This window comes from Rhyacophila brunnea, unplaced genomic scaffold (assembly GCF_057557595.1).
Source record: "Rhyacophila brunnea isolate RB1 unplaced genomic scaffold, BYU_Rbru_1.0 scaffold_228, whole genome shotgun sequence".
In the NCBI taxonomy this organism is placed as follows: Eukaryota; Metazoa; Arthropoda; class Insecta; order Trichoptera; family Rhyacophilidae; genus Rhyacophila; species Rhyacophila brunnea.
In genome coordinates, this window is record NW_028232891.1 from 1 (window position 1) to 72,089 (window position 72,089).

The 72,089-nt window shown below is 34.6% G+C and overlaps 5 protein-coding genes across 11 annotated transcripts in view; 2 read left to right on the forward strand and 3 right to left on the reverse strand.

The window, feature by feature from the left end:
• Positions 1-796: 796 nt before the first annotated feature.
• On the forward strand, positions 797-10,433 carry LOC147069870 (uncharacterized). Of its 2 annotated transcripts, XM_085950093.1 has the most exons (5): positions 797-1,846; positions 4,030-4,412; positions 5,877-6,037; positions 7,494-7,570; positions 10,294-10,433. In XM_085950093.1, exons 1-4 carry the CDS (start codon positions 1,730-1,732, stop codon positions 7,568-7,570), a joined length of 738 nt encoding a protein of 245 aa, XP_085806219.1. In that variant the 5' UTR covers positions 797-1,729; the 3' UTR covers positions 10,294-10,433. The 2 variants fall into 2 exon arrangements, with proteins under 2 accessions (XP_085806219.1, XP_085806218.1); XM_085950092.1 differs by lacking the exons at positions 7,494-7,570; positions 10,294-10,433 and having other exon boundaries at positions 1,043-1,846; positions 5,877-6,948.
• On the reverse strand, positions 7,620-31,125 carry LOC147069871 (uncharacterized). 2 transcript variants are annotated; one of them, XR_015071128.1, is made up of 7 exons: positions 30,911-31,125; positions 29,577-29,787; positions 27,882-28,065; positions 27,279-27,347; positions 14,149-14,249; positions 10,822-11,018; positions 7,620-7,969 (listed from the first exon to the last, which is right to left on the reverse strand). XR_015071128.1 is itself a non-coding variant. In XM_085950094.1 (6 exons), exons 1-6 carry the CDS (start codon positions 30,939-30,941, stop codon positions 7,918-7,920), a joined length of 744 nt encoding a protein of 247 aa, XP_085806220.1. In that variant the 5' UTR covers positions 30,942-31,125; the 3' UTR covers positions 7,620-7,917. The 2 variants fall into 2 exon arrangements, 1 of the variants encoding a protein (XP_085806220.1); XM_085950094.1 differs by lacking the exon at positions 14,149-14,249.
• A 1,461-nt stretch (positions 31,126-32,586) lies between these two features.
• On the reverse strand, positions 32,587-33,306 carry LOC147069872 (uncharacterized). The gene has a single exon (XM_085950088.1). The coding sequence runs from the start codon at positions 33,304-33,306 to the stop codon at positions 32,587-32,589; it is 720 nt and encodes a 239-aa protein (XP_085806214.1).
• A 6,349-nt stretch (positions 33,307-39,655) lies between these two features.
• Positions 39,656-65,659, forward strand: LOC147069873 (uncharacterized). 3 transcript variants are annotated; one of them, XM_085950096.1, is made up of 12 exons: positions 39,656-39,677; positions 41,190-41,442; positions 45,191-45,233; positions 46,609-46,663; positions 50,385-50,588; positions 50,795-51,011; positions 53,159-53,213; positions 53,510-53,653; positions 56,870-57,073; positions 59,257-59,639; positions 61,104-61,264; positions 65,521-65,636. In XM_085950096.1, exons 1-8 carry the CDS (start codon positions 39,657-39,659, stop codon positions 53,514-53,516), a joined length of 855 nt encoding a protein of 284 aa, XP_085806222.1. In that variant the 5' UTR covers position 39,656; the 3' UTR covers positions 53,517-53,653; positions 56,870-57,073; positions 59,257-59,639; positions 61,104-61,264; positions 65,521-65,636. The 3 variants fall into 3 exon arrangements, with proteins under 3 accessions (XP_085806222.1, XP_085806223.1, XP_085806221.1); XM_085950097.1 differs by lacking the exon at positions 39,656-39,677 and adding an exon at positions 62,721-62,797 and having other exon boundaries at positions 41,211-41,442; positions 65,521-65,659; XM_085950095.1 differs by lacking the exons at positions 39,656-39,677; positions 41,190-41,442; positions 45,191-45,233 and adding an exon at positions 62,721-62,797 and having other exon boundaries at positions 65,521-65,649.
• Positions 62,847-72,089, reverse strand: part of LOC147069874 (UDP-N-acetylglucosamine--peptide N-acetylglucosaminyltransferase 110 kDa subunit-like) — a 23,509-nt gene continuing 14,266 nt past the window's right edge. The window contains exons 5-7 of one of the 3 annotated variants that reach the window (XR_015071129.1): positions 69,378-69,479; positions 66,050-66,246; positions 62,847-63,196 (exon numbers count right to left, since the gene is read on the reverse strand). Coding sequence is in view for 2 of the 3 variants with exons in the window: in XM_085950098.1 (XP_085806224.1) it covers positions 63,145-63,196; positions 66,050-66,246 (249 nt within the window). In the remaining variant the exon portion in view is untranslated. Of the gene's footprint in view, positions 63,197-66,049; positions 66,247-69,292; positions 69,480-72,089 lie in introns of those variants that run through there. The other 2 variants (XM_085950098.1, XM_085950100.1) reach the window with 2 other exon arrangements.

Sequence of the window (72,089 nt, forward strand, 5' to 3'; positions counted from 1 at the left end):
AGTTAGAAACCCGGCTTGGTTTTTCCTGAGGACGTGCATTATTGGGCCCCTTATTCTCATCAAAATGATGTTTGCCAAAATCTTTCCCGGAACACTGAGTAGCGTAATGCCTCGGCAATTGTCGCAGCTTAGATGGTCACCTTTTTTAAGAAGTGTGATGATTTTACCGTTCACCCAGTCCCTTGGGCAACGCTCTTCTTCCCACACCTTTGTCATCAGATGAAACATAGGGTGCAGGATTGCGCTCAAGCCATACTTGAGGAATTCAGGATGAATCCCGTCTCCCCCCGGTGCCTTTCCGTTCTTGAGCCTTTTCACAGCCGATTTTATCTCGGTGTGCGTGGGCGGGCAATCGGAAATGTCGGTCGCTCGGGGAATGTCCAAAAGTAAAGCTTCCGCAGATATGTCAATGGGGTTCCAAAGGGGGTGAGCGGTTCAGCACTCCGCAGAAATGATTCTTCCAAATCTTCTTGACGCATTCTGTGTCAGACTCTATTGCTCCACTGGAACCACGAATGGCTCTGGGAGTCGGTGGTCGCCGCAGACTTCACGGGTGATTCGGAAGAGTTTCCTGGTGTCATTTCTGCTTGCTGCCTCCTCTGCCCCTTCAATTTGCCGGTTCATAAAATTGCGCTTGTCCAACCGCACGGATCGTTTGACTACCCTGTAAAACGACTTAAGCCGTGCTAATTGTTTTCGCCATGCGTAAGTTCCAGAATATCATGCGCAGACCGGGTAAAATGACATCACATTGGTCTGAGTAGAGAGCAATTACAGATTTGAATTATGGTTTGTTATTATAGACGCTGCAGCTTACTGTTCACGGGCAAATTATGTTTAGTATCATATTTTGCAATCTTAAATGTAAAATGCCTGTAAAACTAAAAACAATAAAATTCATTATTTTCTAAATTTAAAATCGGTAAGAATTACAATGTCGGTAATATATTTTGAATTATATGAACCTAATTTAAATCAGTGAATATAAAAATAATTTTGCTACGTACCGCATTTCTGGAAAATTAATATTTCATTATTCTGTGTGTTGACTAAACGCGAACTGATGTCGGTTATTTATAATATAAAATTATTAATTCATGAATTCTAGTGATAAGCTTATAAATCTTAATACTATTTCACAAAGTACAGTTTCATAATAATCATTATTCATACAGTGTAAAAATTGCTAAAGATACCTAATGTACTTATATAGAATAAGATGGCTTCCGTTAAAAGTAAGAGGTATTTATCTACTATAAGAGATACAATCGTTTCATAAAACTAATCCAATAAAGATTTAAGTAACTCGCATCATGTGTCATTAAAAATAAAAAATATACAGATATTTTCCCAAACGTCAATAACGTTTTGTCAAATCAAAAACAACGCGGAATAGATTTAATTTTCCAATAAGGTAAGTTTCCAGTTCACCCTCAAAAATTACAATCCAAAAAATCACCGGCCACCACTGGGCGTAGTACTGTAATCGCATACAACGCCATGACATTGATGTCCACCGTATCTTACCATTTTTTAATTAAAACTACACCTCTTCTTATCAACTAGAGCTGATCAACTGAGGTATAACCGCATTATACTTTATTTCTATACTATGTGGTAACGTTGCAATTTTTCCCTCCAGTTGACTTCCCGTCAGGATCTCACCGTTCTGCCCATTCGTCTGACCAGTCAGCTGCTGCTCACCAGCCCGACGACGGCGACGAGAGTCATGAAGAAGAACGTCCATCCGATATACTCCCAACGCCAATCCACCTTGTTCAAGAAGAGCCTCGTCAAGCGGTCGGACACTGACACGACAAATGACATATTCCCAGTTGAAAGAGAGGTTTGACTTCTTTTATTTCAATTAGCCATGCGTGTACGACAAGCCTGGGCAAAGTTTTTCGATGAAGGGCCTCATTAGAAATGGAAAATGAAGGGCGGGCCGCAAGTAAAATAACATTTTTATTCATACATAGGAACGATAAAGGAGGTCACGGTAGGTTGGTTGACTCAAATGACAAATACAGAATGATGTTACGAGGAAAAAAAGTAAATACCCTGTCATTTTATCTTCCACTATAAATTAAGTACAGACAAGGTTATTATTTAAATGGCTACTACGAACAGCTGGTAGAGACAAATGCTTTCTCGTATTACTGATTTGAAATTTTGCTTGCAAAGGAATGTAATGTCGTACAAAAATGACAAATTAAATAATTGAATAATTAATGCGTTTCTCAGAAATTACAAATCAAATCGGACAGAGATGTTACGTTGATACCGCCTAAACCATGGCATCCTCAGAGGATCCAAGGCCATGAGGCCTGAATCATCATTGGGCTGATTCATGCAAACATGAACAGATCGACTGCGAGGCAAATTTCTAGCCCGTAAGCAAATAGTAATAATTATTAATATCATTTTTTTAATATTATTACCTACATTATTTCATCCAATTTTGACCAATATTGGAAGCAAAGTTCCCAGCCATACAATGTACCTAGCACCTAGAATATCTGATTTGAGATTACTTTAAAAAAATATGTATTTGTACCTAGTTCAAATATTTCAAAATATGTAGCTAACAAGCAAAGAAATGCAGAAGGTAGTAATAATTCCAAGAAATTCACAGCCCCTTTCCAAAGCATGTACCTAGAAAAGGTCTGAAATATGAGACCTGAGGTACCTACTTACAAGCCAGGTACATATGCCAGAGGCTGTTTTTGTCATTTTTCAGAGATAGAATAATAAAATTGTGAATTGTTTACTACTACTCTGCCCTACCAGCCCCTATTAGGGTCATTCGGGTTTTGGTCTCTGCGGACGTCGGCTGTGGCGCCGCGCTCCCGGCGTCACCGCCATTTTAAATTTAATTTTTTTTTTTAAATAATTTTTGTTAAATATTTTGTACGCTGTACTTTATTGTATTTATATTCCGAACAATAAACGCCCTGTTTTCGCCTGTACTTCCGCGTTGTCAATCAACATAAACATGTTCCCGAAAGAAGAAGCAGACGATATCATTCATCATCAGGGGGGTCCAGCGCAAATACCTACCCCCCCCCCCTTTCGGAGGTGACAACGTTAAGAATGATTTGTGTGCGATTGTCGCACTTGAGTTCATAATCTGATGTCAATCACTTCAAGTAAAGGCCTATGCAATTAATATGTTATCCGGAAAACGGGCTACTTGGCACACATTGTCGTTTCGACTATGTTGCAAAATGCTAATATTTAAAATGCAAATCTAATAATATTGTTATCGGTAAATTGCTTTAGGGTTTTGACCTCTTGCTCAATCAGTAGACTGCAATGCTTGATGCCTGTTTACAATATTATCGAAATGCTTAAACATACTTTGGTTTCTACAATGTATTGTACTTGAATAGATTAACAACTTTGACGATATCATGGTGAGCGCCCACACATACATTATTTGTTATCATGAAAAAGGAATTTCAACATTAAAAAATGAATGATTCTCTAATAGCCAACAAATTAATGAGAAAAACGAAACGTTTTTTTCAACAGTTTTTTGGCCGTAGTTTGTCCAGGCCTGGTATACGATGAGCATCCCCCCCCACTGGTTATAGTAGGATTATTTATCACAATTAAAACCACAAAACCTTCCTTCAAAACAATCCTAAATTTGGATGATGCCGGCAGTATAATTGCGTCATCTTAGAAGTGGAAACTAAGCAATATACGTATTATATTATCTTGAATCACAGTTTGTAAAAAATGTGTGGCAATGTCACGTGGCATGATTTTCTGCAGTAGTTTTAATGCATGCTGGCTGATATTCTGACATTAATAGGATTTTTTTTCAACTTTTCATTAAAAAAATTGTTTAGTTTTTCACTGGTCAACTTACTGATTTTTATGAACAACTGATATACATACTCGTAAGTTCTTCAAAAAGGAAAGTGGCTAATAGGTGTCTGTTCATGTTAATAATATTTGGAATATACACATTTTAGCAAAGACCTCTTAATGATAACATAATAATCAATCCTAATATTTCAGTCTGCTAGAGCACGAGGGACCCCGGCGTCCACAGTGAACCGGTCTGAACAGCCCACCCCTCCTCAGGTGGTGAAGAAAAAGACTGGCTCTTCTACGGCCAATCGCAGCGATAACAGGACCCCGGCGTCCACAGTGAACCCGTTTGAACAGCCCAACCTTCCTCTGGGGCTCGAGTGGTCCTACCAATGCCCCACGGACATTCCGTCACCCACCACTGTCGTGCAGATACACGAAAACACCCTACTGCGAGACGGTGGTGGCCTGCTGGTGAAGGAAGAGCGATTGACCCTAACTGGCTCATCAACGGCCAATGGCAGCATTGACAGGACTCCGGTGTCTCTCGGTGGCAACGTCGTGATAAACCAAAGAAAAATCACGTTGGAGTAAGTTCAATTTGTCATTATTACACTATACACTAGCAGATTGTTGTGTGTGAGGAACCCCAAAGAACAATTCGAGTGCTTAAAGTCAGACAACGTTATCTACAAAAAAGTGTTTTTTTTTTTTTTTTTGAGATAACGATATTTTACATTTACGGCTACATGATAGTCAAACAACGTTATGTCAATCTTTTCTAATTTCTTATTAAATCGTCAGTAAAGTTTAACGCTAATTACATAAGTTATCCTTGTTTTCATATTTTTTTAAAACTATCCCTATAAATTTTAACATCATCATAAGCAAGATAAATGTACAATACACAATGAATTATAAAATATTAACATTAGGTTTTAAATAAACATTTCCCTTGTTAAGTTACAAGAATCTAAAATAACGATTTTTGGCTCTCCTGTAAAGTTGCACTTTTGTAGATAGTGTTGTTTGACACTAAGCCCTCGAATTGAAGCTATTGGTTTCAAATATTCAGCTCCGTTCGTCAGATAAATTCGTTTATATTTATCGTCATTTTTTATATTCTACGACTGACTTTAAACATGGACGTCAAGGACATTTTATTTCACATTCAAAACTACATAGCTCGATCAGACAAGACAGTCCAGTGTACAGTTAGTTTTATTTTATAAGGAAACAAAACCTCAAACATACATAATTTTGAAAAACGCTTCTGAGAAAATATATTATAACCAATAGAAAAAAATCTTTTTTGAAAAAAGTAAGCTACCCCGGCAGGGAATCAAACTCTGCATCTCTTGGGTTTACGCCCCGTCCGCACATTACCCTCTATGCTACAAGGCGACGAACTAATTGCGACATATTTTAACTATTGGCCTTTTTTTTAAATACCTGCTCATCAGCATTCTTCTCTTAGGATTTTTTCTATTGGTTATAATATATTTTCTCAGAAGTGTTTTTCAAAATTATGTATGTTCAATAATTAGAATAGTACATTCTTAAATCTTGTGAATTACTCGTTGAATAAAAGAAATAGTTAATTAAAAACATCAAACGTTTGCATTGACACATTCGTCTGGTATTGTAATCACATTTAACTATTGGTAACAGTATATATTTATGTACAGTAGACTCCCGATTATCCGAGCTAATGGTGGGGAGAGGCGGCACGGATAAACAAAAATATGGGTAATCCCAACTAAGTATGGTATTACATAATACCTAATACATTTTTAATGCAGACAAATATTTTAACATGTTTAATACTCATTATGTATTAAGAAAATCTGCGATTTTGGTTTGTTTGCAGCGCATATTTTAATGATTTTCTAATGAGCTATTATATCGTTGTTCGTGCACGGATAATTGGGAGTGTACTAACATTTGATAAATCTTGTTTTATTTATTAGACGTTTGCTACTGTATAAATTGTCTGAAACCCTGCGATTTTACATATTATTTCACTAAAATGTCCTTAAATTTGTATCATTCAGAGAGTTGTGGAGTCCGGCCAAGATCTTGATGATGGTTATGAGAGCCAAGGAGGACGGCGTTCATCCGCTCAGATTGGAAGATATCGTCGAGAGAGAATTCAACCCGGCCTACGGTCTGTCCAAGAAACAAGTCGCCACCAGGCTCTTTTTCGTCATCCTGCGTAAGTATGATTTTATTGCAAGTCGGTTACCGAGATTCTTGACAGGAGCGTATGGATTATGGGTTTTTGCATATTTTAAGCAAAAACAGATATTATGCTGAACTCATATCCAAAAAAAGCATTTTGTCAGTTAGATACCGGTAATTTTTAGCTCCCTTCCAAATCAGTAAAAACAAATATACTTGTGACGTGTTTTTGACTTAAATTTTAGTATTTTTTTTCCAATTTTGGTGTCACTGAATTCAATGTGTGTCTTATAATCTATGACGTCAATTACTATCAACACAGAAATAAACAATCTATATTATGATGGTTTCGTTTAAGCAAGGTTTAATTTTATTGTAAAAACTGACCAATTTGCAGACGGTCAATTTGTATTCCTCAGGTCAATGAAAACAAATAAGTATGTTTGACAAAGTTTAGTGTGCACTATTTATGTCAGATCTTAACAGCCTACCTCCACCCTTTGCACCGGGTGGAGATTTGTTAAAGTGGGCGCAGCTTATATGAATAATCACCACAATTCTTTCTAACTTGTTGCACTGATTCCCCTGATTCATTGTAGATTTCATCTTTTGTCAATTCGAGGGCTTAGTGTCAAACAACACTATCTACAAAAGTGCAACTTTACAGGAGAGCCAAAAATCGTTATTTTAGATTCTTGTAACTCAACAAGGGATATGTTTATTTAAAACATAATGTTAATATTTTATAATTTATTGTGTATTGTACATTTATCTTGCTTATGATGATGTTAAAATTTATAGGGATAGTTTTAAAAAAATATGAAAGCAAGGGTAACTTATGTAGTTAGCGTTAAACTTTACTGACGATTTAATAAGAAATTAGAAAAGATTGACATAACGTTGTTTGACTATCATGTAGCCATAAATGTAAAATAACGTTATCTCAAAAAAAAAAAAAAAACTTTTTTGTAGATAACGTTGTCTGACTTTAAGCACTCGAATTCAACTCAATTAGGCAAAATCTAACAAGAAATACCTCCCTCCGTATTCTATGTGAAATATTTGAAAATCTAAAGATTTACAGAAACCAATTATTAAATTAAAAGTGATATAAACATAAAATATGTTGACACACCCAACTTATTGCATATATGGGTTAATTAGCTAGTAAACATACCTATGCATATTCGGCACATGTGTGATTTCCCACTAATATTGAATGGTGGACTTATCAGTTTTCGTTATTGGCGTTATTTAGTGTTAGCCCATGTCGATAACACCGCACATCCATTTGTAAAATTATAACCTCAACCATATAATTATCATATTATTTAATTATGTACTTATGTTGTATAGTTTAGCTTTAGGAATGGTGATAACACTGATAACCAATTCACTATTCAAATCGATCATCTGTATGTCTACAACAAACCGAGAACTTGAATTATATATTACGAGTGTTCTGATAAAAAATATTATTTCTTTTGCAGACCTGAAGAAGTTTAAATTTTTAAAAATATTGAAATATGGGCTAAAAATCGGACACATAGGCTACGGTGATGATTAGGTATGGACAAGATGATTACTAATAAAATTTTAATAATACCTATTAAAAATTGTATTTAATTTTATTTTATTTGTAAGTATATCTTTTATTTAACTTGTATTATCGCAAGCAATATGCTTATTATTAGCTTTACAAATATTGCTCGTAAATATTAACCACAGTACAAAAATAACAAGTTAGTTTAATAATGGAAAATAATGATAGACAGATACAGCCGTCTAGATGACTCTGTCGCACGGCTTGTCTCGCACGCTGTGTGAGACGGGCATCAGAGATGTGTACATATCAGACAGGCGGGCGGTTAGGAATGGTCGCTTTGGCCACTCATGTCTCATTTAGCTTCTTTATCAAATTTTCCACTTTAGAGTCGTCAGAATTTGATTATCAGAATTGTCATATCTGGAAAAAGAAGACACAAAAGTTGTATATTCATTAGCCTGAGGAGGTGAGGTACCTAACCTTTAGTCCATTTTTATATCATTATTTAGATGAACAATCACAAAAAAACGTGTATACAAAATAATATAATGTCTGGTCAAAGATGGCAGGTAGAAGCAAAAACTTTATAAAGTATTAAATAACATTTATTTGAAAATAAATTTTATTGAAATCGCAACAGAATAACCATATTATTGTTATTTTACGAATAAGTTTTAATTCCACTGTCAGTGAGTGAAGGTTACATAATATTATTATACGCGGCTTGAGCGTTGGACTATCACGCCGTGGGTCTCGGGTTCGAATCCTGGGTCTGGCAAGTACACATATTGTTTTTCAATTTGTGTGTGAGTCAGGGTATGGACCTAATAGGTTGAGCAAGTGGCTGACATCCATTTCTCGTAAAAAACAAAATTTGTCAATACAAACCTCTACTCTGTGGAGGCCCATATGATCCTATTAGGATCGGACATGGTCGGAAAAAAAAAAAAAAAAATTATTGTGGAATTAGGTGCGTATTTTTCTTGCTGGCAACGCCGTTCTGTCTAAATTTTAGTGTTGCACCACATTACGTGTCGTCGCTGCAGTTGATTTTTTATCAAAAATATTTTACCCCAAAATGAGTAAAAAACAATGAATGTATCAATTGAGCAGTGATTGTGAAGAAGACTGGGTACTATTGAAACTAAGGACAAATGTGTTTGCTTAATATACAACGGTGTTGTGACAGTGATGAAATGTATCTGAGAGAGTACTGTATTGTCAGTTGAAAGTTTACAAACCAACACAATGAATCGTTTCGAATGCATAAAAATCGTATAATAATACTACGATAATAACAAATCTTTGATGGTTGTACTGCGAAAATTAAGGTCATCATTCGATAGAAATCATTGCCCAACTGAAGACTGTATTCAGAAGCTGATTAAAAATTTTGAAGAAACCGGTAGTGTTTCGGATCACCTGTTCATCGAGCCCATTCATGCGAAAGAGCTAGAAATGTCAATTCCAAGAAGATCAGTGACTTGGCCCCTCATACGGCCCTTTATGACGAATTTTGCAGAAAGACTTTCACCTACACACATGTAAGATCCAACTCACGCAATAACTAAAGCCAAAAAACCATGAGCAGCATCACAGATTCGCCGATTGAGTCTTGAAAGAGCAGGTTTTCAAGTAAATTCAGTGATGAAGCAAATTTTCATCTTAATAGGTATATTAATAAGCAAAACTGCCATATTTGGGTGCAAAAACACCCATAACAGCCGATTCAACTGAGGCTGTTACATTCTTCCAACAGTTACTGTTTTTGGTCTGAGACGTGGCGTTAATGACGTTCGCTACAGGCAAATGATTATTGACTTTTTGTGATCGAAATTAGAAGATTTCGATTTGGAAAACATGTGGTTTCAACAGAATAGGGCTACATCCAGCTCAGGAAATACTGGTTTTATTGCGAGAAAAGTTCGATGGCCGTTTAATTTCAAGACAGCAATTTCAATTGCCCATCAAGATCATGCGACTTGACACCGTTGGATTTCTTTTTGTGGGCTTATGCGAAAGGAAGTGTCTATACGAACAATCTACAAACTCTTGAAAGGCTTAACGATAGAGCCTGAAATGTGTGAAAGTCATGAAAAATTGCCGAAGGCGGATCGTGAGCTGCAAGGGCGCTATGTTGTAACTCGGGAGATTCAAAGTCAGTCGCAAATGATTTCGATTGTGACGTATTGGTTTTTGCTTTGTTGTAACTATATCTTTACCGGAATGAGTCAAATTTGTGTCGACACTATTGACCGGGTGAACTAGTATCGTTAACATCCCATACAACAAATAAGTGTGTGGGTATGCGCATTGGGTCATAGACTAATTAATTGATTCATGATAGAGTGCCTCGCGTCGATCGTTTTGAACTGTCAATAGTGAAAAGCTACGAAAAGATATAATTATTGGACTCCCGAGAATAATTATTAATATATTATTTAATATTTTGCGAATGTATTGGTAATTTCCGGTTAAACAAAGAGCTTGTGAGATATCTTTCGCAAATTCTCACACGATATATTGTTATTTTGGCACACGACTTGTTTATTTTGATATTTAGATTTGTAAAATGTATGAATATTTTCCGACGGAAAATATAGTGATTGTTGAACCTTTAATTGTCAAATTTATAAGATACATACGCACATATCGTCGAGTTCTTGCCACCCTTCCTCCTTTTTAGATTCATCATGTTTTTGATAAGGTATCTATATTAAAGCTTATGTTTTCTTCTGTTCCAGAAATGTCAAAAGACATAAATCGCTGTATAACACGGAAATTGTGAGATAAACAGAATTAAAATACCTAACTATGTTATTCACAATGTTACTACATACATTTGTAATGAATAAATACATTTAAAAGGATGTTATTGAAGAGCATTTTGTTTATTTTGCTTTATAGTGTAATAATATTTATGTGGTTTCGCATTTATGTGAGGTTATTTTGTACGTAACCATATCATCATATTATACTAAATCAATCGAATATATACGTATTATACATATACATAATTAACAAACATATTGATTTCGTTTGACGTTTCTATTTTTTTGTACCAAAGACATCGATTATCTCGGCTTCGTTTGTTTTATTTGGCAATTTTGGCAGTGTTGCCAACTCATGTTACACCTCGGGCCTCGATAGTTAGGAAATCGATCTGCAGGGAGGTAATTTGAATGATATTGTTTCATATTGCGTAATTGCAAATACCATATTCATACCAGATCTTGGGTAACATATTAAATGTAAAATAAATATGTACTTACCTATCGAATATTCTAGCTTCCTTGAGAACGTTTCCGAGATTGATATAGGCATCCAGAAAATTAGGGTCCAGTGCAACAGCTTTTTCAAAGTGATGTATCGCCAGCCATATTTCGATTTGTGAGTTAAAAACGCAACCCAAGTTACTCCAGGCTACGGCAAAATCCGGTCTTGTCTCTATTGCCTTTAGATAACATGCCTAAATAACAAAAGAAAAATATAAAGCATATGCCATAATGGTAATGAAAAATGTTGAAACATAAATACAGTATATAACTACGCATATTCTACATAAAAAAAATAATGCATATGTGAGTATAGGATAATACTTAATGGATGGAATTAATAATATGCCAGTTTTAAATAGATATGTAAATGGTGAAAAGAGTACAGTACATAGTTTGATTTGACCATCTGCTAGCATTACATAATATAATGAAATTTTGTCATATCCAGCATGCCTCCATTTAATGTTATATTACTAATAATAATAATATATTCATTGACATGTTTTCTTTTTTAAGTACATACTTAAGTTTTTTAGTCATCTTTACATGATTTAAGAATGTTTTCGACTGTCCGCCTCGATTGGCGACTAGTGAGAAATTTCATCACACCTACTGTTGAAAATTATTTGCCGTTTCACTGAAGTATGCTCTTAATGAATTTGAAAGAGCATTTAATTATTTATATCACAAATTATTGGTTCCTAGTTATTTTGATTGTCACAGTATTTAAAAAACAAATATTTGAGATTGAATGTAATTGTAATTATGCTATTGTTTAGTGAACTACTCTCCGACAACAAGAACTCGTCGATTACAGGAAGTCGCTGTAGTCTCATATAGAAAACTTCTCCGACTCCTTTTCTTCTTCGCATTAAACCAAAAGTTTACTAATAATTCTAACATCTCTCCTGATCGTTTTAGAGATATTTTTGTTATAAAAAGCATCAATTTTGGGGCGTGCCTCATTTGAAAACAGAAAAGCAAACAATTGCACAGGATGGGCTTTGTTAGTTCACAGTTTTACCACATGGACAAAAAGTTCCTGTTTGAAAATACACTAATAAGTGATAACAGTATAATATATCTGTCAACATGTAGCTTTTATATTACAGTAAAAACAAAGGATTTAATATGATTATCGAATATGAAATAATAATTTAATATAATGTGTATTATTTAAAATAGATTTTTAATAAGATGACGAGATAAATAACATTAAAATAATTAGACTGAGCTTGCAGCATGAACTTTCCAATTAATTGAACTGGCTTTAGACCCACATTATAATGGTTAAGATTTTTTTGTTAATTTTACGATATGAGTTATTTATGTTGCAGTTGTTTCAGGCTTATAAACCCATCTTTGGGACACTTTTTTTAATTTTTTTAATATCTAAGAGTAGGGCTTCCAATTAACCAGAGGGAAAATACTACCCGGTTAGTGGTTATTCTGCGAATAACTAACCGGGTAACCGGTTATAACCGTCGTATTTACATATCTACTTGCTGAATCTACTAAATCCATGTCCATGCCCTGGATCGAAACACATGAAAAAGATCATGTGACACATTATCACTCGCTCATGCGGCTACATAATATAAATAATTATAATATAATATTTTGACATTTGTTTTTGATAGCATTTGGTGGCTAAAACTTATAAATGGGTGGAACCAGTGGCGATGTGCCCCTGAGAGCGCTGGAGCGGTGACACCCACCCACTCAATTTATGCGAAAAAAATATTTTTTTTAAATAAGTATTTCATTTATATTTGATTTATTAAAAGTGTTCTGATCTATTACCGTGGTCATTAGTTCATATACAAAAACAAATTCTAATATGTGTTTTTAACCGGCTATTTTAAAGACTTGTTCATGGGAGCGATATACCATTTCGCTCGTCTGTCGGAAAGCGCCCAGAAATCTTATATGGATTAATGCTTTTGCAATGAGAAAGAGTTGCATGCAAAACCAATATGTACATATTTTTTCTTCCTGAAACGTGTCTTCGCGAGCGACGGTTTGAGTTGCTCACGCCCGAATACCTACTTCGAATAACGTCGGGGATCTTCGGTTTTAAAACCATACAGCCCGTATCACACAACAATTATTGTTTGACAATTTTTATTCAATATTAATATAAAAATAAATTCTTTTCACAGTACGTATATTAAATTTCCGCACATGTTGACAACATTTCTCAAATTTAAGCGAAATACAATTTAAAAATAAACTTCATGCTTTTTTCAGTTTGACAACTAAATTCACAATGTTTATCAATTATAATATCTCTCCAAACTAGCTCTGTGGGGATTTAATATGCGTGGTAGGGTGGAAATCGTAAAATATCACGTTATCACAGTTATAAAAGTGGAACTGATTTGTAAAAGAATCGCTAACTGGGTAGTATTTTCACCATAGTTAATAGAATGGCTCTAGCCTCTGTGATCATTCTACATGATTAATTTTTTGGAGGTTTCTTATTCAATCACCATTATATTGATAATCATTGATCTATATATTATGTATTAAATTTAAATAAAATTAATAAAAATTCTCGAATGGTTATTGAAAAGTTTTCATATACTATATTATGTTAATCCAGTGAAAATGGGTTTATAATAAAATGAGTAGGTATAGCAAATACTTTGTATATTAAAATAATTAATAAATATAATAAAAAATCTGCATATTGATTGATTAAAATGTATTGAAAAATAAAACATATTATTTTGTTGAGCATATTATCAATATCACATCGACCAAGTAATATACTCTAATATCACAACATTTACGCTTTAAAATAATTTACGCCTTATAGCCTAGAGAAAATAAAATGCTTACAGGTTACGATCATTGGACACTAAAAAACAAACAGTACCTGTAAACTTCCAAAAAAGAAAAATTTGTAATGCCCCATCTGTAAGAATTACTAACACAGTCAAAACAATCAAAAAACATGTTGAAATACAAGATGACTGCAAAAATCCTTCCTGAAAATAAAAAAAATAATATTGAAATCTACGCCAAAAGCAGAACAGACAATTAAGAGTAAACTTGGATATCGGGTGAAAGAATACACTCAAAATAAATTTGGGTACGAGCACTTGCTAGAACAAAGCCACGGAGTCCAGCGTACTCTTCATTGTTTGTATAAATGTAATTGTTAAAGCTTACGCATAAATTGATGGTAACTGACCGCATCCATAGAAAAAAATCTTGAACTAAAACAGTGTGAAAATCATTAAATCTTGTTGTCGTATATGAAAGCCCGGAGCCCATAGCGTTTTGTTGGGGGGACAGGGAAGCAGTCTACTATACCTTTCCAACAGCAGAATGCTCGATTGGGCCCGTCCGTTGTCCAAACGATTGTATCAAAACGCAGGTAATTCCAAGATGGAGACTCTCCAAACACCTAATCTCTGATATTATAAAAATACAATGAAATTAGAAATATTCGTTCAATTATGTGTGATATAATATGAGTAATTTATAAAACAATGTGTTTAAATTGATTGATATTAATATGACTACCAATTGAAACGTGTTTAAAACACATATGATAGTGATTGTCAGCCGGGTCTGCGAAAATTCACACAACCTAACGACAAATGTACAACTTGAATGATAATAAACTAAAAAACGGTTCAACATAACCTATTTTTAAATGACACATTTTGAAAAGCCATTCTTGGAGCAACAAGGAATGAACGAATCCAGTTGTCAATAATGAACGTTGCTACCAACCATGCATTAAAGATTTTGTTTCTGTCAAACCGTTTAAAATGTGCACAGTATCGTTATAATTATAGCAGAGTATTGAGCTATTGCTGTACTATTTATTATTATGTACATTTATTGCTTTGCCAAAATGTTTTAGAAAAATAAGACGTATGTTACAACAACTCGTTTATCAAAATTATTAAGAAGAAAATTTACCGGTAGTGACACCTACAAAAGAAATTGGGTCTAACGAATAGTTTATAATATTATGCTTTCATCATAATGAGTTTCTGACAAGTTGCATTGCTACAATATGTAGAAATGAAAAAAAAAAATGATCATAAAGTTTAACATAATACAAGTCACAGTACAAATAAAGTTAATTATGTACGTGTAGGAATCTATAGGTAGGTAGATAGGTGATGCAGATGAAAGACAGTCGTGGTTGTTCGTGATGATGGAGAAGCGAGAGTTTATTTACTGTTACATCAGTACAGGGGTAAAATCGGTACAATATAATAAATACAATGACAATAGGGTGCGATGTGTTTTTCCCGGGAAGAGAATATTTAGGAAATAACTATTACAGATACTGCAGAAATTATAAATACATTGAGCTATTTACTGAGTTTGCCACTACGGGAAATGAATATTAAGAAATTCGTAATTGCGGTCAGTTATTTAATATTGCCGATCAATATGCTGACACGGCACGAGTTGTTTATCCCCATATACATATATTATAATCAAACAAGCTATCTATCACAAGTTATAATATAGTCACTCTTAGGGCTTTACACTATGCTATTTATAAGTATGCCGAAATTTTTCATATATTACAGTATAATGAATGATATGGAACTCATAAACCTACCTATCGCTCAATGATATTAACCGTTCAAATGGTGACTACCCATAGTCATTTAACTCCAGATTTATAATTGATAAAATCTGTGTATAAAGAATAATTATTATTCTAGTGGAATGCTATAATTAAATGAACAACAGTAATGAAAGAGGCCAAATCTGCAAACCTTGAAGTGAGATGTGGTTCTTGTAAAATAGTGACAAGGTAATCTTCGGATTGATTTACAAAGCGATTTATGATCTTGTCATGAATAAATGCAATAGATTAATAATTATATCATATTTACTTTTGGAATGCTGATCTGTTTTTCATCCGAAGAATTTGTTTGAAGAATCACACAATGACAGTCATTAATTAAGTTTTACGTAATATGAAAACGTAAGAATAATCATAAGAATGATAAAAATCTATGTATGGTTTTTATTATGGAATGTCGAAGAAAAGGTGATTATAATTTATAATATAAACATATCCATGGTAATTTGTTTATAGAAATAAAGTATATTTTGAAAGAAATAGAAATGAATAGAATTAGTGTTGATTTATTTAAAAATAAAGGATTTGAACACAATTAATAAAAGAGTGATGTACGAAAGTGGATTAAACGAAAATAATATGAAAACAATAATATAAATTAATATCAAAAAATTGTAACAAGAAAATATCTATCGAAAATTTCAGAAAGTAGATTGGCATTGTTTTCAAATAATCATGTAACTCTCGCAATGTTATTTCCAGTGACCGAGCAAGAGAATTTGGTTTCATTCCGTTTAATCAATGCTTGTAATATTAAAAAATTATGTAAATAAATGCCCTTTACTGGCAGTGAAACTAATTTGCGAAAATTACACAATGCCTAAGTACAACAATAAAGTTCAACTTAACAATAACACAGAAGCCATTTTTTTAAAACAAATCAAAATTTTTAGTCTTGTCTCTCCTCCTGTTCATTAAAAAAAAAAAAAATGATGAGACGTTCCTTCTCCTCGCAGTGTCTTGTGGATTATGAGGCGTTGGGGTATTTAGTGGTGAGGAGGCATAAAAAAACAGGAAAGATTTTTTAAATTCGATACGGAAATGAAAAAACTTATAAAACAAGAATCTCTAGAGTCAATCATCAAAACTTTCAGTTCATATCCTGTAACATGTTAAGGTAAAGGATGGCCGAGTGGCTTAAGCATCGGCTTATAACATTGTGGGTCATACAAAACAGAATTAACTGAAAATGAATTGCGATGAAACTTTTGTCGGTTGTTGTGCGCACACCTCCAAAGGTTTCTAAATTAGTACAACCAACTTCTTCTTCTATTTGTATGCATTCCTATACCATTAATCCGATTGCAATGTAACTTTGGTGAGTCGTGCGCACGCCCTTAGAGGTATAAATATTTTAAAGAACATCAATTTTTATAAAAATATAAATGTGTAGATATAACTTGAAATCATTTTTATTTATATTTTTTAATGATATTTTTAAAATAAGTACCTATATATAAAAAATATTAAAACTATGAATTAGTCAGAAATCTTTTTATTTTATTATTATTAAAGAATATAATATTTGGATGTTTGTATGTACCGTCCTGGTGTCGGTTTTTCTTTAGACAAATTCACACATGTAGTCGGATTTCAACAAAATTTGGAGGGTGGACGGAGGCTGACGAGCCGGTGTGCGTTATCATTGTCTCGAATTTCAGATTTAACCCGTTGCACCCCGGGGACAGTTTTACGGTTTTTGCGGAAAAAGGCCGCCGCGTACAGGTCCTTGAAACGCGGCAGTTAATGCTGCAAACCCCATTTTCATAGAAAATGTCGCTAGAATGTGTATATTTAAAAAATATTGGCGTTTATTTCAGCTCGATCGGGGGTCAAATGGCAAAGTTAGATGCAAATAATTGTGTTATTAGAATCGCTAATCGGTAGGGAGACAATTGAGACAGCGCGGCGCGGGCAACGAATGCTGCCAAATTTTCTAATGAATCCAATTCAAAAAGACTCAGCGAGACTCACCCTATGTGCAATTTTCAGCTCTGACAGATTGTATATAGACAATCTGATGATTTGGCGTAAACATTTCTATCGCGATTCCGTATTTTTTAAATTCAATCCTTTGCAGTATACAAATTAAATTTAGAATTTTTAATTTTCAAATATTAAGCCATTCCACTCCTGCAGCCCGATTCAGTAACTAACGACTCGTGTGGGACATCATAGTTATTCGCCAACGTGACATATGTTATCGAAATATGGTATGTTGTAACTTTATCACTACCTGAATTAGTCATAATCCGCGTCGACATTATTGCCCATACCAAAGGGCACTCGTGACTAGAGTCGCCCATACGCCTTGAGTCGGTGGGCATGCGCGTTGATGCCTCGCGCCGATAACATAGTTATGTTTTGAGCTGTCAAAAATGAAAGGCTAGGCTGCGAAAAGATACTATTTTATTATTGGGCTCGCGAGAATAATTACATATTATTATTTTATATTTCGCCAAAGCATTGCTATATATTTGTATCATTCACCCAATTATTGTAAAAGATGTCAATCCCAGAAATAGTTACTTTTGCTGCACTTTTAGGATCACATAATCATCTGCGAAACAGATTTTTTAATTTCCGGTTAAACCAAGAGCTTGTGAGATATCTTTCACAAACTCTGACGCAATATAGGTATAGTATTGTATATTTTGTCGTAAGTTTAATGTTCCTACCTACAAGCGTGAAGAGTTTCCAATGCGAAAATATAAATATGGTTGTACAGCTTAAAATTAATCAAAGACGTAGAAGATGACAATTTGACCCATCATGACGTTTATAATATTATATCCATGGAGAATTAAAAAGTCGTAGGTAGGTATAATGTTGAGACGGATATAACCTTACCTGATTTCAATTAAGATCACTTAACTGAAACTTCTCCTTTCTTTTGCTCGACGAACGATGTAAATTCGTGTACCTATTTCCTGATTTACATGTGTATTTTGATATTTCGTTTCATATGTGACAGTGACCTTGAAAATCAAAACGTCAAAATGAATGAGTATCGCTCACGGAAAGAACACGGAAATTACGCTATACCAATTAACAATAAAGATGCCAAATTATATTATTCGCGATGTTACTAGTTATCTTGAGTTCAATTATGTTAATATTTTATAATGAATAAATACCTACATAAAAATATATGTTATTGAAGGCACTGTGTTTATTTTATATTTATACGATATTGTATGGTTTCGCATTTATGGGAGGTTATTTTCTACGTAAATAACTATATCATATTATACTAAATTAATTGAATATTTAGGTATTATACACAAACATACCCAACAAATATAATAATTTCGTTTGACATTTCATCTCGTACCATAGACATAAATTTTCTCGGTGTTGCCAACTGGTTACTCGCGAGTTAAAAGAGTCCTTAGCGAGTGGCTACCAGAATAGGTATTATGGTATACGACATGAAATGGGCGATAATAACTTGTCATGTCGCACAATTCTCGCACACACGAGTCGATAGTTACAAAATCGGGCTGCTGGGCAGCGGCGGGTGATACTGCTAGTTATTGTATAAATGCAACATGCGTAGCACAACTCTGCATAGCATCGCACTTTTTTTACCTGAGGAAGCATTTCTTAAAATCAATATGATATTGATTATATTTTAGCATAATGTCACGTTTAAGTGTTTCACTATGATTCCACAAACATGATAATCTACCCTCAATATCTGCCAATAGCAGTCTTGTGTATAGAATAGATGCGCAGGGCCAGTATATGTAATGTATGTCATTTTCTATGGCCGGTTTTGTAGGGCGCTTGTGGCATATATCCGGTCAAGAAGAAATGAAATCGGCAAACCAGTCCACAATATCAGCATAATTACCTATATAATAATAAAATGTCAATACTTAATGTAATAGTGTGTATGTAGATGTGTTATTTTTGTCAATTTGGTATACAAACTATCCCGGATTGGTAACAATATTGTGTTCTCATATTTCATTTTTAAAATCTGAAATTATGAATGAAAATTTATTGACTATGCAGTGTTTTTCTCTAATAATTGGTAGGAATAGTGAAAATTGTTTTTTAGGAATGGGAGATTAAAAAGACTGGTTTAACTGTACCATAATGAAAGTATGTACAGTTGTTTCCTATGCTCAAATTTAAGAATAGCACACAAGAATATTATTTTCTGAGATGGTCGGACACTCAGGTGGTAAAATTTCCGAAACGTGCATTCCTAAATTAATGTTTAGACAGGTGCAGGAAACAACTGTAAAAATATCAATGAATGGACAATAACAAATTATTACAAGACAGCAAAACCTGAAAATCAAACATAAAATTAATCAAAGATAAATCTATGACATTACGCATGAGCATTTTACATATCACATACTGATGACTATAGGGCCATATTTGTCAATTATTCATTTTTCGTTTTTTTACACAATAATATGAAATTTTTAAATGCCTTTTGATAGCCAAATAACCAAACCTCTATGGTTAAAAAAATAGTTGGGCCTATATCTAGAGAATATACAATTATAAGTATTGCAACATCTATTTACAGTTATAAGGTCGGGCCACATCTGCAACTAGCATGACTAGTTGAGATTGAACCAAATTTAAAGAAATGCCTGTATGATAAACGTTTTCAAAAAATTATAAAGATTTATTAAGTCACATTTTAACATCAAATGGCGGTTTCTACAAATTTGCAGTTGGGGCCCTATAGTTGTCAATATGCCATATGTATGTGTCTATTTTTACAGATTTCCTTTTTGTATTTGTGAAAAAAAGAGAAAAATATCATTTCCTTTCGAAACAGCACAGCACTGGGCATATTACACTTATTCAAAATCATGTAAAGTATAGAAATTAATTATGAAAAATGAGTTTTATTTAGAAATGCTGACGTCATTCTACAACAATAAACATAATATGTATGTGTATGACATAAATAATTATAAATGTCAGGATTGAATTGAATTCTCTTCTACTCCATACTGACTTAAACTATTTGGTGTATTTTCAATGTATTGTAACTTTTGGAAGTTAATATTATTAAGTTTCTATATGTACCTACTTGCTCTACATTCACTATAAAAAAATATATTATATTCACTAAAACGCCCATTCTCAACAGCTGTGTCGTTGAAGGTTGCTAGGTGTGTCATATGGAACGTGTTTGACCGTATTATTTTGCTCGAAATTTTTAGAATTGGTTTGATTTTGTATTTGGTTTTTTTACACTGAGTATACACTGTGACAAACCAAAAACAAAAATACAATATTGTTTGATACTCTAAGCCATGGGTGGCTAACCGCGGCCAATGGGCAGCATCCTGCCCGTTGGATGTCAACTTGTGGCCCGTGGAGCAGTGAGAAAATAAAAATAATATCAAATGCTGCCGCTAGATGTGCTAATTTCGCAAACTAAGATTCGATATTGGCTCACTCGAATTTGAATTCGCATGCAAACAGGCACATACTCCCAAATGGAATATTGTGAAATATGTTGCGATGAACAGTTAAAGGAGAAATTCCATCAGGTTGGTTTGGAAGAGTTTTACATACATGCTCTAATAATGACCTCGCTATTTGGAAACACTCTGAACTGCTTTTTAGTCGGATGAAGCATATCAAATCCCGAGTGAGAACATGAATCACTGATGTGCATTTGGATAACTGTTTGCGTGTAGGAACAACCTCATCCGATATCGATATTGATGCACTTAGTTCTGCCGCACAAAATCAAACTTCTCACTAACATTTATTATTTTTATATTATTTTGTTTATTTTTTATTATTTAAAAAAAAATCTAATAAATATGTTTGATTCTCATCTTTGTTTTATTTTATTTAATAAGTATATTTTATAATATAAATATTTATTTTTTGTTTTGTGTAATAAAAAAATCAGTTGTGCGGCCCGGTAGAAAATCTAATTTTTAGAATCTGGCCCGGCTGCTGAAAAGGTTGGCCACCCATGCTCTAAGCCATGGTTTCTTAACCGGTGGTCCGCGAAAATTTTTGGTGGGCTGCAAAAATTTTCTGCAGTTCAAAAATAGTTTCCTGGAAACCGAACATTTGAAGTGGGGTTGTAATATATTTCGACAATTGTTGTTTCAAAAATAGTGTAAATATAAATATTTATTATTTTATTCCAATGTTGATGGTCCGCAAAACATTTTTTGATTTTTTTGTGGTCCGCGGATGTAAAAAGGTTAAAAAACATTGCTCTAAGCCAGTGTTTCGCAACCGGTGTGCCGCGGAGCATTGTTAAAAAAAACACAAATAATTTTGTATATTATACAATACTTACTTAATAGCCAAATTTGCGTACATGGCTGGTAATACATCTGAGCACCTGCATGAACTTAATAAAACAATGCAAGGTCAGAATGAACAAATTGACGTGATCTGATAAATTAGAAGGAGCTAAGACAAGGATCTCTACCAGACCACCAATGAAAACAAGCAATTAATTTTGGATCCATCTCAAAAACATTTAAATTTGCTTCAAAAGAAATTTCATCATTACTTTCATACAATCAATATGACTGGATTCGAAACCATTTTGCAACCAATGCCGAAAATTCTATAAAAGCGCTTATGCTATTTTCTGGATATCGGTTAATGAAGAATATCCTCCTATTTCTGACAAACTAAGTAAGTAAGGCTAAAGACTTTTACGTTTATTGAAACAAGCTCAGGTATCATAATAATTAGTCATTTTATTGATATACAAATACATGGGAAAATGTACATTTGGTTCTTCGTCATGCGTTATGTATATATAATTTTTTATCAAATAAGTAGGTAGGAATGCAATTTTGGTACTCTGGGGGCTCTAGCCTGGAGGCCCAAGCTCAGGGGGGCGACGTGGCAGGTCAAGCAAATAAGTGAGATAAACACAAATTACAAATTTGCTCTAAGAGCAAAAAAAAGTTTGTTTTACTTTGCTGGCATTAATATTTTAATACATACGATTGTGGGATACAATTTATTATTTTTGTATCAATACTTGACAAATAATTAGGTGTTGTTAAGCCGACAACTAACCATTATTCACGCGGATGTATTAATAAATACAAAAAATCGCTAAACATAGAATCAATACGATTGATTTTACCTCGAACACCATTTGAAAAACGCTATTTTAAAGTATCACACTGTGTTTAACTTTAGCGATAGGTAGGAGTATAAATTGTTTAACCTGTGGTGTGCTGCGGAATTCTGGGAAGACCTTTAGTGTGCCGTGGATGAGAAAAGGTTGTGGAGCACTGCTCTAAGCGACTTAAGCTTAAGCAATTCTTAACCTTATGTCACCGGAATCGGTGACTTAGTAGAAGTGAGACAAACATGTAATGTGTACATTATTAGAATGCCTTAGTTAAGGTTAATTTAAAATCAATATCTCTGCATTTCACTCAAGTTATATTATGGTAACAAACTGATACTGCATTAATAATTATGTAGTGGGTAATCTCATGCAGAGTGGTACAAAGAGGTGGGGACAAGGATAGGATGGCACATCATTAGCCAATTAGAAGACACCATTGTCATTTTATAGGTTATTTTTGAAATCCAAGATGTTCTTGAAGATGAGCCGCAATGATGGGTGTCATTTTTTTATAGGTCACTATTGGAAAAGGGTTGAGAATCCCTGCCTTCCTGTATATCTTAGTTACTAAGATATACAGGAAGGCAGGTATACCTAAATGGTTTTTCAAAAGATTGCCTATGCAAACTACACTAACAATCTATGTTATCTGTCTAATAACTAAACTAAGGTTGAAATTGAACTGAAGTATAGAATGCTACCTGTAATTTATGGAAATTATTTTTGTATTATTTTAATTAAACGTTGGCAGTCAAAGTGTGTGGTTACATAAAGACAATTATTATTATCAATGTACGTACATACAAAAATAAAACTGCCTTACTAGGTTTCATATTAAAAAATGATTTACTATACTTAGTAAAAGAAATGATAATAGTTCTCTTCTCGCATTATAACATTCACATCTGATAATGAATCGTTTTAATTAATGTTTTGATCATAAAATGGATTCAATAGAAGAATAATACAAATGAATTACGATTTTAAAATGTGCGCCAATAGCAAATTACGCCAAAACACTATTAATATAATCAACAGAATCAAAAATCATGCTTCAATAACTCTGTGTATGACTATCCATTACATGAAATAGATTCAAAAAACTCAATTACATACCATATACACAAAAAATAAATGTTTCTATTTAATTTTTGTTCAAAATAAACAGTTACAGATTTCTTCACACTAAATTCAATGGAGCTCAAATTTTGATTCCGTTTACATACATAAAAGCGTACCAAACGAGTCACGAATTATTAAAATTATGAGTAATAAAAGTGTAATGAAGTTTTAAACATAATATTTTGAAGATCAAAATATTTCTTTTAATCTTCGTCACTAATTTGATAGCTGTAAACAAAGCCCAATGCTACCTCACTTTCTGAAATTACGACAGAAGAAAATTCTTTAAATATATACTTAAATAAAAATAGTAAGGGTAAAAGCATTGAAACATTTTATATAGTAATAAAAATAATAATTGGGGGGGTCTGTCGGGGGAGTCTGTAACCCCTAGAGAGCGCGTCTCCAGGTGGCGGATAGGAGAATGCCCTAATCAAGGGTAGGAGAAAAATAAAATATCTCCCGCGGACCAACAGACCTGGCCCTCCAGGTTGGGGGTTGGGCAGAGGGTTAACCACTCTCTCCCGTGAAATCACCAAAGGTTACTAATACTACACAATACCTCGGACATATGGCAACCGCTTATAGACGACCCGGACCGAAAAATGGACTACGGATAGGATTTTGGAACGTACTTAGTCTATACCGAGCTGGCGCAGCTCAAAACCTAGTGGAAGAACTGTCAAAATATAAGGTCCAAATTACCGCCATCCAGGAAACCCGTTGGCCGGATAGCGGAGAACTTATAGTCGGACAGCATGTTATCTACTATAGCGGAAACACAGAAGGGAAACATGTTTTCGGAACAGGTTTTGTGGTCGCCAGAGAAGTAGCAGATGCTATACTTTCTTTTGAACCCGTAAACGAGCGCATATGTGTGCTCAGAATCAAAGGAAGATGGTTTAATATATCACTTGTGAATGTACATGCCCCGACAGAGACTTCAGAAGAGGCCGAAAAGGATAATTTCTATGATCTCCTTGAAGCGACTTTTGACAGGCTACCGGGACATGATATCAAATGTGTGCTAGGAGACTTCAATGCGAAAATAGGGAAGGAAGCTGTATTCAGACCATTTATTGGAAAAGAGAGCCTACATGATCATTCTAACGAAAATGGTAAAAAAGTGGCTCTCTTCTGCAGCGCCAAAAACTTAATCGCCCGAAGTACCACTTTTCCTCGTAAAAATATACATAAAGTGACTTGGAATTCAAGGGACAGGAAGACTTTTAACCAGATTGACCATTTTCTAATTGATAGACGACACCATAAAGCTATTGAAAACATTCGAAGCTACAGAGGCGCTGACTGTGATACGGACCACAACTTATCGATAGCAACCTTTAGGGAAAAACTTAAAAAGACAGCGCACGCAAATGCGAAGACGAGAGTGAAGTACCATATAGAAAAGCTGACAACTCCAAACGGAAGAGATAGCTACAGAAAAGAGTTACAAAACCAAATCGGAATACTCACCGAAGGAGAAGCCTGGAGTATCGATGAGAGGTGGAAGAGACTAAAAGAAGGAATGGTAAAAGCTGCTGAAGTCTCGATAGGACTGGCACCCAAGAAAGTAAAGTGCCCTTGGTACGACGACACTTGCCGACAAATGGTGGAGGAGAGAAGAGCAGAAAGAGCGCTCTATCTGCAAAATACGCAGAGCGAAGAAGCACAAAAACGATATAGCGAGACGTGCAAAAATGTCCGAAAGCATCTGAGAAAGTGCAAACGAAGCTTCATCAAAAGTAATTTTGAGCAGATGGAAGAAGAAGCAAAACGAAATAAAACTCGATCATTCTTCTCGAAAGTGAGCTTTGAAAAAAGAGGCTTTCAACCTAGCACGCTACAAATCAAAGATCAACAGGGTCAGATAGTGGCAAACAAAGAGCAAGTGCTAAACATATGGAAGTCCCATTTTGAAAACTTACTTCAACGCTCTGTACCAGATGAACCTTTGGAATCGCCAGAAATCGCGACAGCAGAACCTCTTATACCGCCACCAAATAAGGCAGAGTTGATGGGAGCACTGAGTTATTTAAAGAATAACAAATCGGCAGGAAACGATAATATTCCATCGGAGCTTCTCAAGCATGGAGGAGAAACCTTTCTTAGTGCCATGCTTGAGCTACTGCAACAAATATGGGAGGAAGAAAAGATCCCTGAAGAATGGAAAGAATCACTGGTCTGTCCTATCTTCAAGAAAGGGGACAAACTCAACTGTGCAAACTACCGTGGCATCTCTCTTCTTCCTACTGCATACAAAGTTCTGTCGAACATTATTCTCGAAAGAATTCTACCATATGCCGAAAACATTCTTGGTGACTACCAATGCGGCTTTAGACGAAACCGCAGTACTACCGATCAAATCTTTACACTGCGCCAAATCTTTGAAAAGAAATGGGAATACGCCCAAGATGTACACTGTCTCTTTGTAGATTTTAAAACCGCATATGACTCTATTGATAGAGAAGCTCTCTGGAATATATTGAAAGAATTTGAAATACCGTCAAAACTTATAAATATAATAAAAGTATGCATGGACGGATCCAGAAGTAGAATTCATATGCAAGGTAGTATATCAGAATCTTTTGAGGTGACAGCAGGACTAAAACAAGGCGACTCCTTATCACCCATGCTGTTCAACTTAGCTTTAGAGAAAGCCGTTAGAGAAGCTCTGAAAGCAGAAGGTGGAGTTACCCTGAATGGGTCCCATAAAATATTGGGCTACGCAGATGATTTGGTGGTGCTCGGAGAATCTGAAGAAGAAGTCAGAGATATTTTCACTCCTCTGGAGGACACAGCGAAAAGGTTGAACCTACGAGTAAATGTGGGAAAGACCAGGTATTTGAAAATGACAAGAGGCATTGAACCCTCTGGAAACATTGGAATAAGAAACTCCTCGTTCGAGAGAACCTCTCTCTTCAAGTACTTGGGCTCCAACATTACCTCTAAAAATGAAATGTCCCTAGAGCTCTCTGACCGACTGAGAAGTGGAAATGCAGCGTACTTCGCGCTGAGTCGTCTGTTCAGGTCCAAAATGCTGTCCATCAAAACGAAATTCCGGGTGTATAACGTGGTCATCAAGCCAATCGTCATGTATGGATGTGAAACGTGGGGTTTAACAGAAAAACAAGAAAAGGCGCTCCAAGTGTTTGAAAACAGAATCCTCCGGAGAATACTTGGACCCGTCAATGAGAACCACCGGTGGCGCATCCGCACAAACGCTGAGCTCTTCGACCGATACCAACCTAGAATCACTAATATTCTGAGGTCAAGAAGGCTCAGATGGGCGGGCCACGTTGTACGATCTGAAAGATCTAGAACTCTCTATAGGATTTACAAAGGCACACCAGCTGGCACTCGACCTCTTGGCCGCCCTCGACGGAGATGGGCGGACAACATTCAAAGGGATGCGGAAAGGCTGGGGATAGTCAACTGGGAAGAGAGAGCGCTGGACAGAGATGCCTGGAGAAACGTTGTGCAGTCGGCCATGGACCTGAACGGCCCCTAGCGCCAGTTTAATAATAATATATAATTGGGGAATGAAACAAATCTGTTTCATACATAAAATAAATACAACATATTATTGACATGTACCTTGGCTTCATCTAGTCTTCCCAGAGCTTTCAGTAAGTTCCCTAGGTCGCTACGCACACAGTACAGTTCCTGAAAATAAAATAATATTATCAGTAACGTTTTTAACGTCACACTTAAAAATCAGATAATGTGAAGATAAGATATATATTTATCGTTGATTTTTTACCCATGCACGTTGAAGAAAACCTTGAGAAGCACCCCTGCGCATCTATTTTATACACAAGACTGCTTTCGGCCATTATCGAGGGTAGATTATCATATTATGTTGTATTGAGGTATTATAGTTGTTACAATAAGTTAGCCGTTAAACAGTCAAAACTGCTCGTTCACTCAAAAATTTAGCACAGCCAAGAGAGATGTTAAAACAGCACTTATTGTAAAAATTATAATACTTCAATACAAAATATGAAAAACTACCCTCGATAACGGCCGATAGCAGTCTTGTGTATAGATGCGCTGGTCGAATATACGAACAGTGAAAAGTTTGGAAGGCATTCATTATGTTGCATAGATAAATAGCACTTAGACGCCAAAATGCAACTTGGTTCAAGCATCAGCTGGATTCACTATTACGGATTTGTAAATACCAAATTGAACACTTACAGGGTTATATTGCAATGCGGTGATGTACGCTTGGACAGCTTGTTCCATGTCACCAGCGGCTACCAGGGCTGCAGCAAGGTTAATGTAGCCGTCGATAAAGTCAGGCTTTAACCGTACGGCATGTCGGTAGTTTTCCAAGGCTTCTTGTAACTGACCGCGTTCTTTGAAAACATTTCCTAGATTGCTGAAACCACAAACAAAAATTAAATCTTATAGGAGAGCATCTGCATTGGAAAGATAAATATAGTTGCTTAATCTCTAAAAGTTGTATGTCGAACTGGACTAGACATCGTCTTGCTTACGTGTACGTCCATGTCTAGTTGGACTTGACATATGAAAATGATGAATGTCTATCTATTACCTCTGGAACCTCTTCCAATGGTTAACTCCGTTTAGACATTTTTGTGGGTTACGCCACTTCTGCTCTGACCGCCTCAATTATACTTATTAATTATAGAAAACTTATCCCCTAAAAATGTCAAAAAGGAGTGGATGTGATATTTCAAATACGATCATTAAGAAATCCTGCGATAAATTTAAATTGGAATGGCTCTCTGAAATCATCGAAACAGAAATGCGATCTTCAATGCATTCGCAAAAAGTAAGAATTGGTGATATATTTGTTTATTCGGAAACAGATGATTGTGTCAAACACATCATACGCTCTGCAGCAAATATGCAAGGAGAATTCACGTTTGGAAAGAAGTGTATTGAATGGAGGTTGTATCTTTTAAAAAGGAATTTGAGTCAAAAAGCACACTGGGATCCTGTTAAGAAATTGAAAAATTTGAAGACTTGGACTTTTGAAAGTAATAACTGTAAACACGTAGTTAAAAACCCCATTCGTCAGGGTGAAAAGAAACACATTTTTTATAAATGTTTATTTTGCATAAGTGTTTATATTGAACAAAAACAACCCAACATACAAATATATAGAAAAAAACGTTCTGCAAGTTTAGTAGGTATTTAATATATTTTATTAACGAATGATTTTTTCTCTATTTCCTATTTTTTATGTATTTCAAAAATTATCGTTAGTGTTATTATTATATAAAATCACTGAAATTAATAATTACCTTAAAAATATGTTTTAATGAAAAATTTACCGCACCGGGTGACACCAACCCTGGTTATACCACTTGCTCAGATGCGTTGATGATCCACACACACAATATAAAAATTAGACGGAATGTTGTATACAACATATTAGTCCGAATATAACATGACTATATTTGAGATGACAGTTGAAAGGTGAATATTAACTTTGGAAATGTTTTCTGATGCTTGCAAATTGTTAATTTTTTTCAAGTTTATATCATAACTTCTTCAAATGGCTTTATTTATCGGAACTTTGTTTTATCCCTTTTTTCTACATGTTATTATTCAGTAGCAGAATATAAGACAAGGAAGTGTCAATATATAAGAAGAGAAAATTGGTTGACATTGGTAGAGGGTGGACAGAGGAACAGCAGCTGGAATCATTTCATTATCAATTAGTTCCAGAAAAGGTTCCCTTAGACTTAAAATAGCTGTCCTGAAATAATAAATAGTAATGGAGGCAATATTTTCTCAGCAGTTTTTTGATAAGAATTGGAAATATGGCAGTTATATTCTCACATTCAATATTTCTAGATATCTCACATAGAGTTATCAACCAGTGTTCTAAGCATAATTATTTTTAATTCTAGGCAATACCTATATGCTTCAGCAAGGAGAGGATTTTGTTTGATGGCAAGCGTCGAAAAGTGTGCAGATTTGTCTAGGCGGCGGCATTGGAAATGTATTGAGGACAGTAAAAGTAGCACTCCTGTATTTGCATTCTCCTGCCTCCAAAGCTGCATACAATGATGTTCAGCACTGTCATAATCACCGGATTGATATTCTCGGTGAGCCAACTCCAATAAGCCTGTAAAAAAGGATTATAACATTTCATGTTTATCAATCATAACTGTGACACATATGCATGAATGCATCAAGCATAAAACAAACCCAGTAACTAACCAGTTCTATAAACTGTTGTGTGCAAGATATTCTTATTTAATGAATATATCTACTACATGACCCCCACAAATGGGGGGGGGGGGGACTGAAAGGGCTCAAGCCTGGGGACCCGGCCATAGGCGGCTAGGTATGGCGGGTTGACCAGATATGTGAGATAAACACACATCACAAAATTGCACTTAATAGTAAAAAAATCGTAAAAATAACGAGCTAATCAAAGTACAAAAATAATATTAAAATAGATTAAACATAATACATATTTAGTTTTTCAGAAAATTTTCGGTTACAGTGCCACAGATGACCGCATGACCATTTATAATTATTTTTTGGAGGAAACAGTTTATCCCATGCAGACAATAATTATATTAAATATTATAACTTTTTCTGTCAGCGAAGATGCTTTTCGATCCAATAATTGTTAATTTAAAGCTTGACATTTTCATACATTTTGATGTATCATTATCACACACTAAGGTTAGATTATGTTTGATTAAGTTGGGTTAGATTAGGTTAGGTTGGGTTTGGTCTAAAAAGAAAGTTATAAAAAATGATGCGGTCATCTGCAGCACCATTACCAAATTTTCAATAAAGCAAGTAAACCTGAATAAATTCGCTGTACGTTACTCGTTGAAACTGTGCATGTATAAATACCTATACTTTAAATTGCATACATATTGTTATTTACTAATGATTTACCCTTTAGCATTCATTTAATATTTGAATTATAAAATTTAAGTCGATAGTGGCATGTGGTCAAAACTCACCGAATTTTGAGTTCTACTGACGAACATCAATTGATTTGAGGGATGGATGCATTTTGCAAGCATTCATTAACCCAAATTAATAATCCAGCAGGCAGCCGGATAGAATGGGACACCATCGACATCGTAAAATACACAAAACATTGCCTAATGTTTCAATAAACAGTAAGTTTCGCTATGATGAATACAGCTTTTACGAATGATGGGCACTGATAGTGATAACATGCTCTACAATACCTCGATTTAAAAATAATCGTATGTACTTACTCATACATGACAGCTGAGTTATTTCTGCCATATTTTGTATTCACATTAAAAATCAAGTCATTAAAGATATTTTCCCGTCATTTTCCAATACATAAAACAAAATAAAGTTATTACAACAAACGAGACTAAAAATAGTTTCTTTTATTGCATTTCTTGTATGGAAAAAGCTTTTTGATTTACACTTCAACAGTTTACACGACTCACGCGATGTCATTGAAAATACATGCCCATAGACGAATGCATAGACTAATATTAGACCAGTGTTGTAATATTTCCAAAGTGGAACTATAGTACCGAGCCTTCAAAATTATAGTATTTCGGAATAATATATAGAGCACGCGTTGAATGACCAATACTTTTCTACATTTTCAAATATATTTAACATCATTGAATAACATTATATTATTTTGAAAGCCCGATTAATATCTATTACACCGTAATTAATTCCTGTTTATGTATACCTTATGTTCACGTAACCACAAAACATAAACATATTAATCTTTCGAACAGCCAAATACAATTAAGTTGTAAGAATATCCGGCGGACATCGAACATTTTTACGAACATCGGACCTCTTCTTGTTGTTGTTTTTAAAATTGGTGGCGGGTGGATGCTTTGTGCAGGCAGTTATCGCGAAAATTAATGCAATCACTTACGTTCTTTTAAAATAGGAGTTATATTCATGAAACTAGCAAAAGCTCTCTTATTTTACGAACAAAATGTTCCACCACCACAGATGTCTGAAGAAAGGTGGGCCATTTTATTTATGTTGGGTTGCTAACTGGCCTAGTAACTTTGCAAGAGTGCCTTCCAGTCAAATTAAAAACGCGTCCCTTCCAGAAATATGGTGAGAAGAACTGAAATAAACGTATTTAATATCTGGAGAAAATGTTTGTTTGTGAAAATACACGAGTTTTAACGTATTTGACTTGTTTTAGTGACGATCTTATGGAAGTCATCAGCACGGAATCTGGGTTTATCTCCGAACGTTATTCACTTCGATTAAGCTCTCAACTATTATCGGGTCTACTAAGGTTATACAAAGTTCAACTCAATCTATTGGCGGGTAAGTGATTTATGACACAATTATTCAAATCTCATCGACGATTGAAACTTTTTGATTAAAATTAGCGCCCCTTATGATTAGCGCCATCTATTGGCATCACTAGAAGTTTTGACTATGTGAGCCCCGGAACCCGAAAACTATTAATAATTATAAAAACGAAATTGTGACAAAAATAAATAAAAGTCTATGCAATTAAGCGACATAAATAATTTATGTGGAAATCATAATGTAATAATAATATTACACCATGCTAATTATTTGTCAGCACTTCATATATTGTGTAGCTTGAAGATTACATTATAAATTTTCATCGCTTGCTGTTATTCTGCGCAGTCAAAAAACCCCAACGATCGACGGGATATTGATGTGGAATCTGAAACAATAATTTTAAAATGTAATGTTAATTAATTAAATCACAATGATGGTCGCCATTTACACTTTTGTAAGAATACATAAGTATAGACATTTTATATGTAATTTACTGAAGCGTTAACTTCTTTATATATTTATGTTTGCGTTGGTAGATTTTGCAAATTTTCAAGGGACTTTCAAGTGTATATCATCATCATCATCAGCCAGGGTCAATCCGCTGTCCAGTCGATGATCCCAGTTACGCACGATGTAAGCTCCTTCCTGACGCAACAATTGATTCTACAAGGTTCATATTGAACTTACGAAGATCTTCTCGTATGTTTTTACGTAGAGTTTTGCACAGCGTGGAGTATTCGAGATCATTTGCAACTTGTTGCTCGCTTTTCGTACTCCTACGCAGCTTCATAAGATCCAACGTTTCCTTTGAAAGTTTGCTTACTCGTTCAACCACAGCAGCAACTGTCTCTTCCGAAGATTCTATAATGATTTTTGTTATTGCCTCGGTGTTTTGTAGGGAGATGGGGTCATTTTCAGCCTGGAAAGCCGCTAGCCTGTTCTCCAGCTCTTGTTGGAATTCGACTCTGCTTCTCAAGCCTCTGCGGACTCTGGGCTTCTGCATCAGTTTAGATCTCTCACGTTTGATGTTAAATCGTACTTTACACCTTACCATTCGGTGGTCGCTGCCAGTATTAAATCTGTTAATGACTGTGCAGTCTAGAAAAATATCCTTCTTGTCGGTGAGGATGTAGTCGATTTTGCTGGTTCGTTTTGCTGGGCTTCGCCATGTCCATTTTCGAGAAGGGTTCTTTTTGAAGAATGAGTCCATGATGTAGAGATTGTGGTTTTCCGCAAACTCCACTAACATGTCTCCTCGGCCATCCCTGGTGCCATGTCCGAAGTGCCCGACCGCTACATCATCCTGGTGTTGAGATCCGATTCGTGCATTAAAGTCCCCCATGATGATAGTGAAGTGACATTTCTGTTCATTTTTCAACGTACTGATTTCTTCATATACCTCATCCACTTCTTCATCAGGTGAGTTTTGAGTGGGCGCATAAACTTGCAAAAGCAGAATCTGGTATCTTTTGCTGAGCTGAAGTGTTAAACTTGCTACTCTATCTGTGTATATGTACAAGTGTATATAAACATAATATAATAAAATTAGACTACCCATTAATTTATTTTATTATCAGCTGTACGAATTGTAAAACCTTTTTATCAGTACGGTTTAAAAATACCGAATATCAATATTATTCTGACACTATAAGATAATATTATACTATATTTTATTTTATTTACATCAATGTCAGTCCACTCGAATAATATTGCACGATTGTTTTTGTTTTGAAAATAACATGTAGAATTGACATGAAATTTGAAAATAATGACATGACATCAGTGACAAATAGTCTCGCAGCTCGAGTGTTGATTGGCTGGGCCATGAGTGAGCTCTGATTGGTCATTGAACTGGCCTTGTACTGTACTGTCATCGGTGTCATCTATTATCATGACTGAGTATTTCTGATGTATTAAGTGGTCACGATCGCTGTATGGAAGATACATCCCCTAGCTTCCACCCTTACACTGCAGCATACAACACATTCACATTTTTGATTTTAATCGTTGAAAAGAATCTGGGAAAAATGTGATGAAAGAAGAAACGGGAATTCACGCGTGTTGTTACATAATAATATTGTTGTACGACCGACACAAGGTTATGAGCTCTACTAACAAATGTGAAAAGTCATTCTTCATTATTGATAACATGTTTTTGAATATCAAGTGAGCCGTAAAGTAACATTATATATTCTATACCCATTCTATACCTTTTATATGCCATAATACACACACACGCAGGCATGCATGCGATGCTTACGCATAACCATGCTAGTACTAATTGGATTACTAATGTATGATTTTTTTTTTCAGCTGACGTATCTCAGTTTGACTCAGTGACAATTAAGCCAAAAAAGTAATTATTTTCGTAGTCCTTTAATAATATATAACTAATAACACAAAAATTTATAGAAATGAAAAGAATAACAATACACACTTAGACAGTGATTTTAATATTTTTTTCTTTCATATTCGGCTTAACTTCAGAATAAACTGAAGGATGTTTTCTTATTTCTCAAAGTGCGGAGCTAATCGCTCAGTTCACCATGACTGCACGTTGATTTGGTCAATGTAATTTGTTGACATTCACAAAACATGATATATGACTTAATGTTGAGATGCAACGCTGTTGTTTGGAAAAATCATTTGTTCTCAGCATGTAAGTCGCTATACTATCAAAAAGTTCAAAAAGTCACTGTGGCCACATACAGTATCCATAGGGATTTAAATCATAATTAAATGACATTTCAGGTTAAGAAATATCCTTCCAATAATTAAAACACTGTCTAATTGAAAAATATACTCTATATTTCTAATATTATTATTAAGTGCCATTGTTTCGTAGAGTTTGACGTTTCGATACTGTGGATTAAGTCTCGTTTGTGTGCTTCGTTGACATTTCTGAGTTGGGACAATAGCGTCGAGTCGAATGTGAATGTGCATTGCACCGTATTGGACTGTAAATAAAAGGAGCCTGATACGTTATTTCTGTTTGACATTTGAAATTATTTAGTAAACGCTTGAATAACGCAGTTATAAACGGTCTTGCTTATCTATCTACACCACAGAACGGATAATAAATAGAATACCGATGGGCAATATTCAATACGCCGCATGGTGAAGCAGGCTTTCGAATGTGTGAGTATCCTACGAAAATTAAGCACACATTATGCACGTGCAATAGTGTGTGTAATACACCAACATTAAATGAGCGTAAATGCATAAACCGAGAGCAGTTTTTAGTATTCGACGTAAAACGTGTTCTTAACACGTGTGTAAGTTTAACCCGGATTCTTCCTTACTCGAGTCGGTTAACTGCTATCGCCTTACCCGTTGTGTATTTCAGTTCCCATTATTTCTGAGTTCCCTGATCTACACTTATCGTGACGGATTGTCTCTTTACAAGCTCTGCAAATTGGCAAATAAATTTCACAGTACAAGTGTGAAATTCTCTTCAAATGAGCTCGCAATGCAGTCACCTGCAGCTAATTAAGTGGTCCTTTTTTTGCTTCAACTTCATACATTTAAGCTTTATTAAGCGTTTTAGAAGGTTTTCAACATCAAACAGAGGGAATAATAAATCAATTCACACTAGCGTAATCTCATGTATGTTTTTTTTAAACACCTACCTAATTATTTAGTGCCTATGGAGTTTTCACCACTGGTAGTTATACCTTTATTGATATTGAAAAGAAACGTACCTAGACTACAACAATGTGTAAAATGTTTCAGGACCACTAAGAAACAACGTCTCGAAGTACCGTCCGTTGAAGCAGACGAACAGATGGTAAGACTAAAAATTTAATATATTTTTTTAGCATAGGTATTCAATTTGCGTTGTCGAATAGTGATCAATAAAATATCTAGATATAAGTAGGTTGATACCTACTTCAGGTCTCACAGTGGATTGTTCTTCATTTTAACTTTTGATATAATTTTGATGAAGAACACAAGACGGAAAGTATAGAGATATTCAAACAGAAGTTATCAACACACACACCCGGTAAACATCAAATCGCCGGCGATTCTATCAGCTCGATGGATGGCAGAGAGTCTCCTGCAGATTTGGATTTCTCTGCAGTTAGATATGCAACCTAGCTAGATTTAATCCCAACTTATGCATGCTATACACACAGTGGGTATGTTTGCAGCGTACGCAGTTGGGTTAGGTTTCTGGTAAACAAGTTGAATGAATCAACTTCAAAGTTAAATTCATGATTCTATAAATGAGACCTTGTTTTTATTAATGATTCATTATCCAATTTTACTCATTATTTAGTCTTTACAATGGTAATAAATAATAATTCGAAATGGTTTTAGTAAGACATTTTTTTTATTATATACATTGCTTGAAGAAACATTCATTTTAATGCGGATCCAACCGTACTACCTACATGGATTGTAAAGTTCATAGCAGATAAATGGTGCAGAAGCCTAAGTAAATTTTCGATTTCAGACAGGATGTTGGCGGTTACAATAGCCTTAGGTTAGTTTTGCTGTGAAGCCAATTTGATAATAGAGTAAAATAAGGTTTAGGGCCATTGGACCCGTTCTTTCCTGTCTTCTCGGAAATGTGGAAATACCAAGCATGGTTAAAACGAATTGATAGACAATTATTAACTCTTTATTTATTTGAAATCTGATAAGTAGTATTCTAATGCAACTATTAGTGTCGTTTAAATTTTACGAATCGCGTTTACTTTCAAAAATAAATGACAAATAGTCGGTCCTGTTTTTGAAATTGGCCAAAATGACTCTCACGCCACAATGGCTGTAGAACTTAATAATAGTTTTGGAGGTATAGATTGTATGGTAGAATAACATTTCATTGATTAACCCACGTATTTTTTTTAATATCAGAAAAATAAAGATTTTAAAGCCATATTTTTAGTTTGATTAGCCAATTTTGGATGATTTTTTCTCGCAAAATAATATATTATACTGCTCAATAAAAATAAGTTTTTATTATAATACAACATTCATTTAATACTATAAATAATAATACTCATTAATGAATTAGTGACGCTATATTACCAAAACACGTAGTACGTTTCATGTATGTTATCCTATTTTCAGACGTTTGAGAAATATAATTATTTTGCATAATTAACAAAAAAGACAATCTGATGGATTGACCGATATAGTTGGTGAGCTCGTGTATTTTTTTACAAAATTTCGTTTCTCTCGGAACATTATTTGACTCGCATAATATTATTTAGTAACTAGATATTGTTCAACAAGCCACACAATACATAAGTCACAGGGTTGCCGCATATTTTATAAGTTGCTTTAAATCAAAAATAATATTATTTGATTTTTGTGCACGTTAATCTAAAAGATAATTCATACTGAACTGTATTCTTTGAGGGTGGCTTTGTATTATTCATGGGCAAATCATGAGCGGTACATTTTTAAAGATGACGGCTTTGGGATACATAAAATGGAATCACAGCTGACAAGATTTTATATGAATAATTGTGTATGGCCTGAACCCGTTGATCCTAGACGAACACGGTGGATGGATATAAGAAATGCTCAATATAATATATCAGATGCTATCAATAGAAAAGCAAATAGAATTATAAAAAAAAACAATTTATACTTAATAGTTATTCCAATACATTACATACCGTTAGGCCAATACACTAATTAAGGAATCAATTATTAATATTCTATACATTAATGTTCCAAAATCGACAAACTAAAACTGAAGTAGGGAGTAAGAACATGTTAACGCGCGTGTTTGAACATGTACGTAACCGTGTTTGGTATCACAGAGATTATCAATATAATTTTGTATCGTAAATATTTCACTATAATAATGTCGATATAAATTATACTGATGGTTTTATAAATGCGTTTAAAAATTAATAAACGTAAAAAATTTTAACACCACTCACTGCACAGTTATGTACTGAAATATGAAATATTCTAAAACATTAGAGCGAGAGGTTTATAAGAATACTATTTTATGTAATAAAAATACTTTATGCAGTCATCAAATGTTTAAAATAAATATAAAGGATAATAAGGCTTCAAAATTATATAAATAGATTGTCTACAACATTTAAGGAATGTCCAGGATCATGCTTTGAAAATAGAATAAAAGCTCCATTTTGACCCACGCTGAGCACGTCCGCCCTTAAGCAAAAATCAATAAGTAATTGAATTTCTTACTAAAAAATAATTTAAAATTGAAGTTATTTGTAAGTAAGTATATAATATATCAATAAAAATTGTTCACAAAAAATGTACTCGTGTTTCCCTAACAATTATGATTTTTTTTGTTGCATAAAAACGGGATGGTTATATTGAAAATACACAGTTTGAACATGACACAAACAAAGTGGTAAGGTCACTGACATGGTATTTGTGAAAGAAATAATGCTGAATAATAAAGTCTTATTAAAATATTGAAATTACGTACTTAAATACATACATAACTGATTAATTAAACAATATTATTTGATGAAAATTTTTTATTAATTGAACTGGCATTTACGTGGTAGATTTTAATTATAATGGTTTTAAAACAAAATTTTCTGTTAATCCTATGATAATTGAGTTATTTATATTGAAAGCTGTTACGGGCCAAGAACCCATATTCAGAAAGACACTAAGATCACTTTAGTTAGTAATCTCAGTGTCGTTCTGATAACAGGTTTATGGCCCAAAACAGCGGTCAACATAAATAACTCTATTATTGAAGAGAAAAAAATGTTTACAAACATTTTTAACTACATATGTGGAATTTTGCAAATTGAAAGTAGTACCTATTTAAACATTACCAACATTTAATTATTTACCATTAAAAAATATAAGCGTCTAATTAAGGTATATATACATTACTGATTGATTAGAAAGCAATGATCTATAATCCTACATTTTAACTATTTCAAAGATAAAAGTAGGTATGTATCTAGGTAGATTAACATTATCGATGAATTAAAAAACAAATATTGATTAATTAAGAACATAACATGTGCCAACCCTTGAAAAGCCAAGGTAGGTTAGCTGTTTAGCACATGCATGTGTCATTTTTTGTTTCTGACTGAATTTTTTATGCTGCTATTATTATCACTGTCCTGGCGGTTACGTCGTCGTAATTGAAATTGGGATATGAATCCAACAGCCTTTACGTAGCCTTTTTTTAAATTTAAAGTTAACATTGAGGAATCCACGAGCACTTTCCATTTTATTTTCGTCGAAGCAATTTTGCATGATGACATTATAATAAAATTACTCACCAGTAATGATTTATTGTTAGGTGTATGTTTACTATCCTGCCCAATAGCATCCCAAAAAAATGTTTGCCTGCAGGGCTGATACATTTACATTTATAGACTAAAAATAGTAAGGGGTATGTCACTCATTGTCTACTGCTGCCAAGTAGGGGTTCCTCGAGATTCTAGAAAATGTTCCAAGGGTTCTGCCAAACAAAAAAAGTTGTCTTCATCATTTATGTTTGTCGTGTTGAATATTTAACTGATTTTTTTTTCTTATTTTCAGGCGACGTTGTTGATGAGTGACATGGAGACCGCCAGCAACATCACCCTGACGGACTCCCCACCCCCAATGCCTGTCATCATTACCCTGACGGACTCCCCACCCCCAATGCCTGTCATCATCACCCTGACGGACTCCCCACCCCCAATGCCTGTCATCATCACCCTGACGGACTCCCCACCCCCAATGCCTGAAATCATTACTGATGTAAGCTCTTCACAGCACTCTAAACACAATACTAACCATTAAATTTAATGGTACGAGGGTGGGTCAATAATTCCTTAGAAAAAAGCATTAAAACAGTTTTTATTTTTGTATTTTTTTTTATTTCTCAACATAATCTTCTTGGAGCTCAATACACTTGGTAAGACGTTTCTCAATTTTTTTTAAACCGTCAGAAAAATTTGTTTTCGGAAGGTCCTCAAAATAAGCATTTGTCCGATCGATGACTTCTTCATTTGAAAAAAAACGTTGTCCACTTAGCCATTTTTTTAAGTTTGGGAAAAGGAAAAAGTCACTGGGGGGGCTAAATCTGGCGAATACGGTGGGTGGTCGACCAATTCGAACTTCAATTCTTCAATTTTAGCTATTGATCGTAAACATGTGTGAACACGGGCATTGTCCTGATGAAAGAGGATTTTTTTCCTGTTTAAATGAGGCCGTTTTTCTTCAATTTTGTTTTTTAGCTGGTCCAATAAAGATGCATAATAATCCCCTGTTATTGTTTTTCCTTTTTCCAAATAGTCAACGAAAATAATTTCACGTGCATCCCAAAATACAGTAGCCATAACCTTACCAGCTGATTTTACGGTTTTCGCCTTCTTTGGTCATGGTTTGCCTTCGCAATCCACTGCTTTGACTGTTCTTTCGTCTCGGGAGTATAGTGGTGTATCCATGTTTCATCTACAGTCACAAAGCGACGAAAAAATTCATCCGGATTGCGTTGCATGAGCGACAACAGGGCTTTAGAGGCCACCACCCTATTGCGTTTATTGTCGACTGTGAGCAAACGCGGCACCCATCTTGCAGAAATATTTTTCATGCCCAATTTGTCATGTAAAATAGAAATGACGCTACCTTTTGAGATCCCTGTAACCTCAATTATCTCACTCAACTTTAATCTTCGGTCACTTAACACCATATCGTGGATTTTATTGATCATTTCTGGTGTAGTCACCTCTACAGGACGTCCTGAGCGTGGTTCATCCTTTGTTGATGTACGACCACGTTTAAATTCATTTAACCAGTTATAAATAGTTGCAAGTGAAGGAGCAGATATGCCGTGAACTAAATCCAACTAATTTTTTATTTCCTTTGCTGTTAACCCTTTTATATTAAAATGTTTAATAACAGCTCTAAACTCAATTTTCTCCATTTTCCATTTTTCCATTTTCCACAAGCAAATTTTTTTTTTAAATGTACGAGAAACACACAACAACCCGACCAATCTGATTGAAACTTCGCAGCATACTGAATCGGTAGTGCCGCTGCATGAAAACAAACCGCTTACAGTACTAGTCGCGCCACCTGTCGGCTTTTCTAAGGACTTATTGACCCACCCTCGTACCTAATGAAATAACTGCCTGAACCTAATATTGTGACAGATGCAGAAGATGCGAATTTGCTATGAATAAATCCACAATGCAAATGCAAAGTTGTGGCTAATTTAAACATTAATCTTAGTAGTCGTTCACTATTCCATATATTCTTTTGCCGTAGTATGGATTCGGCGATGAGAACGACCCACCGTTTGCATTGAACGCTACAGTGGAGGAGATGCGAGACGATCCCCGCTCCCTGATGGAGGGCAGCACTTTCAACATCACGTTGCTTGATAGCCCCACCGAACACCTCATCGATGACATGCTTAATAGGCCCACCGACCAGCTGCTGGAAATCATCACCGACCACCCCATCGATGACATGCTGGAAACCACCACCGAGAGGACTCGCAGTGCAATCGCAGGCGCAGGTATGCCCTCTGTCATGCTCAGTCTCTCGTATCCTAGCGTTCCATTGATCCTTTCCACTTTGCACACTGGATATGAATTATTGTAGGTCAGTAAGTGGACGTTAATTGTAAATATAGGCGATCATAATTGATTTTTGCATTTACGTGAAATGGATGTTAGCCACGTCGAAAAACAACATGCTGGGCTTCGCCATGTCCATTTTCGAGAAGGGTTCTTTTTGAAGAATGAGTTCATGATGTAGAGATTGTGGTTTTCCGCAAACTCCACTAACATGTCTCCTCGGCCATCCCTGATGCCATGTCCGAAGTGCCCGACCGCTACATCATCCTGGTGTTGAGATCCGATTCGTGCATTAAAGTCGCCCATGATGATAGTGAAGTGACATTTCCATTTATTTTTCAACGTACTGATTTCTTCATATACCTCATCTACTTCTTCATCAGGTGAGTTTTGAGTGTGCGCATAAACTTGCAAAAGCAGAATCTGGTATCTTTTGCTGAGCTGAAGTGTTAAACTAATTGCTACTCTATCTGTGTATATGTACAAGTGTATATAAACATAATATAATAAAAGTAGACTGCCCATTAATTTATTTTATTATCAGCAGTACGAATTGTAAAACCTTTTTATCAGTACGGTTTAAAAATACCGAATATCAATATTATTCTGACACTATAAGATAATATTATACTATATTTTATTTTATTTACATCAATGTCAGTCCACTCGAATAATATTGCACGATTGTTTTTGTTTTGAAAATAACATGTAGAATTGACATGAAATTTGAAAATAATGACATGAAATCAGTGACAAATAGTCTCGCAGCTCGAGTGTTGATTGGCTGGGCCATGAGTGAGCTCTGATTGGTCATTGAACTGGCCTTGTACTGTACTGTCATCGGTGTCATCTATTATCATGACTGAGTATTTCTGATGTATTAAGTGGTCACGATCGCTGTATGGAAGATACATCCCCTAGCTTCCACTCTTACACTGCAGCATACAACACATTCACATTTTTGATTTTAATCGTTGAAAAGAATCTGGGAAAAATGTGATGAAAGAAGAAACGGGAATTCACACGTGTTGTTACATAATAATATTGTTGTACGACCGACACAAGGTTATGAGCTCTACTAACAAATGTGAAAAGTCATTCTTCATTATTGATAACATGTTTTTGAATATCAAGTGAGCCGTAAAGTAACATTATATCGACCCTTAATCGGCAGAACAACGTAAGCGACAATTCATAAATTTTACAGGAGAAGGTTTTTTTTAAATTATTTCCGTAATTAGTTCCAAAAATGAATTCTGTTAATGTGGTTAATAATAATTGGTTACTGCCTATACGGAAATTATAAAACAATTGCATTAGTGCTTTTAGTTTTCGAGATAGTGGCGGTAACGCTGTTTTGCTTATGTCTATGACACGATATTTTTTCCAGGCATGTCGCTTACGCTATTTGGCGTAGTCGTTTTTATTTATAAATTTCATGCTAATTATCATCACAGGGCATTACTAATTAAGTATTAAAATAAATAACATAATCACCCATTTATTTTACGAAAGGGGACGTTGTTAAATAAATTTAAAATATTTTGACTTTTTAAATTATTATTTTTGCTTGTAGATACTTATTCACATATAGGTAAAATAAAAATAAATGATTGGTATTTTTAAGGTTTCGCTTATATTATTAATATTATCAGGTATTGTTATTTTTCAAAATGAAATAGGTACGTATCTACTCGTACATAATTAAATATGGGGACCTACTAATTATGATAAAATAAAATTGTAATGAACTATTCAGTTTTACAAAAAAATTATTGTCCCACATTTTTTAAGCAGTAATCGCTGTATTATCCTCATTCACATCTTCCTGATCGGATTCCGGTAAAGTATCTTCCACTGATAATCCATGTGGCAGTTTCATAAACTCATCCGTCATCTCTGAGAGATATTACATTTAACACAGAGACTTTTATACTGTTACTCGTTATACTGGATTTCCGATATTGGTGATTTAGCACTATACAGCAAGGGTGGCTGCGCTTAAAGCATCACAGCACTTGATCGGGATCTGATGACATTTTCTAGGTCTAACAGTTTAGTCCTACTGTCACCAGAGTAGGTACAATATTTGGTAAGTTTTTTAAATTATGCCTTTCATAATTCACCAAATTTAATCTTGAACTTTGAAGGAATGCAAGTAGCAGCGAAAGATTTCCAGTCACGGAATTCTGCATATGACATGATGACCTAGCGTTGGAAATGATGGTGGGTCATTTTGATAGTGCCCAAACTACTATATAAATGACTCAATTGTCGCATGAATGGAATCGACCGGCATCGTAGTACGACCAGTGGGTCTATTCTATACTTATCGACCGCTAAAGTGATAGATATTATCAAACTTAGGGTAGGTTTATATAAAAGTGTTAGTACTTATTGCAACAATTATAATCAACGTATTGTAATTGTTACAATAAGTGCTAATTCTATAATACAAACCTACTCTAAGTTTGATAATATTTATCACTTTATCACTTTAGCGGTCGATAAATACAGAATAGACCCACTGGTAATAGAAAATGTATTTCTATCAATTCTATGAAAGTTGAATTTTTCATAAAATAAGATAGCATACCCAGTGTTGCCCGGTTCTTATTCTGACCAATCACAGTATAATAATTCCTTGATTTTTTCCCGCTTTGTCAGTCCTGTCCAAAGATTTGTGCATGATTACCGAGATCTCATTACTGCCACGTTTACCATCAGTTTCACTCCATAAAAAGCAGTATCCATTATTTGTTCCACTTTCGTAGATACTTTCATTATAGTATGCGTATTTCGACTAGGGAGTGTTTAGCACCTTCTCGAGGTCAAAACTTGCGCACAAAATGTCATTGTGATTTTTACTTTTGGCCAGATCATTAAAGAACATCTCCTTGCATTTATCCTTTACGGTAAGGGGACATTTGTAAGTATCCGTTTCAATTAGCCGAAGTCTCTCGTCACCAGACATATTTGTTACTTTCTCGCAAAAAGAACACTATTATCTTTTTTGGTAGATGAAAACCCAAGTTGAACTTACTGTCTATTAAATACGTTTCTGAAAACATTCCGAATCACGACATTAGTGGATTCATTCAAAGAATCCAAATTTTCAGTATACATTTTTAACATTTCAAAAATCTATAGGAAGATACTATTCTTCGTAGATTATTCCGACAGTAGTGAGATGTAACGGCGGGTAATTATTGTTTAATAAACTCTATTACCAGGTTTATTTTATCTCAGCCAGTTTTACTGGACGGCGCGAGCTTTGCTCCCAAATCGGTTTTCGCACAACTCACTACCAGACGGACCACCGAATAAACCGTACCGTAGCTTACACTATCAAATAACGTCGGTTACGTTGTTTTGCTCTACTTTATAATGCGATACAAGTTCAAACGCTAAAAGGCACAGACCCAAAAAAAATATCACGCGATTGAGATCGGGCTCTAATATTTTTGTCACTTATGCGCTAGGTGATATTGAACAGTTCTCCATTTAAAACGCAATTTACCAAAAAGTGTCGCTTACGTTGTTCTGCCGATTAAGGGTCGATATATTCTATACCCATTCTATACCTTTTATATGCCATAATACACACACACGCAGGCATGCATGCGATGCTTACGCATAACCATGCTAGTACTAATTGGATTACTAATGTATGATTTTTTTTTTCAGCTGACGTATCTCAGTTTGACTCAGTGACAATTAAGCCAAAAAAGTAATTATTTTCGTAGTCCTAAATAATATATAACTAATAACACAAAAATTTATAGAAATGAAAAGAATAACAATACACACTTAGACAGTGATTTTAATATTTTTTTCTTTCATATTCGGCTTAACTTCAGAATAAACTGAAGGATGTTTTCTTATTTCTCAAAGTGCGGAGCTAATCGCTCAGTTCACCATGACTGCACGTTGATTTGGTCAATGTAATTTGTTGACATTCACAAAACATGATATATGACTTAATGTTGAGATGCAACGCTGTTGTTTGGAAAAATCATTTGTTCTCAGCATGTAAGTCGCTATACTATCAAAAAGTTCAAAAAGTCACTGTGGCCACATACAGTATCCATAGGGATTTAAATCATAATTAAATGACATTTCAGGTTAAGAAATATCCTTCCAATAATTAAAACACTGTCTAATTGAAAAATATACTCTATATTTCTAATATTATTATTAAGTGCCATTGTTTCGTTGAGTTTGACGTTTCGATACTGTGGATTAAGTCTCGTTTGTGTGCTTCGTTGACATTTCTGAGTTGGGACAATAGCGTCGAGTCGAATGTGAATGTGCATTGCACCGTATTGGACTGTAAATAAAAGGAGCCTGATACGTTATTTCTGTTTGACATTTGAAATTATTTAGTAAACGCTTGAATAACGCAGTTATAAACGGTCTTGCTTATCTATCTACACCACAGAACGGATAATAAATAGAATACCGATGGGCAATATTCAATACGCCGCATGGTGAAGCAGGCTTTCGAATGTGTGAGTATCCTACGAAAATTAAGCACACATTATGCACGTGCAATAGTGTGTGTAATACACCAACATTAAATGAGCGTAAATGCATAAACCGAGAGCAGTTTTTAGTATTCGACGTAAAACGTGTTCTTAACACGTGTGTAAGTTTAACCCGGATTCTTCCTTACTCGAGTCGGTTAACTGCTATCGCCTTACCCGTTGTGTATTTCAGTTCCCATTATTTCTGAGTTCCCTGATCTACACTTATCGTGACGGATTGTCTCTTTACAAGCTCTGCAAATTGGCAAATAAATTTCACAGTACAAGTGTGAAATTCTCTTCAAATGAGCTCGCAATGCAGTCACCTGCAGCTAATTAAGTGGTCCTTTTTTTGCTTCAACTTCATACATTTAAGCTTTATTAAGCGTTTTAGAAGGTTTTCAACATCAAACAGAGGGAATAATAAATCAATTCACACTAGCGTAATCTCATGTATGTTTTTTTTAAACACCTACCTAATTATTTAGTGCCTATGGAGTTTTCACCACTGGTAGTTATACCTTTATTGATATTGAAAAGAAACGTACCTAGACTACAACAATGTGTAAAATGTTTCAGGACCACTAAGAAACAACGTCTCGAAGTACCGTCCGTTGAAGCAGACGAACAGATGGTAAGACTAAAAATTTAATATATTTTTTTAGCATAGGTATTCAATTTGCGTTGTCGAGTAGTGATCAATAAAATATCTAGATATAAGTAGGTTGATACCTACTTCAGGTCTCACAGTGGATTGTTCTTCATTTTAACTTTTGATATAATTTTGATGAAGAACACAAGACGGAAAGTATAGAGATATTCAAACAGAAGTTATCAACACACACACCCGGTAAACATCAAATCGCCGGCGATTCTATCAGCTCGATGGATGGCAGAGAGTCTCCTGCAGATTTGGATTTCTCTGCAGTTAGATATGCAACCTAGCTAGATTTAATCCCAACTTATGCATGCTATACACACAGTGGGTATGTTTGCAGCGTACGCAGTTGGGTTAGGTTTCTGGTAAACAAGTTGAATGAATCAACTTCAAAGTTAAATTCATGATTCTATAAATGAGACCTTGTTTTTATTAATGATTCATTATCCAATTTTACTCATTATTTAGTCTTTACAATGGTAATAAATAATAATTCGAAATGGTTTTAGTAAGACATTTTTTTTATTATATACATTGCTTGAAGAAACATTCATTTTAATGCGGATCCAACCGTACTACCTACATGGATTGTAAAGTTCATAGCAGATAAATGGTGCAGAAGCCTAAGTAAATTTTCGATTTCAGACAGGATGTTGGCGGTTACAATAGCCTTAGGTTAGTTTTGCTGTGAAGCCAATTTGATAATAGAGTAAAATAAGGTTTAGGGCCATTGGACCCGTTCTTTCCTGTCTTCTCGGAAATGTGGAAATACCAAGCATGGTTAAAACGAATTGATAGACAATTATTAACTCTTTATTTATTTGAAATCTGATAAGTAGTATTCTAATGCAACTATTAGTGTCGTTTAAATTTTACGAATCGCGTTTACTTTCAAAAATAAATGACAAATAGTCGGTCCTGTTTTTGAAATTGGCCAAAATGACTCTCACGCCACAATGGCTGTAGAACTTAATAATAGTTTTGGAGGTATAGATTGTATGGTAGAATAACATTTCATTGATTAACCCACGTATTTTTTTTAATATCAGAAAAATAAAGATTTTAAAGCCATATTTTTAGTTTGATTAGCCAATTTTGGATGATTTTTTCTCGCAAAATAATATATTATACTGCTCAATAAAAATAAGTTTTTATTATAATACAACATTCATTTAATACTATAAATAATAATACTCATTAATGAATTAGTGACGCTATATTACCAAAACACGTAGTACGTTTCATGTATGTTATCCTATTTTCAGACGTTTGAGAAATATAATTATTTTGCATAATTAACAAAAAAGACAATCTGATGGATTGACCGATATAGTTGGTGAGCTCGTGTATTTTTTTACAAAATTTCGTTTCTCTCAGAACATTATTTGACTCGCATAATATTATTTAGTAACTAGATATTGTTCAACAAGCCACACAATACATAAGTCACAGGGTTGCCGCATATTTTATAAGTTGCTTTAAATCAAAAATAATATTATTTGATTTTTGTGCACGTTAATCTAAAAGATAATTCATACTGAACTGTATTCTTTGAGGGTGGCTTTGTATTATTCATGGGCAAATCATGAGCGGTACATTTTTAAAGATGACGGCTTTCGGATACATAAAATGGAATCACAGCTGACAAGATTTTATATGAATAATTGTGTATGGCCTGAACCCGTTGATCCTAGACGAACACGGTGGATGGATATAAGAAATGCTCAATATAATATATCAGATGCTATCAATAGAAAAGCAAATAGAATTATAAAAAAAAACAATTTATACTTAATAGTTATTCCAATACATTACATACCGTTAGGCCAATACACTAATTAAGGAATCAATTATTAATATTCTATACATTAATGTTCCAAAATCGACAAACTAAAACTGAAGTAGGGAGTAAGAACATGTTAACGCGCGTGTTTGAACATGTACGTAACCGTGTTTGGTATCACAGAGATTATCAATATAATTTTGTATCGTAAATATTTCACTATAATAATGTCGATATAAATTATACTGATGGTTTTATAAATGCGTTTAAAAATTAATAAACGTAAAAAATTTTAACACCACTCACTGCACAGTTATGTACTGAAATATGAAATATTCTAAAACATTAGAGCGAGAGGTTTATAAGAATACTATTTTATGTAATAAAAATACTTTATGCAGTCATCAAATGTTTAAAATAAATATAAAGGATAATAAGGCTTCAAAATTATATAAATAGATTGTCTACAACATTTAAGGAATGTCCAGGATCATGCTTTGAAAATAGAATAAAAGCTCCATTTTGACCCACGCTGAGCACGTCCGCCCTTAAGCAAAAATCAATAAGTAATTGAATTTATTACTAAAAAATAATTTAAAATTGAAGTTATTTGTAAGTAAGTATATAATATATCAATAAAAATTGTTCACAAAAAATGTACTCGTGTTTCCCTAACAATTATGATTTTTTTGTTGCATAAAAACGGGATGGTTATATTGAAAATACACAGTTTGAACATGACACAAACAAAGTGGTAAGGTCACTGACATGGTATTTGTGAAAGAAATAATGCTGAATAATAAAGTCTTATTAAAATATTGAAATTACGTACTTAAATACATACATAACTGATTAATTAAACAATATTATTTGATGAAAATTTTTTATTAATTGAACTGGCATTTACGTGGTAGATTTTAATTATAATGGTTTTAAAACAAAATTTTCTGTTAATCCTATGATAATTGAGTTATTTATATTGAAAGCTGTTACGGGCCAAGAACCCATATTCAGAAAGACACTAAGATCACTTTAGTTAGTAATCTCAGTGTCGTTCTGATAACAGGTTTATGGCCCAAAACAGCGGTCAACATAAATAACTCTATTATTGAAGAGAAAAAAATGTTTACAAACATTTTTAACTACATATGTGGAATTTTGCAAATTGAAAGTAGTACCTATTTAAACATTACCAACATTTAATTATTTACCATTAAAAAATATAAGCGTCTAATTAAGGTATATATACATTACTGATTGATTAGAAAGCAATGATCTATAATCCTACATTTTAACTATTTCAAAGATAAAAGTAGGTATGTATCTAGGTAGATTAACATTATCGATGAATTAAAAAACAAGTATTGATTAATTAAGAACATAACATGTGCCAACCCTTGAAAAGCCAAGGTAGGCTAGCTGTTTAGCACATGCATGTGTCATTTTTTGTTTCTGACTGAATTTTTTATGCTGCTATTATTATCACTGTCCTGGCAGTTACGTCGTCGTAATTGAAATTGGGATATGAATCCAACAGCCTTTACGTAGCCTTTTTTTAAATTTAAAGTTAACATTGAGGAATCCACGAGCACTTTTCATTTTATTTTCGTCAAAGCAATTTTGCATGATGACGTTATAATAAAATTACTCACCAGTAATGATTTATTGTTAGGTGTATGTTTACTATCCGGCCCAATAGCATCCCAAAAAAATGTTTGCCTGCAGCGCTGATACATTTACATTTATAGACTAAAAATAGTAAGGGGTATGTCACTCATTGTCTACTGCTGCCAAGTAGGGGTTCCTCGAGATTCTAGAAAATGTTCCAAGGGTTCTGCCAAACAAAAAAAGTTGTCTTCATCATTTATGTTTGTCGTCTTGAATATTTAACTGATTTTTTTTTCTTATTTTCAGACGACGTTGATGATGAGTGACATGGAGACCGCCAGCATCATCACCCTGACGGACTCCCCACCCCCAATGCCTGTCATCATTACCCTGACGGACTCCCCACCCCCAATGACTGTCATCATGACCCTGACGGACTCCCCACCCCCAATGCCTGTCATCATCACCCTGACGGACTCCCCACCCCCAATGCCTGAAATCATTACTGATGTAAGCTCTTCACAGCACTCTAAACACAATACTAACCATTAAATTTAATGGTACCTAATGAAATAACTGCCTGAACCTAATATTGTGACAGATGCAGAAGATGCGAATTTGCTATGAATAAATCCACAATGCAAATGCAAAGTTGTGGCTAATTTAAACATTAATCTTAGTAGTCGTTCACTATTCCATATATTCTTTTGCCGTAGTATGGATTCGGCGATGAGAACGACCCACCGTTTGCATTGAACGCTACAGTGGAGGAGATGCGAGACGATCCCCGCTCCCTGATGGAGGGCAGCACTTTCAACACCACGTTGCTTAATAGGCCCACCGACCACCTGCTGGAAATCATCACCGACCACCCCATCGATGACATGCTGGAAACCACCACCGAGAGGACTCGCAGTGCAATCGCAGGCGCAGGTATGCCCTCTGTCATGCTCAGTCTCTCGTATCCTAGCGTTCCATTGATCCTTTCCACTTTGCACACTGGATATGAATTATTGTAGGTCAGTAAGTGGACGTTAATTGTAAATATAGGCGATCATAATTGATTTTTGCATTTACGTGAAATGGATGTTAGCCACGTCGAAAAACAGCATGTAAATTTGCCAGAAGCCCGGTGTGTAACCGCTTTGCCATCATGGGGCCCTCACAAGGTTTTGAAACAAGATTTTTGTTAATTCTATAATACTTGAATTCTTTATGCTAAGCAAACTTTTTTGGGTTATAAACCATTCATATACCTATAATTAAAAATATAATAAAATCTTATCAGAAGGGTAGGGGGTATTTTTTTGATTTTATCACATACCAAGATACCTATTTTGTATCGATAAATAAAATAATTTTTCTTTTCATGTTCAGCATACTATCGTTAATTTTATTTATTACATAATATTGTGTTTTATTTTCATTCATCGCTCATTCATTCTCAGTAGGTATTCTGTAAAATTGTTTTTTGTGTTAAAAAATTGGTGCGTCTACTTATGTAGTAGTAGAGTAGTAGTAGTAGAGAGTAGACTTATGTGTTAGAAGTTATACTTCTTTGTTGTAACAAAACAAAAAAACGTAAGTAGAAAATACGATAAAAAATATTTAATAAAATGAATAAAGTTTTGATTAAAAAGCATACATATAGGTTTTTTTAATTTTTAAAGTAACAACTATCACTCTGACGCTTAATCCTCTGTTTACGTAAGGAATTGCAATTGTGCGTGCGCAGCTCTCAATTTCACTCTCTACCAGGCGTGCCAAAAGATATATAACTTCAAAAATGACATTGATTTGATAAATAATTGCATTGCCAGTGCCATATTAACCTGTGTATCTTTTGAATTTCCTTATTCTAGATGTGTCGATGATGAACCTTCCGGAAATCCAAAATATTCCTGATCTTCAAACGTTAGTCCAAGTATTCCTGCTCCTATTATTTTTTTTCCTATAACTTTGTTTTTTTCATGAAATACCTGTTTAAACCATTTCTAGTAAGTCCAAATTCAAGAGGTAGAAGCAATAATTCAAAAATCTATTACCTTACTACTGTACCTACTCTCCCGCATAAATCTCCAAACATTCAAATTTAACACTACACGCTAGTTGCGAAACGATCCGTAAAACACCGGTGACCGAAACATACAGTATAATAATATGGTTTCATAGATCTACTTATTATTTTTGTGATGGGACAAATTAGAATGCTTTTTTGTTGAGTGCAAGCATAAGTCATGTCGTTATAACTTTACTAGGTATCACAAACATGTGGCAAAAATTATGCAGCATCTTTCTTCGACATTTGATAACACTTGACATTACCTGATATATTATTTTGTTTGCCATTTCACAGAAATATTGTATCCATATATTATCTAAAACAGCGTTTAACACTGGTGTAAACAGGTACGGTAATCAGGGGTCAATCTAAATTCTGGCTCATCATATCTTGCGTATTGCGTATCTCCTTGTCAATGAAGTCTCAGCATTTTGCGCGAATTCTATCATGCGTACATTGTTCGCGATAACTGAAAACTGCGTATTGTGCATTGCGCTCTAATTAAATCCAACAAAGTAGAGTAACCTCTACGTACCGTTGCAATTGAACACAGTGACAAGATTTGTGTGTAATACGCACTCCGTATCATTGTATTAGTAAAAGTCAGTATTCAAAATAATTCAAAAAAATCTATTCCATATTGCGAGGTTACGTGAAGGGTATTCTATCAATTTACTGTTTTTCGGAAAATCACAAAAAATGCTAAATTTCTCTTCATTATGAAATTAATATCAACTATTTATTGTTAATTTAATAATTCGGACAGATAGATAGCTTTGCGTTAAATCTTTGGTATTTTATATTTAATTTGGCATAATTCAAATCCCATTTAAAATTTTTTGACTTCTCTCCCTTTTCCTTTTGCAGATAAAATTGATATCCTACCCTAAAAATAGCTATGTATGGCTTGTAGTTCATGAATCGTACCAACTTTAGCGCCAATTCTATTATAATATAGCTAAGAGCGATCAAGCTCACAGGTATTATAGAACAAAAAAAAATTATTCTTTGTCATTAGTTTCAGCAATGTTGAAATCACTCCAATGGCAACACGTCATGAGCCAGTTGGTCAGGTAACTATTATCATTTTCTTTATATTTTTAATGCTGCATGACCACTTAACCATTTTTCACAAAATTTGAAGATCGCCAACAAGCAACAGCAAATAGATATATTTTTTTGCTCAATATGCAGCGCAACTACATATTTCAAATGAATATATTATAATAAGAGATTGTTCTGCAGGCGATTTTATTACTGTACAAATTTAAGTCAAAAGTATAAGAGAATGTGATTTTATCAATTCAATTCAACAGAGGACGATTGTAAAGGTATATTTTTCAATTGAATTTTAATAATCTGTTTTCAGGACATGATTTTGGAACCTGTGGAAGTTGTCGTCCGCCGGGCCGTGAAGCGGAAACGGAGTGGTCTGATTTTGGACCGACAGACAAAACTATCTTCGGATGAAATGGAGAAGCGTCTTCGGACTAGTCACCACAGAACAAGATGCGTGAGTCACTATCGGCATGACTATCAATCCGGCGCTGGGCGAGGGCCTCTCCGGGCTGATTCCATTCTAGATGATCTTTTCGCCCTCATATTTTATTATGTACACCTCCTCATTGTAACCACTTTCTTCAACATCCCTCAAGAATCGCCAACATACACGTCATCGCGGTCGTTTCTGGAACCGTTGCAATACTGCCACCATGCAAAAAGTTCATGTAATCAGCGGCGGCTGGTCTAACACCATACAAGTGCACTGCACTGCTTGCATTGCTATGAAACATCGTAAATCATATTTTTTCTTCATAGGTTCCGATATGCCCATATTGCCAATAGGCGATAATACAGCCACTATGCACAGTATACATCATCCTCACTGAAATTATAAATTATAAAACAACTTCTTCTTCTTCTTTGGCCATATCCGCCCCTTAGCTGGAGCATACGGACACCACGCGGCGCCTCCAAGAATCCCTGTCGCTCGCCAGTCTTCTTGCTTCGTTCCAGGTCAAACCAGCATCCCGTAGCTCCGCTGTATACACTCTGTAGATTGTATTTTGTGGCCTTCCAGGTCGCCGAAATCCGGTCGGCTTGAAGAACAGGCAAGCCAGGTTAAAGTTCTCTTCTGGCATCCGCAGCACGTGGCCGAGCCAGGTCCAACATCGCCTCTTCACTTTCAGCGTGATGAGAGGCTGCTTGGTGCGTTATCTTATCTCCTCGTTGCTCCTAAAGTCATACCACAGTATTCGCCGCAAACATCTGTTTTCGAAGCTCAGTATACGGTTGCTCTGAGTCTTCGTAAGGTGCCATGATTCGCTACCGTAAAGCAGCACCGTCAGAATGCAAGCGTCGAATAGGCGGCATTTGGTTTTGACCGAGTACAATCGTGGGTCCCAGACATTTTGCATCGAGTTGAGTGTTGCTCCAGCCATTCCCATCCAGGTAGCGAGCTCTTCCTGCAAAATGCCATCTCCCGTGATGTGTACCTGGGGAGGTACTTGAAGCTGTCGACGCTCTCGATGTTTTGTCCATCGCTAATCAGAGGCAAATCTGCATCAGGACAGGTGCTATTGCACAAGACGTTGGTTTTCTTTGCGTTGATTTTCAAACCAACGCGAGAGGAGTTGTTATGCAACCTGTCGATTGTCTCTTGAATGCCCTCGATTGAGTTGTCCAATGGGACAGCATCATCGGCGTATTCCAGGTCGCATAGCTTCACCGTGGGGGTAACAGGTATGCCTCGGTCGGGTGGTATTGACTTCCGTAGTATGAAGTCAAAGAGAATGATAAAGAGAAACGGTGCAAGGACACAACCCTGTCTGACTCCGGTCGTGACCCCGAACCATTCCGTGACAGTATCTCCAATTCTGACACAGCATTCGCTATTCTCGTGGAGGCTTTTGATTACGGCTTGGGAGGGATCCCGTATGCTCCCAGTATCATCCAGAGAGAGGGGCGGTGCGGACTGTTGAAAACCTTCTCATAATCCACAAAGCAGCAAGCCATCAGACTGTTCAGCTCATGGCTCTGCTGGAGACGACATCGTAGGTTGTGGATTTGGTCTGCACAAGCTCGACCAGTTAGAAACCCGGCTTGGTTTTTCCTGAGGACGTGCATTATTGGGCCCCTTATTCTCATCAAAATGATGTTTGCCAAAATCTTTCCCGGAACACTGAGTAGCGTAATGCCTCGGCAATTGTCGCAGCTTAGATGGTCACCTTTTTTAAGAAGTGTGATGATTTTACCGTTCACCCAGTCCCTTGGGCAACGCTCTTCTTCCCACACCTTTGTCATCAGATGAAACATAGGGTGCAGGATTGCGCTCAAGCCATACTTGAGGAATTCAGGATGAATCCCGTCTCCCCCCGGTGCCTTTCCGTTCTTGAGCCTTTTCACAGCCGATTTTATCTCGGTGTGCGTGGGCGGGCAATCGGAAATGTCGGTCGCTCGGGGAATGTCCAAAAGTAAAGCTTCCGCAGATATGTCAATGGGGTTCCAAAGGGGGTGAGCGGTTCAGCACTCCGCAGAAATGATTCTTCCAAATCTTCTTGACGCATTCTGTGTCAGACTCTATTGCTCCACTGGAACCACGAATGGCTCTGGGAGTCGGTGGTCGCCGCAGACTTCACGGGTGATTCGGAAGAGTTTCCTGGTGTCATTTCTGCTTGCTGCCTCCTCTGCCCCTTCAATTTGCCGGTTCATAAAATTGCGCTTGTCCAACCGCACGGATCGTTTGACTACCCTGTAAAACGACTTAAGCCGTGCTAATTGTTTTCGCCATGCGTAAGTTCCAGAATATCATGCGCAGACCGGGTAAAATGACATCACATTGGTCTGAGTAGAGAGCAATTACAGATTTGAATTATGGTTTGTTATTATAGACGCTGCAGCTTACTGTTCACGGGCAAATTATGTTTAGTATCATATTTTGCAATCTTAAATGTAAAATGCCTGTAAAACTAAAAACAATAAAATTCATTATTTTCTAAATTTAAAATCGGTAAGAATTACAATGTCGGTAATATATTTTGAATTATATGAACCTAATTTAAATCAGTGAATATAAAAATAATTTTGCTACGTACCGCATTTCTGGAAAATTAATATTTCATTATTCTGTGTGTTGACTAAACGCGAACTGATGTCGGTTATTTATAATATAAAATTATTAATTCATGAATTCTAGTGATAAGCTTATAAATCTTAATACTATTTCACAAAGTACAGTTTCATAATAATCATTATTCATACAGTGTAAAAATTGCTAAAGATACCTAATGTACTTATATAGAATAAGATGGCTTCCGTTAAAAGTAAGAGGTATTTATCTACTATAAGAGATACAATCGTTTCATAAAACTAATCCAATAAAGATTTAAGTAACTCGCATCATGTGTCATTAAAAATAAAAAATATACAGATATTTTCCCAAACGTCAATAACGTTTTGTCAAATCAAAAACAACGCGGAATAGATTTAATTTTCCAATAAGGTAAGTTTCCAGTTCACCCTCAAAAATTACAATCCAAAAAATCACCGGCCACCACTGGGCGTAGTACTGTAATCGCATACAACGCCATGACATTGATGTCCACCGTATCTTACCATTTTTTAATTAAAACTACACCTCTTCTTATCAACTAGAGCTGATCAACTGAGGTATAACCGCATTATACTTTATTTCTATACTATGTGGTAACGTTGCAATTTTTCCCTCCAGTTGACTTCCCGTCAGGATCTCACCGTTCTGCCCATTCGTCTGACCAGTCAGCTGCTGCTCACCAGCCCGACGACGGCGACGAGAGTCATGAAGAAGAACGTCCATCCGATATACTCCCAACGCCAATCCACCTTGTTCAAGAAGAGCCTCGTCAAGCGGTCGGACACTGACACGACAAATGACATATTCCCAGTTGAAAGAGAGGTTTGACTTCTTTTATTTCAATTAGCCATGCGTGTACGACAAGCCTGGGCAAAGTTTTTCGATGAAGGGCCTCATTAGAAATGGAAAATGAAGGGCGGGCCGCAAGTAAAATAACATTTTTATTCATACATAGGAACGATAAAGGAGGTCACGGTAGGTTGGTTGACTCAAATGACAAATACAGAATGATGTTACGAGGAAAAAAAGTAAATACCCTGTCATTTTATCTTCCACTATAAATTAAGTACAGACAAGGTTATTATTTAAATGGCTACTACGAACAGCTGGTAGAGACAAATGCTTTCTCGTATTACTGATTTGAAATTTTGCTTGCAAAGGAATGTAATGTCGTACAAAAATGACAAATTAAATAATTGAATAATTAATGCGTTTCTCAGAAATTACAAATCAAATCGGACAGAGATGTTACGTTGATACCGCCTAAACCATGGCATCCTCAGAGGATCCAAGGCCATGAGGCCTGAATCATCATTGGGCTGATTCATGCAAACATGAACAGATCGACTGCGAGGCAAATTTCTAGCCCGTAAGCAAATAGTAATAATTATTAATATCATTTTTTTAATATTATTACCTACATTATTTCATCCAATTTTGACCAATATTGGAAGCAAAGTTCCCAGCCATACAATGTACCTAGCACCTAGAATATCTGATTTGAGATTACTTTAAAAAAATATGTATTTGTACCTAGTTCAAATATTTCAAAATATGTAGCTAACAAGCAAAGAAATGCAGAAGGTAGTAATAATTCCAAGAAATTCACAGCCCCTTTCCAAAGCATGTACCTAGAAAAGGTCTGAAATATGAGACCTGAGGTACCTACTTACAAGCCAGGTACATATGCCAGAGGCTGTTTTTGTCATTTTTCAGAGATAGAATAATAAAATTGTGAATTGTTTACTACTACTCTGCCCTACCAGCCCCTATTAGGGTCATTCGGGTTTTGGTCTCTGCGGACGTCGGCTGTGGCGCCGCGCTCCCGGCGTCACCGCCATTTTAAATTTAATTTTTTTTTTTAAATAATTTTTGTTAAATATTTTGTACGCTGTACTTTATTGTATTTATATTCCGAACAATAAACGCCCTGTTTTCGCCTGTACTTCCGCGTTGTCAATCAACATAAACATGTTCCCGAAAGAAGAAGCAGACGATATCATTCATCATCAGGGGGGTCCAGCGCAAATACCTACCCCCCCCCCCTTTCGGAGGTGACAACGTTAAGAATGATTTGTGTGCGATTGTCGCACTTGAGTTCATAATCTGATGTCAATCACTTCAAGTAAAGGCCTATGCAATTAATATGTTATCCGGAAAACGGGCTACTTGGCACACATTGTCGTTTCGACTATGTTGCAAAATGCTAATATTTAAAATGCAAATCTAATAATATTGTTATCGGTAAATTGCTTTAGGGTTTTGACCTCTTGCTCAATCAGTAGACTGCAATGCTTGATGCCTGTTTACAATATTATCGAAATGCTTAAACATACTTTGGTTTCTACAATGTATTGTACTTGAATAGATTAACAACTTTGACGATATCATGGTGAGCGCCCACACATACATTATTTGTTATCATGAAAAAGGAATTTCAACATTAAAAAATGAATGATTCTCTAATAGCCAACAAATTAATGAGAAAAACGAAACGTTTTTTTCAACAGTTTTTTGGCCGTAGTTTGTCCAGGCCTGGTATACGATGAGCATCCCCCCCCACTGGTTATAGTAGGATTATTTATCACAATTAAAACCACAAAACCTTCCTTCAAAACAATCCTAAATTTGGATGATGCCGGCAGTATAATTGCGTCATCTTAGAAGTGGAAACTAAGCAATATACGTATTATATTATCTTGAATCACAGTTTGTAAAAAATGTGTGGCAATGTCACGTGGCATGATTTTCTGCAGTAGTTTTAATGCATGCTGGCTGATATTCTGACATTAATAGGATTTTTTTTCAACTTTTCATTAAAAAAATTGTTTAGTTTTTCACTGGTCAACTTACTGATTTTTATGAACAACTGATATACATACTCGTAAGTTCTTCAAAAAGGAAAGTGGCTAATAGGTGTCTGTTCATGTTAATAATATTTGGAATATACACATTTTAGCAAAGACCTCTTAATGATAACATAATAATCAATCCTAATATTTCAGTCTGCTAGAGCACGAGGGACCCCGGCGTCCACAGTGAACCGGTCTGAACAGCCCACCCCTCCTCAGGTGGTGAAGAAAAAGACTGGCTCTTCTACGGCCAATCGCAGCGATAACAGGACCCCGGCGTCCACAGTGAACCCGTTTGAACAGCCCAACCTTCCTCTGGGGCTCGAGTGGTCCTACCAATGCCCCACGGACATTCCGTCACCCACCACTGTCGTGCAGATACACGAAAACACCCTACTGCGAGACGGTGGTGGCCTGCTGTTGAAGGAAGAGCGATTGACCCTAACTGGCTCATCAACGGCCAATGGCAGCATTGACAGGACTCCGGTGTCTCTCGGTGGCAACGTCGTGATAAACCAAAGAAAAATCACGTTGGAGTAAGTTCAATTTGTCATTATTACACTATACACTAGCAGATTGTTGTGTGTGAGGAACCCCAAAGAACAATTCGAGTGCTTAAAGTCAGACAACGTTATCTACAAAAAAGTGTTTTTTTTTTTTTTTTTGAGATAACGATATTTTACATTTCTGGCTACATGATAGTCAAACAACGTTATGTCAATCTTTTCTAATTTCTTATTAAATCGTCAGTAAAGTTTAACGCTAATTACATAAGTTATCCTTGTTTTCATATTTTTTTAAAACTATCCCTATAAATTTTAACATCATCATAAGCAAGATAAATGTACAATACACAATGAATTATAAAATATTAACATTAGGTTTTAAATAAACATTTCCCTTGTTAAGTTACAAGAATCTAAAATAACGATTTTTGGCTCTCCTGTAAAGTTGCACTTTTGTAGATAGTGTTGTTTGACACTAAGCCCTCGAATTGAAGCTATTGGTTTCAAATATTCAGCTCCGTTCGTCAGATAAATTCGTTTATATTTATCGTCATTTTTTATATTCTACGACTGACTTTAAACATGGACGTCAAGGACATTTTATTTCACATTCAAAACTACATAGCTCGATCAGACAAGACAGTCCAGTGTACAGTTAGTTTTATTTTATAAGGAAACAAAACCTCAAACATACATAATTTTGAAAAACGCTTCTGAGAAAATATATTATAACCAATAGAAAAAAATCTTTTTTGAAAAAAGTAAGCTACCCCGGCAGGGAATCAAACTCTGCATCTCTTGGGTTTACGCCCCGTCCGCACATTACCCTCTATGCTACAAGGCGACGAACTAATTGCGACATATTTTAACTATTGGCCTTTTTTTTAAATACCTGCTCATCAGCATTCTTCTCTTAGGATTTTTTCTATTGGTTATAATATATTTTCTCAGAAGTGTTTTTCAAAATTATGTATGTTCAATAATTAGAATAGTACATTCTTAAATCTTGTGAATTACTCGTTGAATAAAAGAAATAGTTAATTAAAAACATCAAACGTTTGCATTGACACATTCGTCTGGTATTGTAATCACATTTAACTATTGGTAACAGTATATATTTATGTACAGTAGACTCCCGATTATCCGAGCTAATGGTGGGGAGAGGCGGCACGGATAAACAAAAATATGGGTAATCCCAACTAAGTATGGTATTACATAATACCTAATACATTTTTAATGCAGACAAATATTTTAACATGTTTAATACTCATTATGTATTAAGAAAATCTGCGATTTTGGTTTGTTTGCAGCGCATATTTTAATGATTTTCTAATGAGCTATTATATCGTTGTTCGTGCACGGATAATTGGGAGTGTACTAACATTTGATAAATCTTGTTTTATTTATTAGACGTTTGCTACTGTATAAATTGTCTGAAACCCTGCGATTTTACATATTATTTCACTAAAATGTCCTTAAATTTGTATCATTCAGAGAGTTGTGGAGTCCGGCCAAGATCTTGATGATGGTTATGAGAGCCAAGGAGGACGGCGTTCATCCGCTCAGATTGGAAGATATCGTCGAGAGAGAATTCAACCCGGCCTACGGTCTGTCCAAGAAACAAGTCGCCACCAGGCTCTTTTTCGTCATCCTGCGTAAGTATGATTTTATTGCAAGTCGGTTACCGAGATTCTTGACAGGAGCGTATGGATTATGGGTTTTTGCATATTTTAAGCAAAAACAGATATTATGCTGAACTCATATCCAAAAAAAGCATTTTGTCAGTTAGATACCGGTAATTTTTAGCTCCCTTCCAAATCAGTAAAAACAAATATACTTGTGACGTGTTTTTGACTTAAATTTTAGTATTTTTTTTCCAATTTTGGTGTCACTGAATTCAATGTGTGTCTTATAATCTATGACGTCAATTACTATCAACACAGAAATAAACAATCTATATTATGATGGTTTCGTTTAAGCAAGGTTTAATTTTATTGTAAAAACTGACCAATTTGCAGACGGTCAATTTGTATTCCTCAGGTCAATGAAAACAAATAAGTATGTTTGACAAAGTTTAGTGTGCACTATTTATGTCAGATCTTAACAGCCTACCTCCACCCTTTGCACCGGGTGGAGATTTGTTAAAGTGGGCGCAGCTTATATGAATAATCACCACAATTCTTTCTAACTTGTTGCACTGATTCCCCTGATTCATTGTAGATTTCATCTTTTGTCAATTCGAGGGCTTAGTGTCAAACAACACTATCTACAAAAGTGCAACTTTACAGGAGAGCCAAAAATCGTTATTTTAGATTCTTGTAACTCAACAAGGGATATGTTTATTTAAAACATAATGTTAATATTTTATAATTTATTGTGTATTGTACATTTATCTTGCTTATGATGATGTTAAAATTTATAGGGATAGTTTTAAAAAAATATGAAAGCAAGGGTAACTTATGTAGTTAGCGTTAAACTTTACTGACGATTTAATAAGAAATTAGAAAAGATTGACATAACGTTGTTTGACTATCATGTAGCCATAAATGTAAAATAACGTTATCTCAAAAAAAAAAAAAAAACTTTTTTGTAGATAACGTTGTCTGACTTTAAGCACTCGAATTCAACTCAATTAGGCAAAATCTAACAAGAAATACCTCCCTCCGTATTCTATGTGAAATATTTGAAAATCTAAAGATTTACAGAAACCAATTATTAAATTAAAAGTGATATAAACATAAAATATGTTGACACACCCAACTTATTGCATATATGGGTTAATTAGCTAGTAAACATACCTATGCATATTCGGCACATGTGTGATTTCCCACTAATATTGAATGGTGGACTTATCAGTTTTCGTTATTGGCGTTATTTAGTGTTAGCCCATGTCGATAACACCGCACATCCATTTGTAAAATTATAACCTCAACCATATAATTATCATATTATTTAATTATGTACTTATGTTGTATAGTTTAGCTTTAGGAATGGTGATAACACTGATAACCAATTCACTATTCAAATCGATCATCTGTATGTCTACAACAAACCGAGAACTTGAATTATATATTACGAGTGTTCTGATAAAAAATATTATTTCTTTTGCAGACCTGAAGAAGTTTAAATTTTTAAAAATATTGAAATATGGGCTAAAAATCGGACACATAGGCTACGGTGATGATTAGGTATGGACAAGATGATTACTAATAAAATTTTAATAATACCTATTAAAAATTGTATTTAATTTTATTTTATTTGTAAGTATATCTTTTATTTAACTTGTATTATCGCAAGCAATATGCTTATTATTAGCTTTACAAATATTGCTCGTAAATATTAACCACAGTACAAAAATAACAAGTTAGTTTAATAATGGAAAATAATGATAGACAGATACAGCCGTCTAGATGACTCTGTCGCACGGCTTGTCTCGCACGCTGTGTGAGACGGGCATCAGAGATGTGTACATATCAGACAGGCGGGCGGTTAGGAATGGTCGCTTTGGCCACTCATGTCTCATTTAGCTTCTTTATCAAATTTTCCACTTTAGAGTCGTCAGAATTTGATTATCAGAATTGTCATATCTGGAAAAAGAAGACACAAAAGTTGTATATTCATTAGCCTGAGGAGGTGAGGTACCTAACCTTTAGTCCATTTTTATATCATTATTTAGATGAACAATCACAAAAAAACGTGTATACAAAATAATATAATGTCTGGTCAAAGATGGCAGGTAGAAGCAAAAACTTTATAAAGTATTAAATAACATTTATTTGAAAATAAATTTTATTGAAATCGCAACAGAATAACCATATTATTGTTATTTTACGAATAAGTTTTAATTCCACTGTCAGTGAGTGAAGGTTACATAATATTATTATACGCGGCTTGAGCGTTGGACTATCACGCCGTGGGTCTCGGGTTCGAATCCTGGGTCTGGCAAGTACACATATTGTTTTTCAATTTGTGTGTGAGTCAGGGTATGGACCTAATAGGTTGAGCAAGTGGCTGACATCCATTTCTCGTAAAAAACAAAATTTGTCAATACAAACCTCTACTCTGTGGAGGCCCATATGATCCTATTAGGATCGGACATGGTCGGAAAAAAAAAAAAAAAAATTATTGTGGAATTAGGTGCGTATTTTTCTTGCTGGCAACGCCGTTCTGTCTAAATTTTAGTGTTGCACCACATTACGTGTCGTCGCTGCAGTTGATTTTTTATCAAAAATATTTTACCCCAAAATGAGTAAAAAACAATGAATGTATCAATTGAGCAGTGATTGTGAAGAAGACTGGGTACTATTGAAACTAAGGACAAATGTGTTTGCTTAATATACAACGGTGTTGTGACAGTGATGAAATGTATCTGAGAGAGTACTGTATTGTCAGTTGAAAGTTTACAAACCAACACAATGAATCGTTTCGAATGCATAAAAATCGTATAATAATACTACGATAATAACAAATCTTTGATGGTTGTACTGCGAAAATTAAGGTCATCATTCGATAGAAATCATTGCCCAACTGAAGACTGTATTCAGAAGCTGATTAAAAATTTTGAAGAAACCGGTAGTGTTTCGGATCACCTGTTCATCGAGCCCATTCATGCGAAAGAGCTAGAAATGTCAATTCCAAGAAGATCAGTGACTTGGCCCCTCATACGGCCCTTTATGACGAATTTTGCAGAAAGACTTTCACCTACACACATGTAAGATCCAACTCACGCAATAACTAAAGCCAAAAAACCATGAGCAGCATCACAGATTCGCCGATTGAGTCTTGAAAGAGCAGGTTTTCAAGTAAATTCAGTGATGAAGCAAATTTTCATCTTAATAGGTATATTAATAAGCAAAACTGCCATATTTGGGTGCAAAAACACCCATAACAGCCGATTCAACTGAGGCTGTTACATTCTTCCAACAGTTACTGTTTTTGGTCTGAGACGTGGCGTTAATGACGTTCGCTACAGGCAAATGATTATTGACTTTTTGTGATCGAAATTAGAAGATTTCGATTTGGAAAACATGTGGTTTCAACAGAATAGGGCTACATCCAGCTCAGGAAATACTGGTTTTATTGCGAGAAAAGTTCGATGGCCGTTTAATTTCAAGACAGCAATTTCAATTGCCCATCAAGATCATGCGACTTGACACCGTTGGATTTCTTTTTGTGGGCTTATGCGAAAGGAAGTGTCTATACGAACAATCTACAAACTCTTGAAAGGCTTAACGATAGAGCCTGAAATGTGTGAAAGTCATGAAAAATTGCCGAAGGCGGATCGTGAGCTGCAAGGGCGCTATGTTGTAACTCGGGAGATTCAAAGTCAGTCGCAAATGATTTCGATTGTGACGTATTGATTTTTGCTTTGTTGTAACTATATCTTTACCGGAATGAGTCAAATTTGTGTCGACACTATTGACCGGGTGAACTAGTATCGTTAACATCCCATACAACAAATAAGTGTGTGGGTATGCGCATTGGGTCATAGACTAATTAATTGATTCATGATAGAGTGCCTCGCGTCGATCGTTTTGAACTGTCAATAGTGAAAAGCTACGAAAAGATATAATTATTGGACTCCCGAGAATAATTATTAATATATTATTTAATATTTTGCGAATGTATTGGTAATTTCCGGTTAAACAAAGAGCTTGTGAGATATCTTTCGCAAATTCTCACACGATATATTGTTATTTTGGCACACGACTTGTTTATTTTGATATTTAGATTTGTAAAATGTATGAATATTTTCCGACGGAAAATATAGTGATTGTTGAACCTTTAATTGTCAAATTTATAAGATACATACGCACATATCGTCGAGTTCTTGCCACCCTTCCTCTTTTTTAGATTCATCATGTTTTTGATAAGGTATCTATATTAAAGCTTATGTTTTCTTCTGTTCCAGAAATGTCAAAAGACATAAATCGCTGTATAACACGGAAATTGTGAGATAAACAGAATTAAAATACCTAACTATGTTATTCACAATGTTACTACATACATTTGTAATGAATAAATACATTTAAAAGGATGTTATTGAAGAGCATTTTGTTTATTTTGCTTTATAGTGTAATAATATTTATGTGGTTTCGCATTTATGTGAGGTTATTTTGTACGTAACCATATCATCATATTATACTAAATCAATCGAATATATACGTATTATACATATACATAATTAACAAACATATTGATTTCGTTTGACGTTTCTATTTTTTTGTACCAAAGACATCGATTATCTCGGCTTCGTTTGTTTTATTTTGGCAATTTTGGCAGTGTTGCCAACTCATGTTACACCTCGGGCCTCGATAGTTAGGAAATCGATCTGCAGGGAGGTAATTTGAATGATATTGTTTCATATTGCGTAATTGCAAATACCATATTCATACCAGATCTTGGGTAACATATTAAATGTAAAATAAATATGTACTTACCTATCGAATATTCTAGCTTCCTTGAGAACGTTTCCGAGATTGATATAGGCATCCAGAAAATTAGGGTCCAGTGCAACAGCTTTTTCAAAGTGATGTATCGCCAGCCATATTTCGATTTGTGAGTTAAAAACGCAACCCAAGTTACTCCAGGCTACGGCAAAATCCGGTCTTGTCTCTATTGCCTTTAGATAACATGCCTAAATAACAAAAGAAAAATATAAAGCATATGCCATAATGGTAATGAAAAATGTTGAAACATAAATACAGTATATAACTACGCATATTCTACATAAAAAAAATAATGCATATGTGAGTATAGGATAATACTTAATGGATGGAATTAATAATATGCCAGTTTTAAATAGATATGTAAATGGTGAAAAGAGTTCAGTACATAGTTTGATTTGACCATCTGCTAGCATTACATAATATAATGAAATTTTGTCATATCCAGCATGCCTCCATTTAATGTTATATTACTAATAATAATAATATATTCATTGACATGTTTTCTTTTTTAAGTACATACTTAAGTTTTTTAGTCATCTTTACATGATTTAAGAATGTTTTCGACTGTCCGCCTCGATTGGCGACTAGTGAGAAATTTCATCACACCTACTGTTGAAAATTATTTGCCGTTTCACTGAAGTATGCTCTTAATGAATTTGAAAGAGCATTTAATTATTTATATCACAAATTATTGGTTCCTAGTTATTTTGATTGTCACAGTATTTAAAAAACAAATATTTGAGATTGAATGTAATTGTAATTATGCTATTGTTTAGTGAACTACTCTCCGACAACAAGATCTCGTCGATTACAGGAAGTCGCTGTAGTCTCATATAGAAAACTTCTCCGACTCCTTTTCTTCTTCGCATTAAACCAAAAGTTTACTAATAATTCTAACATCTCTCCTGATCGTTTTAGAGATATTTTTGTTATAAAAAGCATCAATTTTGGGGCGTGCCTCATTTGAAAACAGAAAAGCAAACAATTGCACAGGATGGGCTTTGTTAGTTCACAGTTTTACCACATGGACAAAAAGTTCCTGTTTGAAAATACACTAATAAGTGATAACAGTATAATATATCTGTCAACATGTAGCTTTTATATTACAGTAAAAACAAAGGATTTAATATGATTATCGAATATGAAATAATAATTTAATATAATGTGTATTATTTAAAATAGATTTTTAATAAGATGACGAGATAAATAACATTAAAATAATTAGACTGAGCTTGCAGCATGAACTTTCCAATTAATTGAACTGGCTTTAGACCCACATTATAATGGTTAAGATTTTTTTGTTAATTTTACGATATGAGTTATTTATGTTGCAGTTGTTTCAGGCTTATAAACCCATCTTTGGGACACTTTTTTTAATTTTTTTAATATCTAAGAGTAGGGCTTCCAATTAACCAGAGGGAAAATACTACCCGGTTAGTGGTTATTCTGCGAATAACTAACCGGGTAACCGGTTATAACCGTCGTATTTACATATCTACTTGCTGAATCTACTAAATCCATGTCCATGCCCTGGATCGAAACACATGAAAAAGATCATGTGACACATTATCACTCGCTCATGCGGCTACATAATATAAATAATTATAATATAATATTTTGACATTTGTTTTTGATAGCATTTGGTGGCTAAAACTTATAAATGGGTGGAACCAGTGGCGATGTGCCCCTGAGAGCGCTGGAGCGGTGAACACCCACCCACTCAATTTATGCGAAAAAAATATTTTTTTTAAATAAGTATTTCATTTATATTTGATTTATTAAAAGTGTTCTGATCTATTACCGTGGTCATTAGTTCATATACAAAAACAAATTCTAATATGTGTTTCTAACCGGCTATTTTAAAGACTTGTTCATGGGAGCGATATACCATTTCGCTCGTCTGTCGGAAAGCGCCCAGAAATCTTATATGGATTAATGCTTTTGCAATGAGAAAGAGTTGCATGCAAAACCAATATGTACATATTTTTTCTTCCTGAAACGTGTCTTCGCGAGCGACGGTTTGAGTTGCTCACGCCCGAATACCTACTTCGAATAACGTCGGGGATCTTCGGTTTTAAAACCATACAGCCCGTATCACACAACAATTATTGTTTGACAATTTTTATTCAATATTAATATAAAAATAAATTCTTTTCACAGTACGTATATTAAATTTCCGCACATGTTGACAACATTTCTCAAATTTAAGCGAAATACAATTTAAAAATAAACTTCATGTTTTTTTCAGTTTGACAACTAAATTCACAATGTTTATCAATTATAATATCTCTCCAAACTAGCTCTGTGGGGATTTAATATGCGTGGTAGGGTGGAAATCGTAAAATATCACGTTATCACAGTTATAAAAGTGGAACTGATTTGTAAAAGAATCGCTAACTGGGTAGTATTTTCACCATAGTTAATAGAATGGCTCTAGCCTCTGTGATCATTCTACATGATTAATTTTTTGGAGGTTTCTTATTCAATCACCATTATATTGATAATCATTGATCTATATATTATGTATTAAATTTAAATAAAATTAATAAAAATTCTCGAATGGTTATTGAAAAGTTTTCATATACTATATTATGTTAATTCAGTGAAAATGGGTTTATAATAAAATGAGTAGGTATAGCAAATACTTTGTATATTAAAATAATTAATAAATATAATAAAAAATCTGCATATTGATTGATTAAAATGTATTGAAAAATAAAACATATTATTTTGTTGAGCATATTATCAATATCACATCGACCAAGTAATATACTCTAATATCACAACATTTACGCTTTAAAATAATTTACGCCTTATAGCCTAGAGAAAATAAAATGCTTACAGGTTACGATCATTGGACACTAAAAAACAAACAGTACCTGTAAACTTCCAAAAAAGAAAAATTTGTAATGCCCCATCTGTAAGAATTACTAACACAGTCAAAACAATCAAAAAACATGTTGAAATACAAGATGACTGCAAAAATCCTTCCTGAAAATAAAAAAAATAATATTGAAATCTACGCCAAAAGCAGAACAGACAATTAAGAGTAAACTTGGATATCGGGTGAAAGAATACACTCAAAATAAATTTGGGTACGAGCACTTGCTAGAACAAAGCCACGGAGTCCAGCGTACTCTTCATTGTTTGTATAAATGTAATTGTTAAAGCTTACGCATAAATTGATGGTAACTGACCGCATCCATAGAAAAAAATCTTGAACTAAAACAGTGTGAAAATCATTAAATCTTGTTGTCGTATATGAAAGCCCGGAGCCCATAGCGTTTTGTTGGGGGGACAGGGAAGCAGTCTACTATACCTTTCCAACAGCAGAATGCTCGATTGGGCCCGTCCGTTGTCCAAAACGATTGTATCAAAATGCAGGTAATTCCAAGATGGAGACTCTCCAAACACCTAATCTCTGATATTATAAAAATACAATGAAATTAGAAATATTCGTTCAATTATGTGTGATATAATATGAGTAATTTATAAAACAATGTGTTTAAATTGATTGAAATTAATATGACTACCAATTGAAACGTGTTTAAAACACATATGATAGTGATTGTCAGCCGGGTCTGCGAAAATTCACACAACCTAACGACAAATGTACAACTTGAATGTGAATAAACTAAAAAACGGTTCAACATAACCTATTTTTAAATGACACATTTTGAAAAGCCATTCTTGGAGCAACAAGGAATGAACGAATCCAGTTGTCAATAATGAACGTTGCTACCAACCATGCATTAAAGATTTTGTTTCTGTCAAACCGTTTAAAATGTGCACAGTATCGTTATAATTATAGCAGAGTATTGAGCTATTGCTGTACTATTTATTATTATGTACATTTATTGCTTTGCCAAAATGTTTTAGAAAAATAAGACGTATGTTACAACAACTCGTTTATCAAAATTATTAAGAAGAAAATTTACCGGTAGTGACACCTACAAAAGAAATTGGGTCTAACGAATAGTTTATAATATTATGCTTTCATCATAATGAGTTTCTGACAAGTTGCATTGCTACAATATGTAGAAATGAAAAAAAAAAATGATCATAAAGTTTAACATAATACAAGTCACAGTACAAATAAAGTTAATTATGTACGTGTAGGAATCTATAGGTAGGTAGATAGGTGATGCAGATGAAAGACAGTCGTGGTTGTTCGTGATGATGGAGAAGCGAGAGTTTATTTACTGTTACATCAGTACAGGGGTAAAATCGGTACAATATAATAAATACAATGACAATAGGGTGCGATGTGTTTTTCCCGGGAAGAGAATATTTAGGAAATAACTATTACAGATACTGCAGAAATTATAAATACATTGAGCTATTTACTGAGTTTGCCACTACGGGAAATGAATATTAAGAAATTCGTAATTGCGGTCAGTTATTTAATATTGCCGATCAATATGCTGACACGGCACGAGTTGTTTATCCCCATATACATATATTATAATCAAACAAGCTATCCATCACAAGTTATAATATAGTCACTCTTAGGGCTTTACACTATGCTATTTATAAGTATGCCGAAATTTTTCATATATTACAGTATAATGAATGATATGGAACTCATAAACCTACCTATCGCTCAATGATATTAACCGTTCAAATGGTGACTACCCATAGTCATTTAACTCCAAATTTATAATTGATAAAATCTGTGTATAAAGAATAATTATTATTCTAGTGGAATGCTATAATTAAATGAACAACAGTAATGAAAGAGGCCAAATCTGCAAACCTTGAAGTGAGATGTGGTTCTTGTAAAATAGTGACAAGGTAATCTTCGGATTGATTTACAAAGCGATTTATGATCTTGTCATGAATAAATGCAATAGATTAATAATTATATCATATTTACTTTTGGAATGCTGATCTGTTTTTCATCCGAAGAATTTGTTTGAAGAATCACACAATGACAGTCATTAATTAAGTTTTACGTAATATGAAAACGTAAGAATAATCATAAGAATGATAAAAATCTATGTATGGTTTTTATTATGGAATGTCGAAGAAAAGGTGATTATAATTTATAATATAAACATATCCATGGTAATTTGTTTATAGAAATAAAGTATATTTTGAAAGAAATAGAAATGAATAGAATTAGTGTTGATTTATTTAAAAATAAAGGATTTGAACACAATTAATAAAAGAGTGATGTACGAAAGTGGATTAAACGAAAATAATATGAAAACAATAATATAAATTAATATCAAAAAATTGTAACAAGAAAATATCTATCGAAAATTTCAGAAAGTAGATTGGCATTGTTTTCAAATAATCATGTAACTCTCGCAATGTTATTTCCAGTGACCGAGCAAGAGAATTTGGTTTCATTCCGTTTAATCAATGCTTGTAATATTAAAAAATTATGTAAATAAATGCCCTTTACTGGCAGTGAAACTAATTTGCGAAAATTACACAATGCCTAAGTACAACAATAAAGTTCAACTTAACAATAACACAGAAGCCATTTTTTTAAAACAAATCAAAATTTTTAGTCTTGTCTCTCCTCCTGTTCATTAAAAAAAAAAAAAATGATGAGACGTTCCTTCTCCTCGCAGTGTCTTGTGGATTATGAGGCGTTGGGGTATTTAGTGGTGAGGAGGCATAAAAAAACAGGAAAGATTTTTTAAATTCGATACGGAAATGAAAAAACTTATAAAACAAGAATCTCTAGAGTCAATCATCAAAACTTTCAGTTCATATCCTGTAACATGTTAAGGTAAAGGATGGCCGAGTGGCTTAAGCATCGGCTTATAACATTGTGGGTCATACAAAACAGAATTAACTGAAAATGAATTGCGATGAAACTTTTGTCGGTTGTTGTGCGCACACCTCCAAAGGTTTCTAAATTAGTACAACCAACTTCTTCTTCTATTTGTATGCATTCCTATACCATTAATCCGATTGCAATGTAACTTTGGTGAGTCGTGCGCACGCCCTTAGAGGTATAAATATTTTAAAGAACATCAATTTTTATAAAAATATAAATGTGTAGATATAACTTGAA

Coding starts and splice junctions, on each gene's coding strand:
- LOC147069870 (XM_085950092.1), top strand. CDS start 1,730: ATGAAGAAGAACGTCCATCCGATATACTCCCAACGCCAATCCACCTTG. Junction 1,847..4,029: donor TATTCCCAGTTGAAAGAGAG/GTTTGACTTCTT, acceptor CTAATATTTCAG/TCTGCTAGAGCACGAGGGAC. Junction 4,413..5,876: donor CAAAGAAAAATCACGTTGGA/GTAAGTTCAATT, acceptor TGTATCATTCAG/AGAGTTGTGGAGTCCGGCCA.
- LOC147069871 (XM_085950094.1), bottom strand. CDS start 30,941: ATGGCAGAAATAACTCAGCTGTCATGTATGA. Junction 11,019..27,278: donor GAAGACTAGATGAAGCCAAG/GTACATGTCAAT, acceptor TTTGTTATTTAG/GCATGTTATCTAAAGGCAAT. Junction 7,970..10,821: donor GAAGCTAGAATATTCGATAG/GTAAGTACATAT, acceptor TTCTTTTTCCAG/ATATGACAATTCTGATAATC.
- LOC147069872 (XM_085950088.1), bottom strand. CDS start 33,306: ATGGGGGACTTTAATGCACGAATCGGATCTCAACACCAGGATGATGTA.
- LOC147069873 (XM_085950095.1), top strand. CDS start 53,184: ATGGCAACACGTCATGAGCCAGTTGGTCAG. Junction 53,654..56,869: donor GTCACCACAGAACAAGATGC/GTGAGTCACTAT, acceptor TTTTCCCTCCAG/TTGACTTCCCGTCAGGATCT. Junction 59,640..61,103: donor CAAAGAAAAATCACGTTGGA/GTAAGTTCAATT, acceptor TGTATCATTCAG/AGAGTTGTGGAGTCCGGCCA.